The 72,089-nt window shown below is 33.6% G+C and overlaps 1 protein-coding gene and 1 long non-coding RNA gene across 2 annotated transcripts in view; one reads left to right on the forward strand and one right to left on the reverse strand.

Moving 5' to 3' along the window:
* Positions 1–22,331: 22,331 nt before the first annotated feature.
* On the reverse strand, positions 22,332–27,711 carry LOC123685373 (terminal uridylyltransferase Tailor-like). Its single transcript, XM_045625027.1, has 2 exons — positions 27,651–27,711; positions 22,332–23,950 (listed from the first exon to the last, which is right to left on the reverse strand). The coding sequence occupies exons 1-2, from the start codon at positions 27,709–27,711 to the stop codon at positions 22,332–22,334; spliced, it is 1,680 nt and encodes a 559-aa protein (XP_045480983.1).
* A 35,911-nt stretch (positions 27,712–63,622) lies between these two features.
* Positions 63,623–72,089, forward strand: part of LOC123684523 — an 8,637-nt gene continuing 170 nt past the window's right edge. The window contains exons 1-3 of the long non-coding RNA XR_006748153.1: positions 63,623–63,775; positions 63,930–64,156; positions 66,942–67,387. This is a non-coding gene — a long non-coding RNA (uncharacterized LOC123684523). The remainder of the gene's footprint in view (positions 63,776–63,929; positions 64,157–66,941; positions 67,388–72,089) is intronic.

A 72,089-nucleotide genomic window follows, 5' to 3' on the forward strand; every position in this document is an offset into this window, starting at 1 on the left:
ATATCAAAATGGAACATACTATTGGAAAACGCTTAATTTCATATTGAATGATGCATTACATCAATATTCATTCCGTTTCATCGAATATCCTACTTCATTTATCCTTCTATCAATATCGACGTCAACATATTGCCCGAAACTTTCCCCAAGAATGAAAATTCCCCGGTCGACATGAAGCTCCTGCACTTGGACGTCCTTTCAACTTTTTTCTGTTCGAATACAGTTCCAGATCCAGAGATAGCCGAAGTAAATGAAACTTCCACTCCGTGATTTACGGTTTATCGTGTATTTGAATGGATTTCCTAAAAATGCGTCTCAATTGTTGAAATACTCGCTTCCACCGGTTTGTATTAAACTTTTTCGTTCGGACGAGATAATGCTCTTCATTTTTCCAAACGTAGGTCGCATTATTCGACGGAACTTCTTATATTACTCCAATTCGGAAGTGTCACATCTTTAACAGTGTCATCGATAACTCTGGGCGGGTGTATTTTCCTTTCCTATTCGATCTGGAAGATGCGAAGTTGGCTGATTGTACATTTTTTCATATGCTCGACTATCAGTTGCAGAGTGGATGATTGGAAAATATATTTCACTGTCTGCGAGTCGTAGATTTATCTGCCTGATAGAAATCATACGAATTCGTTGTGCTGTAAACATTTGTGTGCTCTGGTGGAGAATGAAATGGGGTTGGAGCCAGGAATCTTGGATATATTTCCAGTATTGATATTTGCATTTTATATTTATTTTATTTCTGAACGATATTCGAGGATATTACAAGTGATTTCAAGTAAGAATCTGTTGAAGGCTCGTTTTTCTTATACTGATTCGTTCAGCGATGGAACGTAGTAGTTATAATTATACAGGATGTTCCACCATTGACGTGATGCTCTATTACAGTTAAGCGCTGAAATTTTCGATTTTTTTTCGATACAGTATCTTAAGGCTACATTACAGCTACATTCTCAAATTACTAGTTTGACGAGCGACGAACTAGTAATTCGGAGGTTACGGGTTCGAGTCCCGCTCGAGGAGGTACTTTTTTCTGAATTGAAAAATTGTCTGAATGCCATTAAATTAATTTCATTTATTAACACACAGACGTTAAACGATTATTCACATATAAGAGAGTGCGCGCTTTTTTTCACTAAGAATTAACATGAGTATAAACACCACATAAATCTTAGTTCGCAGTTCACTGATGCAATACTTCGAGAAGTGGAGATTCAGAGTAAATACATCGAAACAGTTGCAATCTACTTCGGAGGAACAACAATAAAGAGAAAGTAGGTAACGTCAAAATAGAAAATCAGACGATTGAATGAAAAAAGGAAGCAAAATATATGGTAGTAATTCTAGATGAAAGAATGAACTTTAACCAACAGATAAAAAAAAAACAGAAAAAAGGTAAGGCAACTGCACGAATTACTATGCCCGCTGTTCAATCCAAATAAGAAACTTTCCTTAGAAAACAGAATGAAGATAATAATTACGTATGCAGTAGGAACCTGGTATAACACGAAAGACAATAATAAAGATCAGTTGCAAAGTACACTACATACAGTAATCAGAACATCGGTTGGCGCCCCATGGTATATAACCAACCAACAAATCAGAAAAGAACTGAAAATTGAAACTAATGAGGATATAGTCAACAAAAAAAGAAAGAAGACAATAGAGACGCTGAAAGAGCACGAGAATAAGGCATTTAGAAAGATACTGCAAATAAAAATAAGAATGACAGATAAGAGGAAATACCTGTTTCAAAGAACCAAATAGAAGAAAAAAGTCACATGCAGTAGCGAGAAAAGTCTCCCAATTAGAAATCGGGGAATTATAGTAGAGGTGTAGGGAACAAAATTCTAGTTCTCATACAAAAAAAAGACCTGAGAGTTCTCAGTTCTTATTCTTAGTTTTTTTCTTAGGAACGTTGCATAAATCTATCATTATATTTCCATTTATATACTCTTCAGTTATTATAACTCTTTCATTCCATATATTTAGTAGTGCCAAAAGTAATAATCTTCCAGAAGTCAAGTCAAAAATATTTTTGAAGTATTAAGTTATAAGGAAAGTTACTTTTTGGAAGAAAATCTTTAGTTATCTGGTTACTAGTTACTATAAAAAAAGGCTGAAAAATCCTAAACTTCTTTCAATCACCTAGGTACTAAAGTGAGTGTGCCTTATGTACCATGGTAGGTAACAGATAAATGGTAGATATTTCAGATAATTCTCACTATCTTAGATAATTTTTAGCATCTACTATACTTTTTCGAGTTATTAAATATATTTTCTCCTGAGATACTACTCACTTTTTCAAATAAAACTGAGATAAAGTAATTGAGTCATTACAGAGAACTAAGATAACTACTTTTTTCTGACATATTTAATCAGATACTCAACATCAAAATATTTGAAATTAAGCCGAAAGATTTTGATATGGAAAATGCTACTGTCTTGTGACAATGTGATTACCTAATGATAGACTGCGTTTTTAAGAACAACACGGTCAACTCCTCAGGCTGAAAAAAAAATTCTGGGCATAATCCTCTAGTAGCTGAAATTCGTTCTGAGATGTGTACATTTCGACAGATAAAATTAATAAATTTCCAATAAACCATTAAAACCGTTATACCGCACTCGTAAGAATTGAAAGATAATTCCATAACAGGAGTGGAAGTGTACGATAAAAAACAATAAGAATAAAGTCGACTCTGGTAGTCCTTAGCTCTATTAGTACACTGCAGATAAAGTTGGGCTATTGCCGTTGCCACTAGTGAATGTATCCCCCATAACAGGGGTGTTTTCATCCCCCCAACGACAGAATTACACTGATGTCGACTTTATATTTTTGTCGTTCTTCCAGGAAACCAGTCCTGTCTTCTTCAATACCCACTGAAAGTTATTAAAGTCATGTAAAATTTCAACATGAGGGATATTGAAGCTGCTGGAGTAGCACTCACACGGGCGTAGCCAGGTTTCAGTTTCGGGGGGGGTTTTACATATTATAAAAAAAATCTTCTGTTTTTCTTTTTAAATATATCAACTTTAAAAGAACCAACCCATTCAGTCTATTTTCACTAGTTTTATTTTTCAAGTATGTTTTGAGAGAAAAAGCATTTTCAAAATCACTTTTTGAAATTTAGTGAAAAAGTTAGTAATCATGGCTCTATACCGATCACCATTGACTGTAACGTTCTGGCCATCATCGTTTTTGAAGAAGTACGGACCAATGATTCCACCAGCCCATAAAGCGCACCAAACAGTCAGTTTTTCTGGATGTAACGGTGTTTCGACATACACTTGAGGATTAGCTTCACTCCAAATGCGGCAGTTTTGTTTGTTGACGTAGCCATTCAACCAGAAGTGCGCTTCATCGCTAATGGACGTAGTGCGTGATACGTATTCCGCACAGAACCATTATTTTCGAAATGAAATTGCACTATTTTCAAGCGTTGTTCAGGCGTGAGTCTATTCATGATGAATTGCCAAACCGTACTGAGGATAAATCACTTGACAGCTGTTAAATCGGTTGCCATCTTGAACAGTAATGCCAACTTAAAGTTATATACCTCGAAAAAAAACACCCGTTATATACGATCGAAAAAATCAAACTAACCCCTCCTTTGAGGGGCACATGTGAGCACAAATTGACTGGATTACGTAAAGGTAATTTAATTCAAATTTCACATTACAAATTAATTGAACTGAGAGTGATAATTTCATTCACTTTTTACAAATTCCATTAAAAAATATTTTCGAGATTTTGAAAAAAAAATAAGTTTCTTGACATCTTTAACATTTCGGGGGGGGGGGGTTTGAACCCCCAAAACCCCCCCCCTGGCTACGCCCGTGAGCACTCATACCAAATTGGAGAATAAATGGAAGTACTAACAGATGAAAACCAATTGAAATACTCTGCCAATAAGTGTGGCAGTACGCTAACTAGACCTAGCCGCCTAAAATCTCTCAGGTCTTCTTTTTGTATAAGGACTGGAATTTTATTCCCTACTCCTCCACTTTAATTTCTCCGATTTTCTACTGATGTTGTCTAATTGAGAGACTTTTCTCCTTACTGTATGCCACTTTTTTCTTCCATTTGGTTCTTCTTATCTGTCATTCTTATTTTGATTTGTAGTATCTTTCTTAATTCCTCATTCTCATTTTTTTTTTAAATTAAAATGTCAATATGCACTAATATATATAATATTGATATATAATATTGATCACATAGGTAACATCCAAATCTGAATGAATCTATAGATCATTCCTTTCTCTTCAGTCTTTTGGCTGTTATAATAATTTTTTTGTAATTGTTGAAATCATTGTATTTCTGGATAAACGAATGTATATATTTATTAAGAGATTCATCAAATGTGAAGGCATTACTTACATATTTCGATAATTCAATATTTGTATTCGAAGAAATTGAATGCGTTTTTTCCCACAGCTTTCGGTACTGGCCAACCCAACACGTAGCATTTTTTTTCTTTCGGTATAATATACCCGACTCGAAGCCATCCAACATTCTGAGGAATGATTTATCAATATCAGTACCAATGAGAAACCTACAAGCAATTAAGAAATTACCCGCTCAGTCGATTTATACTAAGTAAAAGAGAAGTTACATTCGGAATTGTGAATGTGAGGAGAAAACTTTTTTGCGGCTTAAGATATTTTTCCGAAAAAAATTGTCTTGAATGCAGTGATTGGGTTTTTATGGAGGCAGTATCGTATTAAGCTCGTATGAGATACATATGGAAGAATTGTTAATACTTATGATAAGTGAAACTCTAATGGATCAAAACATTCTGATTTTTTCTTCTCTTATTCCTTTTACAGTTTAGCGAACTGAAACTAGGTATGTCCTTAATTAGGACTTAATCCAACCTTTTAACTGCTTATGGCAAAATGTTAAGAAAACAGAGAGACGTTAAAAATTCTAGTCTCACTGGAAATTGCATTTCTCATCAAATTTTTTTTCCATTACGCACAAACACCCTTTTGTTTTTATATATGTTTCTTTATCTCTGTCGTATGGTTTTAGTGTTGTCCTATGGCTTTCATAGGTTCAGAGATTCACTTATGGTTATTGAAATTGAGTTTATTAATTTCCTCTCTGGTAGTTTCATTATAGGTTGGCATCCTAATCATATTTCAGACTTGGTCGTAATCGACTAGCTCCTTCAATTTGTCATTTATCATTATTATGTTGACGTGCTTTTCATAAATCATCTCTTTTTTAGCTTACCAACAAACTTTGCCATATGGAAGGTAATTAAAAAAAAAACATTATGGGTCCGATTTGAATTATTTAGAGAAAAAAGTGGTTTCAAAAGTTTCATTCATAATTTATTATTTAATTATAAAAAAATATGCTTAGAAACAAGCGTGAATACGCTTGTTGACAAGTGTATTAACGCTTGTTTCTGTGCGTATTTTTGTTACAATTTTATTGTTTTTCTGAAATTGAAGCAAAAAGTTAAGAGTCCGTTTACGCAGCGCAAATTAAGGCGTTTTCTTAACTAACTCGTTATTGATTTCCTCAGGAACGGTGAACGCTATCGAAATAATTCAAAATAATATTGGAATTTCTTTATACCTAGTATGTTCGTCTGGTAATAATTTTACTTTAAGTTGCAAATTAATTGTTTTATTGAGTTGGAAATTACGTTTTTCAATACCAATTTTGAATAATTTATTATCCCTTCAGTTGACATCAATTCGAAAATCTAATACAACATGGACATAGCTTATTTCTTATTCTTTCCGTTGGTACCAATAAGTTATATATTACATTATAGTTACTCAAATTTCTATGTGACATTGTAAACCTGTTTCAATTGTCAGAATTGTGAACTGAAAGTCGCTGCTCCTCCCTAAGAGGAGTGGCTTCCAGCTATCAGGACCTTCGTTTAGGAAAAATATTCTTGGAAACCTTTGACCGAAATATTCGTCACGAACAGAGAAAATATTGCTCTTGTCCCTTCACGTTGCAACCCCTCTGCTTCCCAAGCAGTGTGGTGTAAACAGACTCTTAAGACTTGTTACTTAATGCCAGTTCCATAATCGAAAGTGAAGTGTCCTTTTCCATGAGAAGTCTCCTTAACAAAAGGAACGTGTTCCTAAACCAATTTTAGGGTTAAAGAAAGCTTGGAAGTGTCCTTCATCATAAAGTCTGTATAGTGGCCATTTACGGCAAGAGAAAAGATCCTTTTCGTTAGCGCATGCTCTAATGGAATTTATCATATTTGCAAATTTGAAATTAGGTACCTTCGTTTTCTTTCACTTTTTACACAGAATAATTTCCCCTCTTTTTATGTCAAAAAATTTCTAAGAAATATTACCAAATACATTACTAGTTCTAAGAAAATCCAACCCTTAGAAACTGGACAGTTATGAATAACATGAAGCTTTCTGTAAAAGACGGTCGCATGATGTTTATGGAACCGGAGCCACATTCAAGCTTCTTAGGATACTTTCTGATAAGGCATATCTTTTCAAAAGGAGCCTTTTCGAGTGGATTGTGGAATAGGCCCTAAGTTAATAAGTTACTCCTTAATAAGTAAGCTAACAGGATGAAAGAGTATGCCGATATCATATTCTTTTATGGTTGTTGCAATTAGGATACCTACTGACAATAAACTGATATCTAAGTGTATTTAAGCTTGTGTCTAAGCATATATTTTATGTTATTAATAAATTATATCAATAGGCATGAATGACCTAGACTTTTGATGCCATTTATTTCCTTTAATTATTGAAAACGGACAAATGTTCCGATAATGTTTTTTTGTTATAATTACATAACATTTCCTTTGGAAATGTATAGCATACAAAACCATATCGAATTCAACCTGAGAAATAAGTTTTATTTTGATTCTTTTCTACAATGAAAATTATTGGTGATGGGAACACAATGATAATGACAATGAATTTTCGAAAAATTCATTCTGTAACATCACTAGCATACGATCCGGACCTGCTTCGCGAATTGCATTCGCAGGAAACCTCTTCTTCTGTCCAGCCCTACCCTCTCTGTCCCTCTAAAGGCAGCGGCTCTTGTCAGTTGTCAAGCATCCGTCAACTCGTAGACGGAATTAATTTTTCCCCCTTCGCCCCCCCCCAGATCGGCGACCGTTTTATATCGGCTAAATCCCATTATTCCGAGGCATTCCGAAATTCCTGCCATCATAATTTGAATAATTTCCGGCCACTGTATTCCTTTTCTGCCAGTTTTTGCTCTCGTAGCGAGAACCGCTCAAATGTGCCGCCCTGATTTTCGGCGATTTGAATATATCAACATAAGATAGGAATACAATGAGCCGGCAGGATTCACCTCTCTCGGTCGACTCATTGTCATTCTTGCGGGAGGCATCAGTACGTCGGCAAGAAAAAAAACTTCATCATCATTATACAGATTTGATTGAATTGAACGGTTCTGTTAATAATAACAAAGGTTCTTTATTTTCTACAGGTATATACCCAGTTACAGAAAATCTTAGAATTATCATCACATTTTACCATATTTGTAATTAATATGAGGAACAAAAAAAAATTAATAAATATAAGAAATTGAATTTGACACAAATTGAGAAGAAAAACTGAACGGAAAATACATACGAAGGTGGAATTAATGAAGGTCACAAAGTCCAAACACCATTTTTTCAATATCAAACACCAAAATATCATTACACTTCGTTTTAACCAAGTAAATAATCCAAAAACCTCCCTTATCAAAAGCAAAACTATTACAATCTATATCACAACAACCAGAAATACCATTAAACAACGAACATATATATAGGCCTTATAGGTGACTGAATGAGATAATTCGTTCTAGGAGTGCTCATGGGCGCCCGCAGGGGGGGGCCAGGGGGGCCATGGCCCCTCCTGAGATTTTGATTTCCTCATTTTTCAGCACATTACCCTCAATATAACTTTATCAATCCAAAGAGCAAGAAAAAAAGGAAAGTAATGGATTCACAACAATTTTCCGGTTTTCAATGATAATCAAGGACGCCTTATCGTTTTTCAATAATTTTCATTTTGCCCCCCCTGAGAAAAATTTCTGCGGGCGCCCATGGGAGTGCTCAAGTAAATTACATGATTGGATCTAAAATGCAACTTCGTAACCAGAAAATTCACAGATGCAAGAAGATCAGGACAATCTATGTAGGCAATTGAGCAGTGATAGGTCCTATGAAGTGTGATTCTAGTCAGAAATTCCCAATAAGTTTTCACTATGTAGATACTACTTGAAGGAAAACTTCCAACTGGCGTACTCATCATGGCAGGAATGAAAAAATGAAATATGAGAAAAACTCTGATAGTTGTTTTTGAGCGCTCGTTCATTCATGCTCTAATGGTAACCTTGGATATACATAAACAGTGTGATCTCTAAGGGTAGGTATAATTGGCGCATGAAAGAACGAGCACTAAAAAATGTATACTAGATAAGAGGCTTCATTTTCTTATGAAACAACCTAGTATATTTCAAGAAAAATCCATGGATGTTTATTTCGTTATGAAGAGGAAGATATGCCATTAACGAAAGAAAATGGCACGCCACGGCTATACGGTATTCTTTTCATGAATATTTCCATGACCAATTCGTACATTTCAAGATTTTGAATCGATTTTGGAGCAATGACATAGTATAGAGTATAGACCTCATCCAAAGAAAAGAGTCTAAAGGTGTTAAATCGCAAAAGCTTGATGGTCATTCTCTTCGAGAAATAACACTGCCAGAAAACTTTTCTTGCAAAATTACCATTGTTCGTTGAACCTTTTTGTTGAAGATAAGCGTCGTCCCCTTCAATAGCTTTCAAATTCGGTCATAAAAAAATCATTGATCATAGTTCGTTAGTTCGTGCCGCGATCAATTCGCCTCAACAGTTAAACCAGTCATTATTTCGAATAATTAATGAGTAAACTATTAAGCATCTTGTTAACCATTTCAATGCAGTTTTAAGCTTTATGTTTTGCCTAGAAAAATTTCTACCACTGCAACAACTAATGTCCAAAGCTTCTCGTTCAACTTGATTAATTGAATTTATGAAGACATGATCCTTGATTAATTGTCTTATTTGTGGGCCGTCAAATATCCCTGCTTTTAGGTTTTCTGTGCTCAACTGATGAATTTTTATCCCTATATATGCAAAACGGATTGCATTTACAGATTGTGAAACAGAAACTGTTCTGACAAAGCACATTTTTCAATGCAAAAATCACTAAACAATATTTCATTAATTTCAATAAAAATTCAGTGAATTCGAGAAAATAATGTATAATACTCGTACGGTAGGTACCTTTTTTTGGCTCGTTTTTTAATTTTGAACTCGTGGAAGAATAACCAATTCCTTCTGCAGTTGTATTTTAAATAACTCTTTATATTCATCCCGAATTTTCTACAATATTTAATGATAATAATTCGTTATCGTTATAAGTTGAACCTTATCGTTCGAAACCATAAAGACTTTGTGATGACTTGATTCTTAAAATGAGCTCAAAAATGAGAGAAGAATTGACGTGTTAGAACGAGCGTTAGAAGCACTAACGAGTGGGTAATTTCTGGTCTTCAGAACACAAATCTGCAAGTAAAACATTATGAATCAACAAGTCAATTGACCTGCAAAGTGAGATGACATGAAACATAAAATGATGCTTTCGACACAACCTCATTTATTATTATCTTGAGAAAAAATTTCATTTTGAAATTTTTCTTCAGAAGAAATGGAGAAGCATTTAAAATATCAAAGAATGCTTGGTAGGTATGAGGCAGTTTACCTATTTCGGCCCCAAATCAGCACTTGACGAGAAATAATAAACCATTACTTTGTGTAAAAAATAATAACAACGTATTGGCCCCTATGCAGTATTCTTTAATAATGCTTTTCACATTAAGATGCCTAATATTGCCAGTATTAATAATGCGTTCCACATAATTATGCTTATTATTGCCAATATTAACTGGCATCTATTCTTTATGATCAAATTTTGGAATTAGCGAACATAAATTTATGAATTTTAATATCAAGAACTTTCTGTTTTCAACCCCGCGATAAGTAAGTAATTTAAGAATATTTCAAAGTCCACTACAATGATAACATTGTAGTGGATGAATTTGAATTTACCGAAAATAAACGAAATGCGTATTTTCCGATACATCCCATGAATCATAGATCGGACATGAAAACGAAATTATGCAATGTTTTGATAGAAAATATATCATTTGCTGCATTAAAGGAATACCTAAAAACGTCCCTCCCAAATAAAACAAGTGTGAGAAAGCGATAGAAGCGGCGAATGAAGTTGAACACATAGAACATATCTCTCATGTGCAGCTGTTAAAGGCTCCAAGGCTCCATACACAATGCACTTTGGGAATTGAATTTCGGGTTCATTATAATTTAGGTATCATGTACGATGGCACCATCGAAATAACGCTCGCTAATGGCGCACCATAAGGGACTCTCTGTAGCCGAGAACTCATAATATTTCCACTTTTTAATGCAATTATTATCAAGACAGCACTTCGGGTTGGCTTGGCTTGCGTACCCACACACATGACACTTATGCCAAATGGCGACAAGAAAGAGGTTAATGTCTTTATTATTTTTTCAGCTTATTGTTCTCCGATTGCACCGTATCTGATATTCTGTCTATAGAGACGATTTTTGCGAAACGAATGGAAAAAGGAACGTTCAGGTCCTCATCAGTAACAACGCTGGTTCGCAGATGATTTGGTCTAAAGTGCTCAGTTCTACCTCATCATCCGAAGGTAATATGTTATATTTATTGGACCTAGTTTGCTATTCAATTGGCAAGTTAATTATAAAAACGCTGATTCTGATGAAATACTGGGTGTTCCAGATTTTAGTTAGGTAGAACACCTTTACTCATGAAAAAAATATCATACAAACATATATTCGAACAAGCTTCTTCTTCGAGATACATGAAAAAAAAATCAGTTTTTTATTTATAACTCATAATATTTATAATATATATTATAATAATGAAATGTGTTATTTCAAATAGATCACCCAGCATATGTTTTACCTTTAATTCCTTCATGGTCTTCTGGTTGGTAGAATTGACTGCGTTGAGTTGCTGATCAAGCTAGATTTTTTCGTACCTCGCCCGAATGCTAGAAACAGATACTTTTTTTTTAAATAAGTACACCAAGAACTAATTTGCTTTTGCAGTCACCACTGAGATTTGCTTGTTCCGTTGTTAGTTCTATAGCAGATAGATGTGATCTGCATTCTGAATCTCTGGATTATATATGTGATTTGTATTTGAATGAAAACATCTGAAGTTAAGATGAACACGCATGACATTATATTGATCTCTTGATTTTCAAGGTTTTATTGGATTATGTTAATGATATAGCATTGATTTTTTTTATTTATAAATTAGTGTTGATTTTATATTGATTGTTGTTTTCGATTTCCTGTAATTGGGTACCAATACCTGTTGAAAATAAAGGCTTATTATTATTATTATTCTCAAATTTGGACATACTTCTAACGTAAAACAAACAGATTTTTCAAATCAAACGAGTCCATTCAATCATAAGTAATCTGAAGGTACTGCTTTAACTTCGGAAAATATAATGTGAATCTAAGTATAACTCCAAAATTATGGCATTTCCTCACAATTTCGCAAGTATTTCAAAAGAAAAAAAATATTCAGGGTGAATGGTGATCAATTTTTTCGAACCTCCCCGGTAATAATCGAAAAAACCATCCGATAATTTCAAAAGGTGAAAACGAAATATTGCATATTTCATATTAATAGCTCTAGCAGGAGCAAACAAAATTCAGGATCGAAAAAATACATATTTCAATGATGACAGATTTGACAGGGTTGAAATTATGGATCCAGAATATCCCTTGAAGAATAACAGTTTCAAGCTTGTTTATCGAATCATTAGAACTAAAGAAGATCCAGGCAGAATACTGAAACAAAATTTATGTATTTAGTACACACTTAGCATGAGAATGTATAATAACTATTTCAAGCAGTAGGTACACAAAATTTCATATCAATCGGGTCATTAGAGCCATTGGAAATTTAAACCAAAATAGTACCAATATTTCTACAACAATAGATTTGACTAGGTAGAAATTTGCTTTGTATATGTAAAATAACCACTCGTCAATTCATGTCAGAATTCAAAAGTCACCTAAATAAACAAACCGACGAAAATACGGCATGGTAAATCACATCTCATATAATACAGGCTGTTCCTAAATTGGAGGTATAAAGGAAAATGAGAGATTTCTTGTATAATTTCAAGAACAAAATCCAATTAACTTGGGGCCGCAAATATATTGTTTTTGAGATACAGGGTGTTTCTTGAAGTCATACTTTTTTGTGATGATTTTATTTATTTATTTAAATACAATAAGAGTCGAGGTACCCTTAACGACTCATGACTCATCATACCAGTTTATCGAATCTTTATTATTCTTCGCTAAAGATTCGCTAAATAAGTACCAAAACTAATAATTAATTAATTCATCACAGCTTAATAACTGGATCTTCATAACAATTTGGATTTTCCTGAGTATTATTAGAGAATAGGGATGTCGATTATCTATTTCTCGAATTGAATTAAATAAAATTGATTTAAATTGTGTTAATTCTTATCAGGAAACTTTGACGTCATAGCACTGAAACGTTTAGATCATAGACAAACTAAACTTATCTAGAAATAGTTCATCTATGGTTTAATGGTTAGATGATATATATGACCGTTAGCACGTGGTGACCATAGATAAACTAGTTTTTTGTCTATGGTGATGACTCTATTATGCAGTGACGTCACCATAATACCGTGACAAAATGGAACGTTTCAGCGGGAATTTTGATATATTTTTATTTACTTATTTTTTATTGGTATTTTCTTTTTTTTTCGATGAAAATATTTTTTTCGTATTTATATAAGGCTTATCTACAAATTAAAGCAATTTCAAAATTTAGACAACATCCCTATTGTTTGCAATTTGTTATCGAAAACGGAAACTGATTCGACTTAACAATACAGCAAACCAAAAAGTGTAGATTTAGAACAAAGTTTTTTCACATTTTTCTAAACCTACCAGTGGTCCACCAGAAAAAAGTTCTGGAGGCAACAAGCGGGCACAGTTGCAGAAAAAATATCACCCTGTAGATTTGCATTCAAAATTAGTATATCATAGGATGAAAACTTCAAATTAGAATATCTATCCCGAATTTAAGTTGAATATCTTGTCACGTGAAGGTGCTATGAGAAAAAAACTTCGAAAAAGCAAACTTTGACACCCTGTATAACAAAAACAAAGCGTTTGCCGGTCCATGTTTATAGGAGGATTTAGTAATTTTCATTTGTAAGTCCAATTTAGTAAAAGTTACAGTACTTTGATCTTCACCGACGCATGGAGCTTCTGTACCAAGTTGGAACTAAAAGGGAATTTTTCCATTTATCTACATAAAAGAAAGTTCAACTAATATTTGATATCTTTTAATTTTTTTTTAATTTCTGTAAAATCAACTAGCTTCATCATGACGAACTCTCATTAATAAAATCGACATTTGCGGTAATTTGTTTTAAAACTTAATTATCCAGGGTTATGGACCTAAATACGATGTAGATTGAATTAACTTTTCTCCTCCATATCGAAATTTGATTCATCCACCCTGTATACAACCGAATACGGTGTAAACAATGTTCACCGCACTGAATAATTCAAATTCCCTTCATATTAAACAATTCGGGGGCTCAGAAGGATATCACGATTTCCTTTGGTCCATTTCCGGCCTGGAATTTCCAGGCTGGCCCTTCGGACCCTCATCAATTCCGCTCTAAACTGGGAACAATTTTTGACATGCTTCTGGGGTAAATCCCTTCGGTTTCGGAATAAAATTCACATTTTACGCGTTTCAGTTCGAGGGTTATGAATAAAAAATACATCGACAGGGGGATTGAGGGAGATCATGTTGCTGAGTTTATTACGACTTCTGGCTTTACACTTTTCCATTTTCAGTGGAGATGAAAATTTCAGAGAAACTAAGAAGTACGAAAAATGTTCCTCTTTTCCAATGGATGGTTATTCTGCTGTTCAATGTTCAATAAAATTCAGGCGTGCCACAGGGATCAAACTTGGGACCACTGTTGTTCATCATCTATAAAAAGATGATGAACGACTTACCACAAAATCTGAGTTACTCCAGATGTTAAATTTTTACAGACGACTTAAAGATCTATAGGAAAATTGACACTGCATAAGATTGCCTGAATCTTCAATCTGATATCGATCGCGTCTACCAATGGAGTGTCAAAAATGACCCTTCAATAAATCCAGATGTGTACTCTTATTCTGCACCAGAAGAAAGAAAATGTTACAGCACCGATAAAACATGAATGTAGAAGAACTAAAAAAAAACAAAGATTTGGGCATAGAGTATAATAAAACACTCTCTTTCAAGGGTTACATCGAGAGTATATCAGCAAAGGCTTACCGCAGTTCGGGATTTGTAATGATACATTGCTGGGATTTTGGAAATTTGGACACTATGATTCTGTTATATAATACGATGGTCAAACCCAAACTCGAATATTGCTCGACTATTTGCCATCCTACACCTCTATTGCACCTACAAGTCAACACTAGAAAAAGTCCAAAACAAGTTTCTGAGATATTATAAAAAATCTAATCCTTCTTGTCACAAAATTTCTAGTTATCAAAGAACTGAACTGAGCAATTCGTATCGAAAAATTGTCTGAGCTGTGTTTTACAATTTATGTTCATTCATTCAAATTGCAATTCATTTGTGAAGACATCAGTTTTAAATTATATCTACAGGATGTTCCTAAATTCGACGTACAAATGAAATTGACAGATTTCTCAGTTAATTTCAAGAAAAAAGTCCTTCAACATGAGTCCTTTAGCATGAGTTCTTTTTGAGATACATTTGTTAAAGTTCTGGTTTTTCTCTCATAGCACCTTCCCTCCACAAGATATTTAACTTGAATTGGCATAGATATTTCAATTTAAAGTTGTCATCATGTGATAATATAATTTTGGATGCAAATGTACAGGGTGAATTTTTCTGGAAGGGTGCCCGCTTCTTTCCTCCAGAATTATTTTTTTGTGAACCACTGGCAGTTTAGAAACAGGGCCGGCATAAGGGGTAAAACAGTGAAGCGACTGTTTCAGGCGCCTCTTTTCGAGGGGCAGCAATTTAGCCCAGTTTGTAGCCGCCCTTTCATATTTCTGAAAAAATATAGTCTTGATTCTTAAAAACAACATGAGGTTGGTCCACTTTGCTGCGTTTATCAACATTCAACATATTACCCTAATTGAAAGAAGGGTGGAATGTATTTCACCAAGACGAAAAAAAACACTTCGAATTACGTGGAAGTTGTTAACACATTCAACATATAGAAAATTTCTACGATTCTGAATTCGAAACTAGTTACTGATAAATGCTAAATGTTTTCAGCAGAAAATATGTTTATAATCGCATTTAGTTTACGAAGCTTTGCATAACCTCATTTTGAAGTGTTGACTTTTCCTTCAACTTCGAAGCTTTGCATGTCTTACCGCCCTTTGTATCTTGTGGTGTGATAGGTAATCTTTTATCGATCGTACTTAGTGAATGAGAGAATCATATATATTACTTACGCATTGATCATCGGCGTCGAAGAAATCCAGGAATTTATTGCTGGTAAAAAAAGAAACCCAGTGGAAACGACTTCAGAAAGAAACGATTAGCATGAAGGTTGTTTATTGATATTTTTTCAGCAGGGGCGCTAAAAAATTCTTTGCTTCAGGCGCCAAAATTGCTCGCGCCTGTCCTGTTTAGAAAAATTCAAAACGAAACTCTGGTTCAGTACTACACTTTTTGGTTTGTTGTAGTTTTGTCGTATCTGCAATCGATTTCGATAAAAAAGTTCGAACAGCTCTCTTTAGTTATTCTCAGGAAAATCCAAATTATTATTAAGATCCAGTTTTGGTACTTATTTACCAACATTGTAGCGAAGATAAATAAAGATTCGATAAACTGGTTGAGCATCACAAAAAAGTATCTGGCGTTTGCGGCCTCATTTTATTTTTGAAATTATCCAAGGAATCTCTCACTCAGTATAAGATAAGAACAATCGAATGGTAGTTAAAAAAATATTCGAGTAATTTGATTCAAACTACGTTATCAATTTTTTTTTCTCACATTATAGATATGAGAAAACAATGTCAAAATTTTTTTTCGACTAGATAGAGGGTTATTAAAGCCACTGGAAATTTTAATGGGCTTATCTTCATGGAATACTTCAGTCATTATATGGTTGGGTAATGATACTTGATAATGCAGTTGATGTAATTGTAATTGTTCCCCAATGGTGCGCTTGGCGCATAGAGGAACGAGTGCTAAAAAAATCCAGATTTCACGTCAATGATTTCCTCATTTTTTTTACTGTATTATTTGAGAAAAGCCATAACCCAATACAGCAGGCACCGTATGTCGAGAACCAATTAAAAATACCCAATATTTCCATCTTTCCCCCGAATTAAGTTAATTAATACACAACAGTGTCAATACGATACCACATGTCACATTGACTGCTTAGACTCCAATGAATTAGTGAAATAAATTCAGCGAAATGTATACTAAATGTCGAGAAGAACTATTAGATGGACGCTCTTTATTACCCTAACAACCAACTGCTGTTCTATTCGCTTCTTTATAGCCTTTAAACCTATTATTCAGCAATCCAACTAACTTCGTTAGCTATCATTCATACTGATTGTACCTTTTGTATGAAATGGGCATTAAATTTGTTAACTTCTTAGATGATTGGATAAGATCGGATCTATATGTAAGGAACTACCAGGAAAAATACCTAAAGAGGAATTAGACAACTGTCATCGGACAACTTATGTAATGAAGGGAAAAAAGTTTCCATAGAATTTTATACCTACTGTTCTTTAAAAAATGGAACTCCAAAAAATTCCATATTAATTGATTGAAAAAAATAGAAGATTTAAAAATATAATTGGTCATTCAAAGAATACTTTCGATCGCAAAAAAGAATTATTAATAAACTTCATATCATATCGTAATGGCACTTCTACACATCGTTGACATGGTCAAGTAAGGAAAATGGCAAAATCGAAAAATGTGAAGAACTCAAAGTGAACTAAAGAGCTTTTGCTTGCTTATTCAAATTTTTTTTACGGAATTTGATATGCCATGAAAATGAAATCATACTTCAAAACAATTCATTCATCAGTTTTTGGTATATTTATCTTGTGAAAAACATATTATAAAAATCTCTGCCCTAGATTGTGGCGCTATGCTTCCTCGCCTTCAGTTCCTAGAAAATGAGTGCTCCTCAGTAGGTTATTTTTTATTTTTGGTCTAATACTATTATCTCCCGAAGAGATCTAATTTACGTCTACGCATTTCGAACCCAAAAAAGCTTAATTTTTGTGAGAGCATCCATAGCCAAAACTGAATGTTCATATTAAATTCAATTGAAATGGCATCAGAACTGTAGAATGTAAGTCTTTTACAAGGACATGTGGACACACTGACCGACAGACAGATACAAAACCTAAGTTTTTCGGGAAGGTCTAAAATGTATTTTTTGCGAATAAAAATTAGGCTACCAAAAATTTTTTTATTCCTAAAAATGATAACAATGCTTCCACTACCTTTGGAAGCAATAATAAGCTTAAAAAGTTCTGCTTTTTCCTTTTCAAATCTTGCCATTATATCATATTATAGAACCAAAACATTGAAGAACATTCAAATTTGTCCCTTTCGGATGAAATTGTTGAATGATCTAAAAAGTCTGTCATGTACTCGAACTCGTCAACTCAAAAATTTCCTTCTTGCAGCTTTTCTCATGTTGGCAGTTTTTCGACCTTCCTCTAAAAAAATTGAAAAAATTCGGAACCGCTTTAGAGAGTAATAAAAACACTTGAATATTTCTTCCGCTGTAAAAGCTACGTAACTGAATTTTTGAATTTTCTCCGATTGACAGCAAATATTAATTTTAGAGACACAGATCAATCAGCAAAGTATTATTTTTCCTGCATTGGCAGCAAAGTAAGGTCTTTCCTGCCTAGGTAGCAATGGTTATTATCGTGGGGGGCATCAATATTCTAGTTTTTCTTGAGCCATGAACACTGTTTCGATTCTTCACATCACTAACTTGTCCCAATAGCTCAAATTTTTCCACCAATTTCACTATTGCCGACCGAGAAGGTATACTTCACGACAATCCAAAAGTGCTTTGGTTTTGCGAACTGAGACTGCCAAATTGGCAAATTTTCACCATTTTTATAGTGAATTTCAACAACTTCAATGCTTTGTTGAAGCGTGTATCTTTTCATTGATGGCATAGTTTTTACTTGTCAAATGTTAAAAGATTAGAGCTTCAAAAGGAACAGCTGCCCAGATAAGCCACTATTCAAAATGGAATCTCACATTTACACTGTGTCCGTAAGGCATAAATTATGGAACGAATTCATTTTTATCTAAACAGATCATTTTAAGAAATAATCCTGAAACACTTCAATTTTTGATTTTGATTTACCGTATTTTTGAATAATAATCTAATATACAGAGTGAATTACTTTCAAGTAATGACGCCATCGTCATTTTTTTTAAATGGAACACCCCTAATTTGTCTCATTTATCGAATTACTCTAGCTGAACTGATTCAAAAAATGTATCAAATTTTGATTCCAGTTGGTACAGGGTGGACAAAAATACAATATGATAATAATAATAATATTATTGATGGAATACATGACTTTATAAATGTAGTACTAAACTGTCATTGAACATAAATTACTGAACAAATAATGACAATTCACAAAAAACTAGACGACTATGTTTTTTTTTAAATTGATAAGAAATATTTTTTTTCATATTCTGTCTGCTAGACCACAAGTTCCACACATGTTTGGAAACAGCTCATTTTAATTAATCTAAAAATGTAACAAACTACAGGCTGTTACATTCAAACCAATTGCCGCTAGACAATAAGTATTTTTGATGATATTGTAAATTTAGCTAATAAAGAATGTTACGCGTTATTTTATATGCACACATAAAACTATTGTATTTTTCAACACCCTGCGCCAATTGGAATCAACATGTGATACATTTTTGGAATCAAATCAGCTAGAGTAATCCGAAAATTGAGACAAAATGGGGGTGTTCTATTCAGAAAAATCACGGTGACGTCATTACTCGAAAGTAATTCACCCTGTGTATTAGATTATTATTTTAAAATACGGTACCTGAATTAAAATAAAAAACATGTGTTTCAGGATTATTTCTTAAAATGGTTTGTTTAGCTAAAAATGAATTTGTTCCATACTTTACGGACACAGTGTATAGATTCTGAGATGATTGAAAGGACCCCGCACGTTTTATATGGGAAATGGCTTTCCGTGAATTTGCCAACGATCATATTATTAGATAGTATTCATTCGTATGTGTGAAGTTCAAAAAGTTCATTCAAAAAATTATTTTCAAGAATTCGTGGGTTAATATCGAAAGTTCCATTCATAACTAGCTTCCAACACTTGGACTTCTATATTCTACCCGGATAGTACTATATTGTATCAAAACTGCAGACATTTTCACGGATTCGTTTGTCTGTGAGATGCTATCATCAATTTCGAGACATTCTGAGGAAAATGTCTTGGCACCCCATTGTCCGATTATCGAGATTTGTGAGAAACAAATCACATATCATATGTAAATGACATCAATAGTGATCATAATTGTTATCCCTGAGGATATATGATTATGATTTTCCCATTTTCCCCCATAACAGCTCGCGAGTCGCGATTCCTGGTTATGAACATTTTGGCTAACATATTTGATATTATTGGACATCAGATATATGAGGATTTAGTTATTATGGTTTCTCTTGAAAAAATCTCACAATATGTCGATTCTCGGTCATGTGAATTATTCTGGCGTCATCTTGTGGCATGAAAAGATGTATGGAAGATCTTGGATTTTGTATCTCATTCCATAGCCAATGTGGAGTAGTGTAAGAAATTATCGATGGCGGTGCCTAATATAACCAAGTGAGATCATTTCTCAGTCGGGTTCTGGCCGCTGAACATCCAAATTCCATCCCAACCAGAAATGAGAGCTCCCTGATTGATGAGCAAAAACCCCGAAAATTGCAAAAAATCCATTTTCCAAGCTCCATATCTCGAAAACTGTCCATTTTTGTGCTTTGTGGCTATGGACACTTTTGATCAGTTTATCAAGAACTACAACATATCAAAAATTTAGCCAAATTCACGGAAAGCCATTTCCCATATAAAACGTGCGGGGTCCTTTAGCTATATCAAAATAAATGAACTAAATAAAACATCGTTTTAATCTCGCAATGGTGCGATTTTCACGAAATTTTGTGAATTCGGAATATGCAATGATGGACTTCCTTAAGGGAAATTTTTATTGATTTTTCGATATTTATTTTGATGTATTTTAGCTCAATATTCATTGAAATATTTGAACCTATTTCAGTTTGTAAATACACATACTGGTATCGTTATTTAAGAAAGGTAGGTAATGAAGTATGAAGGTATGAGTCAAATACTTGTTATCTAAAATTAACATGGATTGAGAAGACCCAAGGAGAAGCTAATGATACCTCATTCGTAGATAAGTATGACACCATCCCCTAATTTTCTCATCTTGATCAGCACTAACTGTTCCATTCTGTATTCATTGAACTCTTGCGACAATCGGACAGTCTGCAGATGTCTACCTTGAGGCTAATAAGCCAAACTCTCGTTAGTCAATTGTCTTGCTGCTGACAAGACCGCTTGTACCTGCTTCGCATAATAAATACAATTGCCGACTATTGCAATAATTGATTTAGGTGCCTACAAATCTAAAAGTTCCTAATTGCTGCAATCTAGACGAAGAATATTACGATAATTTTTTTGAACGTCTAGAATGATATACTAATTCAGAAGGCCAGCCAACGATGATGAATTTTGTTGTAAGCTTTTGAGCATTTTTTTTATGGAAAAAGCCCTATATAATTTCGTTGCAAATATTTGCAACATACTAAAACTACATTTTATGTGATTGAATATTTCTTTTCATTTGCTATTCGATCACTTCATTCTAGATCATATGAATAACCTACTTTCAAGGGGGCCATAATTCATTTAATGTGAAAACGAAAAATAAAATTTGTGTATTGAGAGAAGCATATTATTCAATTGTAGACATTCATGTATATTGAATACCTTTAGTTCATTTTAATGCAAAAATTAAGATGAATCTGTTACGCCCGATAGTTCAGTAAAATTTTAGAAACAAGTGGACTGTATATGGCTGCCTATGAAGTAGGATCCAAGGGCGTAGAAATGGAGTGGTAATGGGGGTTATTAATCAACAACCCCCCTGAATATTTGCAAAATATAACATTTCAGAATTCTCGCAAAGTCAAAACACGAAAAATTTCCCATAAAATGAACCAATAATCATATCACTTTCCTTTGAATTCGACACGGCAGTCAAAAATCTGACCCTTTTACGGTTTATGATTACATTACATTATCACTTTCAAGATGAGTATTTTTATTGTACTACGAGCACGTCCATGTCCGAGGTTTATTGTTTTCCTTTATCTATCCGCTCTGTCGGCAATGTCCCTTATTTGCCATCTGTGATTTTTGCATTCATCATCGGTATATCCGTTGTTTTCGGGTTTTTGTGTCATTCCCATCACAAAAATTTCAATATTGTAGTTATCAAAGAACTGAAATGAGTAATTCGCATCAAAAAACTTGTCTGGGTTGTGTTATACAATTTATTGTTCATGGGACTTTTTATTCTTAAAATAATGCAAGGAATCTATCTCTTCAATTCGTAACTCCATTCAAGGAAAACCCAGTATAAGGTAAAAACAATCGAATTGGTATTTAGAAAGTAATTTGAGTAATTTGGTTCAAAGTTCGTTATTAAAACCTTTCTTTTTTATGTAATCCTAAAGGAATATGGTTGAAGTGCTCAACAAAAAAATTGTAAGTTCTATTCTTTTTTTTTGCAAAAGTTCCCAGACTCACAGACGGTACGTTACCAGTTGTGTTCTGAAATTTCACGTTAGGTACCACTAAGAGTTAATGATATAATATTTAAATTATAAGAAAACCAGTGTCAATTTCATTAGAAAATTTTATTCACAAAAATATTTCACTATAAAATATAAAAACACTTAAAAACTATGGTGTATAAAAATGGCACTAGTCCCTATCACATATATTTTGCACATATATTTCGATATTTGCTTATTCTGAACATTCAGGCATATAATTCTCATACTTATAAAACCATTTCAACAAATTTCTACACGTGTAACTTGCGAAAGTAGAAAACATATCTTTATCACAGCCATTCCGAAAGAACTCCACTTCTACACAAGACAGTGTTGTATTGGAAGTGAGCATAACAGAACATCTAAACTCAGGTTCATCAGAACAAGAACTGCAAGACTCAACGCATGAATTGTTCCATAGATCTTCTTCCGAATCAATTGTGCACACTTTCAATTTCTCTTCGATTATCTCCATATCAACATCTTGACTCCGCCATGGTTGACGCTTCGAAGAAACTGTGTAGGAGTGATTATTTCTGAAATGTCCTTCCGACTCTATTTTCAATCCAAGAATTCTCTGGAAAACCAAGGTACAGAAGTTTATTGTTCGTGTGAACCAGATATCCCTCAAATCGAAGGTTGATACTAAGGCGTCTTTTGCCTTGAGAAGTTGATTGTGGTGTTGAACACTGCTAGTTGTCATGTATAAATATACATCGAAGTACTCCTTCAACTCTTGTATAGGTGACAATAAATCGATCATCATGTTTCCGCCCTTGCGCAAAATTTGTCTGGCAGTAAAGCATTGCATAACGAAGCGGGATAGATTGAGTTCATCCATCGATGTTACGTTACGACCAAGTTCTAGTGGATCTTGAACGCAAATTGGGCGTTTGGTAGTAAACTGTTTCACCTGTTTCAATTGTCTAGTATGGCGGTGGAAACGTTTCTGGCAAAGATTATGATCCACTAAAAAGACTGGGAAAATTGGTTTTCCAAAATAAGGACAAATGACATATGAATCGTACAGGAAGTCCTCATAATAACTAAAGAAACCGAAAAGAAGGCTGAACATTGATTTTGAGTGTATTTCTTTTATTTTATCAGATGTTTCCTCTATGTGCGCAAAGTTCATGTTCCATATAATAGTAGGGTTTGTGGGAACTGTATTTTCTTGCAATTCATAAACACTGGGGAAGGAATGTTCGTGCTGAAGGTAGAAAATGAACATCATTGTCAAAGCATACTTGGAAAAACCTCGCTCTTTACCAGTCAATTCGTGTAGTTGAGCCCAGTATTTTATCACTAGCATCACGGATCTCAACTTGTTGTCTACTGATAAATAATTTTTTATCAACTGGTCATTTTCAAATCCACTCAAAAAGCTGAAATTCATATCACACTTCAACCCTGTTTCTTTATGTACGCACTTGACAATGGGTATTCTGGGTTGGCTCAAGTTCACCACATTATCGAATAATACACTCTCCGACAAAGCTGCAGCAACCCTATACGTACATTTTCTTGCCTTACATGGTCTTTTTTCGAAATAGATATTCATGTCCAAATCGCTAGAGTGCAACTGTAAACCAGAAACTCGAGATCCCGTAGGGCGGATGGTAAAACTTTCAACGAATACTTCTGACAAAACACTGGCCAAATCTTCCTCAATCAAGTTGTAAATCGTTTGCATAGATTGCTCATCAGGAGATATAGTTTTAACCACCTGTTCTATCTGATCCTCAATGTCTGGAATAGAACTCAATTGTTCCATTAATTCCACATTTCTCAGTTGGTCTTCTACGAGTCGATCTGAAAAATAAGCATGTATAATATTTTGATAAGAAATGTTTAATATGCACACAATGGACTAGTTTTAATTTTTTTGTTAAGGATTAATTCTAAAAATTTAAGTAAATGCAACAAAAATGTGGAAGAATCATTGAAATATTTTTAGAAATGAAAAAGTTATGGGACTTTGAAGTTGCGCTTGAAAGAATAATTTCATAGTCTAGTGTGTGACGTCAAGCCACTTACATTCATTGGTGTACAATCACTTGTGCCGTTCGTGTCGTGTTTTGTTCGTAACACGATGGCTGAAAAAAAAAAATCCAACAAATATTGTATTGTGCCTACGTGTGGAAGCACGACAATTAAAAACCCCGATAAATTGTTTTTTCATGTACCAAATGACATGAATCAAAGGAGGAAGTGGTGCAAATTAATGAGGCGTGCCTTAATTAGACCTAAAACTACTTCATATGTGTGTGAAGATCATTTTGATGTAAGTACCTATCAGTACTATCTGTCTATTTCTGATAATAAAAACAAAACTCGAGTAAAAACTACACTGTACAACTACAAACGGCGCGAGAGCCTTGGCGCGGCTAAGTATTTAAACGTAATTTATGGTGTAGCGATCACAGGCAAGTGGCGTGACGTCACAGACGAGTCGGAGACCAAAGACGTTCCGCGCTAAAATACGTAAATTTAAATAATCTATTTCTCAGTCATTTATTGACGGATTTTCAAATTTTTTTCACTGATTTATCAGTTTTGCTCTATATTTCAATTCTATCTTGTCAAATATTGTATTATCAACATCACTAAACTACTCCATTCAGCTTACTATTTACTATTTTATGTAGGATATAATTGATTCTTTAAACTCAAAAGATTCAATGTATATGGTGTAATAGACGATTTATTAACAAATCTAATTGAAATAAGTTACGGATTTTTTCTAGGTTTTTAATTCTACACGTTCAAAAAATACGAGACCTTCTGGGTATTCTACCGCAAATAGTGAAAACAATAAATACTAATGGCAAATATAATGATACACTAAGAATAGAAACCTGTTTTCTCTCATTATTATCAATTTAAAGAAACAAATTGATCAAGATATTCTGACCTCAATACAACAGTATTGTCAAGACGTTCAGGGAAGGCTATAAAACGCTGGTGAGGCAAAAAGCTTATGTTCAACAGTTCGCAAATTTTTTTACTTACAAAAAGGAATCAGAGGCGTTGAAGTTCTCGTATTAGCCCAAAGTTTATGAGAAGGCTTCATCTGCCAGTTTGCCACTCCTTTTTGGCTTTAGTTTATTTTATATTTTTTTTACCAACATTTTTTTGGAGTATTCCACAGTATCAAACATGTAGGTACACTATATTGAGCTCCTGCAATCGCTATGATTTAGGTATAAAACAAGATAATGGGAATATTAAAAAATATAATTCGCAATATTGGATGGAAACTCTAGACCTCATAAATTCATTTCATTGAAATCAATGAATACTCCAAATTGAATAATAAATAATAATAGAGAAAAGTAAGAAATATATTATCTTATGATATATTATAAGAATGAGTATATTTAATAATAATAAGTATTTGAAGTATATTAAGCATCGAGAACGGTAAGGACATTTAACCGATATCCAATAATTGTCTGAGATTGGTAGTCCTTGACGTTCGAGAAACTTATAGCATTTTTTGCACGATTGAAACACTTTTCACTTCAAATAAAAAAAATTTCCAAAAAATTAAAATAGTCATTCGTGGCTCTAATGTTAATGCTGTGAAGAAATATGAAATAGAAGCCGTTGTCTTGAAAGTTAATAGATTGTAGATTGTCAAAGTGACAATTATAATTAACTGAATTCACTCATTATACAAAAATAAGCGATAACAAATCTTCTGTAGAAAAGAAATTCAAAAAGCCTGGGAATTTGGCTGTTCTGTAGTTATTCCCGAGAAATCAAAACTTCGTAAAGAGGGTAGATACAAGAATTTCACTTCCGACTAGCAACGCGGTAACTAACAAAAGTCGTTCTATCGTGCAAAAAATAAATTCAACGACAATTACATTCAAACGATTAAAAATGTTAAGTGAACACTACACCAACGCCTGGTTTCTGAAGAGATGATCAGCGCGAACTTATTAGTTGTCAAATTTAATGTTAAATGTCGAATGATATTCGCTACGCAATATCATAGGGTAAATGCACTGGTTTTCGACCAGTTAACAGAAACATCGATTTCGAGCACGATTTTTTCACACATAAATTTATCAAATTTTAATGGTGTTGGTGTTCATCGATTTTTTGGAGAGTTTTAAATGATTTGTCATATAATTTCAAGCGTTCTTTCCGCATTTAACCTTTGAAATGTGAAAACTTATAGAAAATCTCAATAACCTTCGGTTTTCGACGACACCGCAGAATTCTCGACCATTTTTGTGTTAGTTTTCGACCACTAATAATAGTGGTCGCTCCACTTAAAAATTTTATAAAAAACTTTAGAGCGAGATGAGTGATTAGTTCTTACTTTCGTACCGTACCATCGACATCACTTCCTATCACTCAGATGGGTTTCAGATGATGTAATCATGTATAAGAAACACTCGGAACGTAAAAAAAATTATTTTGCAAAAGTTTCCACTTTCTATAAATATTTCAAAATAGCAACTCATACAACATTATTTGGTTATTGTGCTCTTCATATCTATTTAAAAACTAATGAGTAAATAAAATATAAAACACCGACCACCAATGGTCGGAGACTGAAGTACAATCAAATTGGTTCTCGACCGCGAATAAATAAGTTGTTCAACGTTAATTCGGTGGTCGCAAACTAATTTTCAGAAAGTAGATATATAAATGAATCAAGGTATCGAAAAAAAACGAAAATGATACAACATAAATATATCAGTTGAAATAAACAATTATTGAAGTAACATATTGGTTCTCGACCACTTTGGTCGAGAAATAAAAGATACAAATTTTCCAATACCAGTTCGCGACCGCCGAATATTGAACAAAAAAATATACATTCATTTGCTTTTTGATTGAAATACACTAGAAAATATATCTTATAGTTGATATGGAACAAAATATATACACATAATTCATTTAAAATAAGAAATAATTACTATTTTCTGGTCATATATCACAAAGCACTTTTCTAAGAGAGGACGAGAAAGAACCCTTTTCTATGATAGACGATTATAAACTAAATTTTAGCGCGAAAACTTTGACCTATACCACTACCTACTATGCAAACTATCTTGGAAGGGTAGAATGGTCGAGAACACGTACCGCGAAAAAATTTTGCACTACATGATATATTTTCATTATTATTTTATCTCAAATCACGGAATGGTCGAGAACCAGTGACGGTCGGCTAACAAGTGCATTTACCCTAGTTGTCAAATTTAATGTCAACTGTCAAATGATATTCGCTAAGCAATATCATACGTTGCGCATAACATGACATGACATTTTGAAGTTGACACTAGGTTTGACGTATTTGTTCGATCAACCTTTCAGCAACCGCGTGAGTGTCGATTTGTTGGTGAGTGAAATAAAAGAAAGTAAAATAAAATAATATGTTAATTTAAAATATACAATACAATGTTGAACTAATAGAAAAATGTACTACAAATTCTACAATCTAAATATCTCAATATACAAAATTATTTACAATATAAAGTACTGAATGTTTTACCTGAAGTATTCTTGATCTGCTCTAGGATTTCCAGGTCTTTTTCATCAAACGGCTCGGTCATTTTGAATTGCGTCGCTAAAACTGCTAAGTTCCCTTGTGTGCGGAGAAACGATCTAAATATGCAGCAAGGGTAGTAGCACTTGGTCCAGCCAGACTGGGGTGAATCTTTCGATATCGATTGGCAGCAGTCCAATCAAACTTTGTGCGTGACAACTCTCACTTTCCTAGTTCTTGTGTGCGCCTACTATATGTCTCCCCTAGTCACCCTTTCACGTTCATTCATCCCACTAACAAAACATGCACTATTCTAGACGGACAGAATCAAGCATAATATAATGCTTTTTGCATTCTCCCCTACTCTTGCTAAAGACCTAACCATGTGATGAAGCCTGGTAAGAGAGGTGGGTCTTTTCTAGGAATGCATTGATTATTACCAGGAAATTTTCGTTAATGTCTTTCAGTTTTACTTGAGTTAAAGAGGGTCGTTGATAAGATTATTTTTAAATTTGAACCTAATGTTGTGGAATAATCGTTTTATGAAGAAAGAGTAGATTTTTGATTTTCATGACTATTTCTTTTGTCACTTGGCGTTTCTAGTGTAAGTTGTGTGATTCACCCAAAATTCAAGAAGAAATTGAGAAACACCATTTATCTTTTGTGATCGCAAATAACACCTCATATTTCAGTTTTATTTTCAACAGGGCCGCCGCCAGACATTTTGGCGCCCCGGCAAAACAAAATTTGGCCGTCCTGCTTTGCCTTATTTATCTGAATTTTCTTTGAAGGAGCCTCTGTTATTCCTCTTAGGAAGTTTTTTCAATTTCATATGGAATCGTCTTTTTTTTACTCAAAATCACCTTGCCAAAATTATAGAAGGTTGTTTTGTCGATTTCATCAAAAAGCGTCCTGAAATGTTTGAAAGTACGACACTCAATTATGAATCTATAGTAAAAGGACGACGTAGTTCTTGAAGCTGCATTTTAGTACCTTTGTATTTTCATAACTGTAATTATCATTTCAAAGAAATTGGTTTTTGGAAATTTTATTATTTTTTCATGAAAAAAACATGCGATATGTCTTGTTTCATTAACTGATTTTGCGCCCCTACAATTTGGCGCTCCGGCAAAATGTCTGGTTTGCCATGGCAGCCCTGTTTTTTAATACTATTCAAATGTTACTCAGATTGAATTCTGATATTACCAGCAATAAATACTAGGGATTTTCGCCTTTTGTCGAATTTCAAAGGAAAAAACACTTCTGCTGCACACTGCTTGGACCTGTTGTGCAAAACTATATTGAAACTTTCGTCTTGACTTTTTATTTTGCATTTTTTATTTTTGAATGATTTTTATGCAACGAAATTCAGTTGAAAAGTGCAAAGTAAAAATTTGCAATGCAAAACTATAGTGCAACTTTTGTCTTGGCTTTTTATTTTGCATTTTTTAGTTTTGATTGTTTTTATGCAACGGAATTCAGTTGAAAAGTGCAAAGTAAAAATTTGCAATGCAAAACTATAGTGCAACTTTTGTCTTGACTTTTTATTTTGCATTTTTCATTTTTGAATGATTTTTATGCAACGAAATTCAGTTGAAAAGTGTAAAGGAAAAGTTTGCAATGCAAAACTATAGTGCAACTTTTGTCTTGGCTTTTTATTTTGCATTTTTTAGTTTTGATTGTTTTTATGCAACGAAATTCAGTTGAAAAGTGCAAAGTAAAAATTTGCAATGCAAAACTATAGTGAAACTATTGTCTTGACTTTTTATTTTGCATTTTTTATTTTTGAATGTTTTTTATGCAACGAAATTCAGTTGAAAAGTGCAAAGTAAAAATTTGCAATGCAAAACTATAGTGCGGTTATTTTTTATGCAACAGAATTCAATTGAAAAGTGCAAAGTGAAAATTTGCAATGAAGTTTGGTACAACCACAATATAAATGAACCTATAAAATTATAAGTCTAGGAACTAGGACTTTCGACAAAAAAGTTCGATTCTATTCAGTATCGATCAAATCAACTACTCATCGAGCAAATTTTATTAAGAAAAATTTTTTTTTTCAGTATTATAGATTATATAGAAAAAAAATGTTTTTTAATGATATATTTACTTTCACGTTTCACTAGCGCCACTAGAGGAGGGGGTTGCTTTCGAGCTAAAGCACCCCTCTCGTAAGGATACGAAAAATTCAAAATATTGAATTCAATAGTACAAATAAGTCGTTCGTCATATTTCCTCAGAATCTTTCCCCTGACATAAATATCGATTACCTGATAACTGGTTTTACATTAACAAATTTGCAACTTGCCTATTGAAGCGTGCTATATTTGTTTGTCAATGGAAAGATCATTATGTCTCAAATGGATTTTGGTTTATTATTCATAACCCAGCATGCTATTATTGCTTCGGTCGACAACTTCAATTCATAAATCATTTCTTGGGTTTTGTTTGCTCAAATTTTAAGCCACCACCTATTAATTAGGTACTTAGTTGTTGAACACTACTATACTAAGAAATATTAGTATTTCTTTGAATAAGGTAACATGGATGAGCACGTTCCTAAATCAGATGAAGTTGCTAATGGATGCTGGTATTGCTGTCATAAAAAATATGCTTTTATCTCGGAAAAGGTTTCGAATCCATAAAAAAATCTTTCTTCAAAATTTCAGATCAAGAAGTGAATTTTTGAGAATAAGTTTTTGGGTAGACATATTTAAACAGAAGTAATTAATTTGTCATATTCAATATTTTAATATTTTCATACTACTGACAATCCAAGAAATATCTGAAAGAAAACTGAATATTTATTATTATTATTTACTCAAGTTGAATTAAGTTAACGTATCTCGACAGCTATGGATGGCCATTGACACAAAATCACATTGTGAGTAGACAAATTACATCAATATAGATTTAAATAATTGAGTACAATTCATTGAAATTAGTAATTTTATAATTTTTCAACTGATATCATGGTAGATTATGACCTGTTTCATTTCCATAAAATTAATGTTTTGTTCCTGAAATATATGTTTTTGAGTTTCAAATACGGCATAGTTAAAAGCCAGTTCTACTTTCTGATAATAGCATAAGAAATAATAGAAACTATTCGATCTATAATTACCTTTGAAAACTCAAAAAAGGAGAATTTCTACCTAAATCTAATAATGAAACCGGATTCTAACCAAATTAATTAAAATAATCGAAATATAATGAAGAACAACAATTATGGCATAATAAAAATAAAGTTTTTTCCGAGAATATGTATAATCGAAAAAATTCTTAAACGTTTTTTCTGTAATTTTTATATTTTATATGATACTCAAAATAGATCATAGAAATCAATAACCATTTTAGAGATAAAAATGAGAGTTGGTTTTTTTTTGGATGGATTTTTAAATGCAGTTGTTATAGTCTGTCGAAAAGCATGCTGTTATCGGTTTTTTAAAAATGTCATCCGTTTCAAAGATATTGAATTTTTCGATGGGACACCTTACATATCAATATTTTTCATTTATTTCGAGATTTAATTCATTTTGTGTCTATTATATAATTGTGATCCAAATCATGTCATTTAGGGGATGACCCCTTTAATCGAGCCTTCAATGAGAAATTAATTATCGTCTTGAAAATATAGAGGAGAATTGGTGTTGTTTAAATGGGACACTCTATATATGACTTGATTATACATGTACAATGTACACGAAATGATTTGAATATCGAAATAAATGAAAAATATTCGTATATAAGGTGTCCCATCAAGGAAATGTCGAAAAACTCAATATCTTCGAAACGGAAGATATTATTGAAAAACCGATTACTCTATTGTTTTTCGACAAATATGCAGCTAAACAACTGCGTTGAAGTATATAGGGTGTCCAATTCGAAAAACAACAACTCTCCTCTGTATCTCTACAACGGTAATTGTTTTCTATGATCTGTTATGAGTATCATATGAACCATATAAATTAATGAAAAAAATTTCTCAGACATTTTCGAATATTTTGAACAGAAACCAAGATATAACGAACTATTTGAAAAAGTAATTTGTCAGAAATACCCTTCAACTCGAGAAGGAATCAAGATCTTCATTCTGATATCTTATATTCTTGAAGATTATTTCTTTAAACCTTATAGTTCTTGAGGTGCCATCAGTGAGCATCGAATTTTGGACACCCTGTTCGTTTTTGAAATATTTATATAGAAGTGCACAAAGTTAATTTTTCTTCTCTATTTCAGTATCGTAATGAGTTAATTACAGTACAAAAAACAATGCTGTAATGAGTTCATTACAGCATTGTTTTCAGTTATATATTTCGTTTTGTGGTTGTCTCACTGACTTCCGACCCTATCAAATTTCAACACACGCCATTTGTCAATATAATTTAATTTGGATAAAGTGAAATGATTTATAAAATTATTCACAATTTCTCTTGATTTTGGTGGTGTTAAATCGATTTCTTCAGACATAATTCACGAATTTAATGCGTAATTAAAAGTTATTTCAAAATTCGAAACATAAGATTCAATTTCAAATTCCGTAATCTGTCAATTTTCGTAACACTCCAATTGCCAAGATAGATTACAAAAGTTATTAGGATGTATAATCTGAATTTTTCATTGAATTTCGACAGTATTTCACAAAACTTGGCTGAAATAGGCAAAATATCCTGGAATACTCGTCGTAGAAGGTAATTCCAACACTTACGCATTCAAAAACTCGCTCCTTCGTCGCTCGTTTACGAATTTCGGATTTTTGTTGGAATAGGAGCCCATTCTGCAACTTGTTTTGAATATACTATTCTCTACAATTGTCTATGAAAACTGCACAAGAATTGTGTACTTTTTCAAAAGGCGATAACTGTTGAAAATAAAACAATTTAATAGAATTATCATACAAACATACAAAAAAAATGTGTATATTTTTTACGCACCTATTTGTTGATAGGTTGTCAATTGTTGTTGAATTGTACAAAAATTTTTAAGGGTATGAAAAATTGCAGTGTTCTTAGATGGACTGAATTGGTTTATGGATTATCCATTTTCCATGACTGATGGTCCTAAGCGAAATTCCCTCAGCACCCAAAAAACTCGAAGCAAGGAGACAACATCAGCAAATCGAGTGTGAAACCATCATCTACTGAGCCTCTTTTCGCCTTATCAGTTTCCAATTTTCGCCCATTCATAATGCGTTTTGTGCGGAGTCACTCCCCATAGCATAAACCGAGTTAAAAAGCGCCAGATACAATTTGGCCCACGGCTTTTTGACTGCATTAACCGAGATGATTTATGGATCTTCCCTGTATGCAGCGTTTTTTACTCGTCACTCCTCAACTTAAGCAAGCATCAGTCTTTTGCTGTCCTGACAACGTCTCGTGGATATTATAAATCATCATTCGATCCATTCGCAGCTTCAAGGATCAGGCTACGGACGTTTTATATTGACGTTTCTTCGCTTCTCGGCTTACATGTACGAAAATAAATCTTTTTAGATATTGATGTCTCCTCACCTCCATTAAGGATGCCCTACTTTTATCGCCATGGCATAAAAAGGCTTTGTACTTTTTGAAATGGTGTTGTTTGCTTCGTAAGCGAATAGGTTTGATCGCGTTTGAAAATTAATTTGGAAGAAAGGAAACGACAGAAAAGACCCAACGAACTATCGACCCGTAAGCCTATTATCGGCAATTAGTAAAGTGACGACAGGACTAACTGAAAGAAAAACGAAAGCGAAGATACCAGAACTGAAGAAGGAAAATCAAGTAGCTGTTACAGATGAAAAAAAAGCAGAAATATTTGCAGAATCAATTCAAGCCGAATCCAAAAATCAATGACAACGAATTCAATCAATCAGTTGAAATACATGGTAGTATAAAAAAAATGATCACAATGAAACGGAAGGAAATTCAAGGTTTGGTATACAAAATCGAGTTGATGAAATTCCCAACCAAACTCACGAGAATAATATAATCATAACTGGCCAATAGAAAATTTAGAGTGAATATAGATAATACAGATAGACTTAGATAAACTGATGAGATACTTCAAGAAATGGAAATTCAAAATGAATACGACGAAAAGAGTTGCAATATGTATACTTGGTAGGAACATCAGTAAAAAAAAGAGAAAGCAGGAAACGCCAAAATAGAAAAATCCATGAATACTTAAGGAAAAAATAAAGAAATAAAATTTTGAAAATCCATATTCACAGAAATTGTCTACGCAGAAAAAAACCTGTGAGGCTAATTTTGTATGAATCAAATATTTTTTACCGGAAGGGTCCAGCTCAATTAGTTTCGGAGTTATGAATAATGCTGATATTACAATTAACACAACCAAATCACCCATCACACTTACTTATGATGACTCATAATTCATCTGAGTCATAAGTAAGTGTGATGGCTCAGATGAATTATGAGTCATCTTACCATACTGGTTGCCACATATTCAATTTCTTTCAGTTTCATAACTTCCATTTTATTCAATAATTTTTGGAATTTGGATCATCTTTAGAGCAGAAAGAAAATAATGAACCAATGTATAAAATTTGCATTGTTTCGAATATATCGTTAAAGTAGGTAATACTTTCATATTATAAACGAGTCTATTACTTACTTATTCCATTCATGTTAATCTAAGGGACACAATACAGTCGACGATTATTGAAAAGGATTAAAATTTAATGTATAAATAAAATTGTCAAATAAAACAGCTCACAGGATGACTTTGCTCTGTTTTTTCTTTTTGAAGAACCATGTAGTTTTCACAAATAGTAGCAAGATCAATCGAAAATTATTCTTTGGAGATTATTATAAACGCTTTGTTCACATAACTTTTGGTGGAACCTTAAACATTTTTTGTCGGAATAATATACTAGTAGTGAACTCTTCCTATAAATTTCATCTATTTGTTTTATTAGACGCCAAAAACTTTCAGTAACTTTTTCGGGCAATAAATTAACAACTAGTTTTGCAGTAGCTTCTTTAATTGCTTCATCATACACATTCACAAAATTTATTTAAAAAAATCAGGAAAAGAGCTTACGAACTTTACGATTTCTGCAAAAGTAATAGGACTACTATTATTTATCAGTCGTAGCCAAATTTAGTTTTGTATACTATTCAGATATTTGTGTTTGTATATTTGAAATCTCATATTGACCACTATTTTAGTTCTTCAAATTATTTAGATTTTTCAATTAAAATCGTAGTAAGTGTATAAGGCTCGAGCGAAAAATAGTAGATACACTTCAGAAATACGTTTTTCCTCAGTGATTTGTTGCATCTCGAAAAGTATCATGCACTTTATTCTACTATTGTAGATAAACTAGAATAATTCAAAAGTACATCATGTAATATTTCCAAGTATATCGATGCTGGATTGAAATGGATACCATCTGAAGTAACCCATTTTCACAAGTTCTAGCTCTTCTATTTTCAAGTAGGAAACTAGATCCAGATAGTGTCGATATCTGGACATTCTTCATGGAATATATCCTAATTACATCAGTTCGCCTCTTGCACGATTCCAATATTATTCAGCATTATCGTCAAATTGAAATCTAGCAAAAGTAACTTAGTCGAGACGTTTAGGTCTGCTGTTGGCAACAATGGCTCGTAATTGGTTTCAACTTTGACCTTCGTTGGATTTGATTATGATTTCAGAAGTGGTAGTAGTCGACTTGACGTTATATGCAGTTGTATTGCCAACTATTCCGATAGATGCTTTCATCTTTGATATTTCAGGATTTTCTGAAGGGATATTTCTTCAACTATATGAAAATTAGTGGAATTATAATTCAGTATTTATTAATATTCGGTTACAGAGCATGCTAACAAATCAATTCGGCAACGATGTTATCATTTTCAAAATAAAAAGTTACTTTCACAAATTATAGAAATTATTGAATTCGAAAAAAAGTTCTTATATTGTCACACAATCTTCATAAACATCATGGGACAATAAGGACCTTTTTTCTCCGAATTCAAAGATGAATCATCCACATTCATCTGTTCTTCAATTGAATTTAGAAATATCTATTTAGGGCTCTCAAAGTACTACCCCTAATTAACCCATCACACCTTAATCTTACCACCAATTTTATTACTCAATAAGTCTTTTACACTCTGAGAACCGTAAACAATAAGCAGTTGATGGGTTAAGCGAACTATGTTTCTTTTGAACATTTAAATAGGTACCTTCCATTCCTTCCATTGTACCTAAATATTTTTCAATTGAATACTTCAACATTTTCAATAAACATTCCACTTTTAAATTCCATTCCACTTTCTAAATTTCAGTACGATTGAATGGATATCTTTTCAATTGTTGAGAACACAAAATGTCATACAGGTTATAACTTTAGAGCAATAATAAAGATTTTGCCCAAAAACGAACTCAAAAGAGATATTCGGATTCTGAAAGTACTCTCAATAATTCAATAGTCAATCCTTGATCAAAACATTGTGTTTTATCGTAATATCCATAATGACTCTTTGGAATACTGTCTTGAAATTGTAATTATGGTAATTGTAAACTTTTATCGTTATGCGAATTTCACAATCCATTATTGTAAAACGAGGAATATTCCACCTCTTTTATTGATTGTAAATTTTCAGATTCGAGTCTTCTCTTTACATTTCATCACCACCAGAACATTCAATTAATTCTGATGATTCAGGAATAAAAGTCCTCTGGTCCCGCCGCATTCACCATTTTGTATAACTACAATTCCGCATCTTTACAAGGTCATCAATGCGATAAATTTCAAAGACTTATTATGAATAGTATTTACTGCGGGAACCTTGAAATAACTCTCAATACTGAAAGGTTTTTAGTACCCACCTATTTTAATTCTCGGGCATTACCTATTTTTCATAAGGATTTGATTGCTGGTCAAGAAAAAATTCAGTTTTTAAGTTAAGGTAATAAAGATTATTCGAATAGTTTTCGAAAAGAAGAATCAAAATAAATTCTGAATTTTATTGAACATTTTGAAACACATATTGTACCTTTACTTTCTTCTCAATTCTTTTCAGACCATAAAATCATAAAAATAATACAATTTATGGACAAAAGTAAGTAATCTAGTAGTGGAAATAATTTCGTTTTATTTTTATAAAATGGATTTCAATCAAGTGAGAACCTAATCCATTAAATATAATAGAGTGTGTTACCTGGAAAGATCTCATTTCATCAAAAACGTGGAGCATCAAAAACGTGCACATTTATATAAACTTAGCATGAGTCTGATTTTCTCATCATTTTCAAGGAATGAGGCGAAGCATTCCAATCCGAGAGATTGACGACTCTTAATCATGATAACAAATCATTTTTGCATTATATCTTGAAGATTTTCGATTGATGTACTCTTTGAAATGTGCAAAAATTGTTAATTTTTCATTTTTTAGCAACTGCAGAGGATATGGATTAAATATGCAATCCACTGCTTTTTCAAGAAATCAATAATATTCTTAAACTCCTCATAAAGATTTCAGGTTTCCGAAAAAAAAAGAAATGAAAAGCATTGAATCGATTTCAATTATATAAAAAAGTATGATATCGAGATATAATATTTCGCCTTGAATTAATAATTATTTCAACTATAATTGACATTTTTTTGACATAAAGTCATAGAATGAAAAATCAAAAATTTTTCAGGAAAATGAAAGTTGATGCTCAATGTACCAGATTCGATGCTCAATGTACCAGATTCGATGCTCAATGGAAGTATCTCTCTAGAACGATAATCTTCAAGAACCGAGTTTTTTTTTTAAATAATCAGATCAGAAAGCATATCATAGATATCTCGATTCGTTCCCAAGTTACATGGCGTTTCTGATAAATGACTGTTTTCAAATATTTCGCTATTGCTTGAATGATTTCTGTTCAAGATATTCCAAAAATTCCAACACTTTTTTCAGTTTTTTTTTCGGTTTATATGATACTCGAAAATAATTACCTTTTTAGAGATATAAAAATTTGGTGTTTCCTAAATGGGACATCCTTTATTTTTCAACAAAGTTGTTTTGTCGAAAAGTATTGCGTTATCGGTTTTTCAAAAATGTTATCCGTTTCAAAGATCTTGCGAGTCTTTGACTTCATTGTTTTGATGAATGAGTCTCGAATATGGAACACTCTGTACATGATAAACTTTTTTTCAAACATAGCTTAAGGGTTGAGAGGTGTAGGACAGGTTTATTGAAGCTTTTCTTCTCAAAATCTCTCAAAAATTTACACTCTAAAGGATCAGCCAGTGATGGGAGACTCAATTTTTGAGAGCAGAAATGTATTTATTTTCAATGAAAATCTAGTCACATAGCGACAAAAAACACTTCCTTCCCTACAGAATTCTCCCATGAAATACAAAATAATGCAAACACGAATGATATAAGTAAAAACAACTACTCGAAACCTCCCCTCGCCAACACATTTTTAAAATGGAAGTCATAATTCAAAATCATGGGAATACTCGTAAATATGATATCGAGTTAGGATCGAAAGCGAATAACTTTGACCAACAGCCTCGCTCTCAGAAACGGCATCGATATTATTTTCTCCCTCTCACCCCCCCTGTATCGGGATGCTGTGACATTTGCCCTCACGCAGTTAGGGTACATCATAACTGTCGAAATGGGGGAAATGGAAATGTGCCTATAAATTATTCGCATTTAGAAGACTTCAGCCTCGTGCGCTTTCCTCGAATTTATGATTCTGTGTATGACTCAATCGAAATACTCGATATTTTTGGAGAGAATGAGTGGTTTTCTTCAGGAAAAAACAATTTGACTGACGAATGGTTGAAAAGAAGATGTAATGCAAACTGTGATTAGATAGGTTTTCATCTGAGAAAAATTGGTTGAGTAAAGCTTTAATTTTTGGATGAGTATTAAGCCACAGCGTTCATATAATCCATACGAAGATTTAATATTGTTTCTCTAATTCTGTGGTTATTCCGTTCATTCTTCCACATCTTGTAGAACAAAATCGTGCGAGAATATATCAGAAACACACAGTTTTCATGGTTATATTTTATTATTCTATGTTGGCACTCCAAACTTTCCGCTACGGCTTTATCTGTCAATTCATCAAATTGCCTTAAAGAAATCAGTTCTGCCAACCAACATTTTTCAATGCAAAAATCACCAAATTATATTTATGGAAATATTTCATTAATTTCAATGAAAATGCAATGAATTAGAGAAAATAATGTATAATACTCGTACAGAAGGTTCATTCTACCACTCGTTCATTCCAAAACTCGCCACTTCGTGGCTCGTTTTTGAATTTTGAACTCGTGGAAGAATATCAATGCCTTCTGCACTTGTATTATAAATAACTATTCTTACTTAGGTGTGAGGAATTAATGAAAAGAATATTTCACGAATACGAAAATATTTCTTGTAATATCTATAAGAACCTTTAGTGATACTATAATAATAATAAAACCAAAAAAGTTCACGCTGAATAAGTTACTAGAAACTAGATATACATTATAAGTAGGGATTCATCAAGCCAAGTAGCTTGACATTTTAATAAACTACTTGACTTGAAAATCAAGCCCGTGAAAAATTACATACTTGAGCTAGACTTGACTTGATTTTACATATTTTGTGCTTGACTTGATATCAAGCTACTTGATTTTACTTCAGCTTGATATGCACGCGTCGCACGCCATATATTTCTGCAATCTCGAGCGCGCTTAGACTAAATAAGTGGATTCCTCGAGCGCCGAGAGACTTCGCCAGTGTGACTTTATAAGTGTCATAGTTTTCTCACATTTCTATTAAATCTTTTAGTAGAGTTTGGTAGTTTCAGAAATATCTTTCCAAACTTGGCAAAGGTTTTTTTTTATCAATGCCAGCATCTTCAGCTCCTGTTGAAAGACAATTTTCCAGAGCTGCTCTTACAGTTACAAAAACCCGCCATAAGTTAGGCGACAAATCTATAAGATGCCTCATGTGTCTCGGATCCTGGACGGAAAATTATGAAATTGAACAAAGCCTGGAGGTCTCTCAATATTGAGAGACTTTATTTTTTTATTTTGTTATGATTTATAATGATTTAATTTTTGTTTCTATTTTCAGAAAGTTGATATCTTCGGTTCTTTTACAATAAGTTTAATAAATAAAAGTGTTTTTTCAAGGTTCCTTTTCATTTCATCATTTTCTTATTGATGTGACACTACTTAATAAAACTACTAAAAATCATAGGTTGATATGATTCAAGTACTTGATAAATAAATACTTGACTTGACTTGAAATTGAAAAACTACTAATTTACTTGAGCTTTACTGGAAATCAAGTCAAGCTGGAGCCAAATAGCTTTTAAATCAAGCCAAGCCATGAATCCTCAATTATATGTATAATAACAATTACAAAGTAAACGTTATCAATGATTTAAGGCAAAATTCACACTGATTTTACTATTATGAAACTGTAGAAATCAATATAATCTCATGTACTTCTGCTATGTAGACTGGGGAAAATTTCTATAAAGGAGATGAAATTGTTTTGTGATTATCCCTGGAAAAGAAAACAGTGTGTTAAGTTTGAGGGAATCTTGAGTCAGCTACAGGTCCCAAACACGGGAATCCCACAAGGAACTGTTCATGTACCTGTATTGTTCCTTATTTTCATAAATGATATTATGAATCTCCCAAATATAAATGTCATCTCATATGCAGATAATTCGGTAGTAACGTTTGAGGGAGAAACTTGGGATGAAACTTATAGATCAACTGAAAATGGGTTGAGATTGATAAATGCATGGTTGACACAGAGTTTATTGAGTTTGAATTTGACAAAAACAAAATTCATCGCATTCTCATTGACTGTCAATGGTCAACCAAGTTTGTCCAAAGTGACTATTCACTCCTTTCAATGCGTTGACATCTGTAGTAGTCCACCATCTCTGGGGAAAACTCAATTAAATATTTCGTACTCGTTGTTGATCGATTTTCACGATGGAACATGCAGGTGGTATTTTTGACCAAACGATTGAAGCAATTTTATGTCGTATTTTCAAATTGAGAAACATTATGCATGATATATTGCTTTATTGTGCCAATGATGCTGTGGTCGGATCAGTGCTAAGATATGGTATTACTGAATGGTTACTGATACTTTCTCTTGAAGAATTGATCCTCTTTCAGATAATTACTGGTTCCTCAGAAATTTCAGTTCAGAATAATTCTGTTTTGTTATCTGAAAAAACAGTTTGTGCATCGCTCCGTAAGGTAAAGGGGTTAGTATCCATTTCGTGGTTCTAAAAGTAAACGTAGATGAAACAAACTTCCATTTATAATTTGAATAAAATTTTTATTACAATACCTTGCCATTATGTGTGGGATAAAACATCATTTAAATTCCTCCGCGTGATTTCTTTAATGACTCGATCCTTGTAAGGTAATGTTCGATGACTCACGGGCACGTTTCGGTAATATCTCAACAATAACTCAAAACGGGTCCTGTTGTAAGCTTGTTGCACCACTCTGCTGGACCACATCTCCTCCAAAAAAAAAAAATACATTTATCTATGGCGCTGAAAATTGAAGGTTCATTAATGATTCATTAATTTTCAAAGGAGTTCGGGCCAATCACTCGGCTAGACCAAATTGCAAACCATACAGAAACTTTTTGTGGATGTTATGGTCTCCCAGCAGTTACATAAGAATTTTCATTGTCCTATATGCGACAATTTTGCTTGTTTACATATCCACTGAGTGTAAAATGACCTTCGTTGCTCAAGAAAGTTAGATGCGAAAAATCGTCATCCAAACGTTGTTGTTCAAATGACCATTCCATGGTCATCTGTCCTCAGTTCTTTTTAATGTCATTTTGAGCTATTTCACAATTCTTATCCTATAATAACGCATCATCCATTCATTCGCGACAAACTGAAACTGATTTACTTACTGGCCATACTCCATCCAATAACATTGGCGCTGTTGACGAATAGCAAATCTTCTCTCCCTGCATTACCTATGATCTGATTTGCATTCAAACTCCCAATGAAACTCTTTCAGTCTGAGTATGCGCGGCAGGATGCATAAAAAAAGGGTGTCCGAAATTACCCCATCGAAAAAACAACCCCTTGCATCAACCCTTAACCAATCCGTATGAGGGAAGTATATGTAAACTACCCTTCATCTCAAGATTGGTGGTATGTTGGGAGAGGGTAAAAAACATTTTCATTTTAAACACCATTGTACGGTTGACTGAGAGGGCGTGATGTGCATAAGGTAGACAGTGATCAGAGGAGTTCACGCCGGTGAGTCAAATTTTAAGATTGAGATGCTGTGATAAATGAAAAATTCGTAAATTAATTCTTTCACTAAGCACAAATGAATATATATTTTTTATTTATATTTTCTGAAATCTGAATTTTCTTCTTTTGTTTCAAGACTGGAATTTATTTCCCTAGCCTCTATTATAATTTCTTCTATTTTATATTTATTTATTTAGGATACTTCCCTCCATTCTGCGTGTCACTTTTTTATTCAATTTGTTTCTTTGAAAGAGGTATTTCCCCTTGTCTGTCTTTCTTATCGAGGTTTGTATTATCTTTCTTAATTCGCTATTTTCGTGCTCTTTTAGCGTATGTATTATCTTCTTTATTTGTTTCTTAACTATTTACTCAATAGTTTCAAATTTCGATTCTTCTCTGTTCGTCATATTCACTTCGAATTTCCATTTCTTGAAGTATTTCATCAGTTTATAAATCTATCAGTAACTGACTAGTTATTTCATTCTGTGTTCTACTGTGATAGTAGATATTGATGTCATCTGCATACTGGGATATCTTGCATCTATTAATTTTTGGTATGTCTGCCATGTATAAATTGAACAACATCGGTCCTTTAACCGATCCTTGGGGAATTTCGGCTTTAATTTCTCTAATCGTCGACCTGATACTATCGATATTCATATTTGCTTCTTTGGACTCGCCTGTAGCTATAAATGAGATTTGATTTCATGACGTCATTGTTGTCAGTTAGTTTATCTTAATGAGATGTTCTGATGTAATTTTCTGACCATTCGAGGTACAATTTTACATATTCAATCAGGCACGGCCTACAAAAAGATAACGCACTTCAATGTTATTGAATAAATAATTTTCGTATTGAGTAAATAAATTTTGTTTTAACATGAATATACATTCAATAAAATGAAGTTTCAATCAATATAGTATACCAATATGGGATACCTATTATTCAGCAATCCAACTACGTTAGCCATCATTCATACTGATGGTACCTTTTGTATGAAATGAGCATTAAATTTGTTAACTTCTTAGATGATTCGATAAGATCATAGTGTGCAAAGATCTACCAGAAGAAATACCTAAAGAGGAATTAGACAACTGTCATCGGACAACATGTGTAATGAAGGGAAGAAAGTTGCCCTAGAATTTTATACCTACTGTTCTTCAAGAAATAAAACTCCAAAATACTATAAATAGATTGGAGTTGATAGAAGATTTAAAATTATAAATGACCATTCAACGAAAACTTCTGATCGTAAAAAAGAATAATTAATAATCTTCATATCATTTCGTAATGACACTCCTACACATCTTTGACATGAGAAGTCAAGTAGGGAAAATGGTAAAATCGAAAAATTTGAAGAACACTAACGTGAACTGAAGAGCTTTTGCGTGCTTATTCAAATTTGTATTACAATTTTTTTTGCGGCTTTGATATACTATGAAAATGAAATCATACTTAACACAACACATTTATCACTTTTTGGAATATTTATCTTGTCAAAAACAGATTATAAAAAGCATGGCTCGTCTTCAGCTTCTGAAAAATTAGTGCTCAGTAGGGATTCACGGCTTGACTAGATATTGAAGCTAATTAGCTTGAGCATGACTTGATTTCAAGTCGAGCTCAAGTCAAGTAGTAGTTTTCCAATCTCAAATCAAGTCAAGTATTTATTTATCAAGTACTTGAATCAAATCAAGCTACTTGATTTTTCATCAGTTTTATCGTGTAGTGTCACAACAATAAAAAATGATGAAATGAGAAGGAACCTTGCAAAAACACTTTTATTCATTAAAGTTATTGTATTATATATTATATTATATTAAAAGAACCGAAAATATCAACTTTTTTGAAATAGAAACATAAATCATATCACTACAAATCATAACAAAATAAAAATTAATAAAAAAATAAAATTTCTTAATATTGAGAAACCTCCAGGCTTTTTGCTTGATTTCATAATTTTCTAACCAGGATCTAAGACACATGAGGCATATTATAGATTTGTCGCCTAACCTATTGCGGGTTTTCATAACTGTAAGAGCAGCTCAGGAAAATTGTCTTTCAACAAGAGCTGCAAATGCTAGCGTTGATAAAAAATTCTTGGCTATTTTGGCCAAGTTTGGAAATATATTTCTGAAACAACCAAAATCTACCAATAGATTTCAAAGAAATGTGAGAAAACTATTAATACAGACACACTGGCCTATGCTTCAGTCTCTCGGCGCTCGAGGAATCCCCTTTTTCAGTCTAAGCGCTCTCGAGATTGCAGAAATATATGCATTGCGACGCGTGCATATCAAGCTCAAGTAATATCAAGTAGCTTGATATCAAGTCAAGCAATAAGTATCTCAAATCAAGTCAAGTCAAGTTCAAGTAAGTAATTTTTCACGAGCTTGATTTTCAAGTCAAGTAGTTGGTTAAAATGTCAAGCTACTTGGCTTTTGATGAATCCCTACCAATGCCACTGATTACCGGTACGTTGTTCAGTAGTTAACTACAAAATATCAAAACCCTCTAATCCAAAGATTTCTACTCAGTTAAGAAACCAAATCCCACAGCTTCAATTCTAATATCGAAAACGTAAACCTCACCCCATCCACCCCCTAAAAATCAATCCCTACAACCACAATTGACCATTCAACGGCACCACGAAGATTTCTATTGCGCCCCGCAACTAAAAGTAAAATAAATTCCGCATTCTCGGAAATGATTTCCACAACGAGCTCAACGCCGGACAGAGAATCCCGGCTCGGCCATTTCCATCCCTTCCCAGTCCACCCTCCCCCACCCTTACCAACCCCCGTATCCGACCGCCGCTCCACCGTGTCGTGAATTGGAAATTCGTCCGAGAGGGACACATGTGTATGGATGCGTGCAGATCCGCGCATTTTCAGTTTCAAAAAGAAATGTTTCCACCCCGCTTTTCCTTGTAAGCCGGTCTCGGTTATTCGCTGGGGAGGAATTTTCCTCGGCCGGTCGATGGATTTCCACGATGAATATTCGTGTGGGGCACGTTTGAGAGACGACGGCGCCCTCTGGTTGTATTTTGGTTCCCTTGCGAAAATGGGGTTTTCAACCTACGCTTGAGATTTATGGGGATCGTGTTTTAGCATTTGAACCCGAGCTTGCAGGCGACAATGGGGTTGGTGTTGGGGTGATTTTATGCCAGGGGGTTAGTGTTGAATTTCTGATGGGTTGATGTGGACGCTGATAATGGAGTGTTTTGCGAATTGTCGTTTATTTCTTATTATAAATGGTTTTCAACAAATTTATTATATCTTAGATGATGATGAGGGTTCATTGGAACGAATGAACCTTATTTCTAGTTTTCCGTGTGTTTTTAGTTTTTTTTTGGTAATTTTCTCTCTTCTTCTTTTTTCTGCACGGTTCCTTTTTTTTGTGCATTTCAGCCTGTTTGTCTTCTAATTTTTTTTGTGATATATATGCCTTCTTGCATCTACATTATATGCAACTGTATTTATTTTTGTTTTGTTTTTGGTTATTTCTGGTAGTTCTGGTAGATTTCAGAAGAAGTTGAATACAAAGCATTCTTCAAAGGAACGGAGATATTTTCTGCCCCGGATATTCTCTTTATTGATGTTTTTTCTATTGAAACTTGATGATGATTTATTTCTTCCGACGGACACGGCATTCTTCTTGTCTTCTTCTGTATACTGTAACCTTCTGGTTATTTTGGAAGTGTTCTTGTGACTAGAAATTAAATATAGCTTATAACCGTCACATGAATGATCCGATTCTCGACATTCTTGAAGGAATGGTCAATAAAATCATAAAACATATTTACAATCAAATGTCGATTGATGTTGGGGGAAATTTCCAATATTTTTTGAACTGGATATAATAACAGAACTTGAATAATAATTAACAGTTTTCGGTGAAATTGATGATTATTCAGTCTTAGTCATCGACATAAGGTCACATCATTCATCGACAAGAATTTGTACGTTGATATCATTATTAACAATCAAAGAAAAAATTATTTATTCAACTAGGCAGATGACTGCCTTGGCTGAATTCCTAGCCGAACTACAATCGGCTATGAACTATCAGCCGCGTCAGTCAATGTATTACTTTACAGCCTAGTAAAACAAATAACTATTACAATAAAGGTTTCATTTTTAAAAAGTCTGCTTTTTGGGCATCTTTTGAAATTTGATAAGTAAAAATTACGCCATTTCTAAAAATAGGACACTAGGCTCGACTAGGAATTCAGCCAGGGAAGTCAATCTACTTTTTGCTGCCTAGTTAAACATAAAATTTTTTCTTCGATAGATTATAATGTGGGATATTGTATTTGCAAATTATTACAATTCCCACATTCTTTTTATTTCTCCTGTAGTGATCAATTCAAATGAAATTTGATAGAAATCGCAATTGTTGGTTGCTATGGAAATGTATATTTCCATGAATATTTCCCTCCTGTCAAAAATTCTATGTATGTGGAAAACAATTATCGAAAATTACAGCGAATATTTCCCTCCTTTCAAAAAGTCTATGTATATGGAGAACAATTATCGAAAATTACAGCGATAATTGCATTGTAGGAAGCGAAACTGCACTGCGATAATTGTTCTGTTCATAGATGCATAGTTTCTATAACAGTTTAACAGTTTATTCGGGAAATGTTCCCCCGAATTACACTCGTGCATCAAAATGACCGGATAATTTCGCATTCCAGCGTGTTTTCTTTGAAAAACTGCATTCGGTCAGTCGGGCTCTTTCTCCAAAAATGAAAATGAACTCATGCAGTTTTTATGACAACACGCTGTCATGCAAAATTATCGGTAATTTTGATGCACTTGTGCAATTACTTATGATAATTGCATTGTAGGAAGCGAAACAGCCCTGCGATAATTGCACTTTTCATAGATACATAGTTTCTATGCATCTTACACAGTTCGAATCTATAGCAATTCCATTCTACATCAGTTTGACAAGTGATGTAACAGTTTATTCGGGAAATATTCCCCCGAATTACACTCGTGCATCAAAATGACCGGATAATTTCGCATTCCAGCGTGTTTTCTTTGAAAAACTGCATTCGGTCATTTTCATTTTTGGAGAAAGAGCCCGACACCGAAGGAGGAGTGCTCTTTCTCCAAAAAGGAAAATGAACTCATGCAGTTTTCATGACAACACGCTGTCATGCAAAATTATCGGTAATTTTGATGCACTTGTGCAATTACTTACGAATAATTATAGTTTGACAACTGAAATATCTAATATTTTTTTGAAAAAATATCAGATTTATTTATATTATGGACGGTGATAGCGACTTAGAAGTACTTACTCCTCCAGAACTAAGGAAGGTGGTAAAAAATATTGATTTTCAGAAAATGTTGAAAGATTAATTCGCATTGAGAATAATCAGTTTGCTGCCTAGGCAGGAAAGTATCTACTTTGCTGATTGATATCTGTCTGTAAAATCAATATTTGCTGTTAATCGTATAAAAACATTTTTATTAGAGCTTTTTGCATGCAATTTAATACAAAAAACAACTACTATACCTAATTGCTTTTCCCATATCGAGAATACTATCCATGACTTTTTGAAGCCAATAATGAAGGGAACAACATTTTAAAATCCAACAACCTCAAAATCCTGGCAATTATAGTTTAGAGGCCGAAGGGAATTGCTTTGAGATAAGCGTTCGAACATTTGGTATGGACGTCCTGGGATCGACTCTACCATTCTTAATTTTTTTTATTTTGCTGGCCTCACTTTTTAATGATCTGACATATTCTACGAGGAAATAATAAACCATATTTTATGATTTGATGTGTTTTTCCCCTCATGATCAATATGAAGATATATCAAGTCCGAGTGCTCTTCTACCACTTGCAACTTTTCATTTCACCCTCCATCTTCGCCATAACCATAAAAAATAGAGCGATGCGTGGGGATCAAAATAAAAACCTGTCCTCTAAAAAATGTTGCATAGCGTCTGACTACCCTGATCGGTGTGAGATTGCACCGTTGGGACGAGGCGTCGCGAGGGAAGGCGTCCACTCCCCCCCTTTATGCTAGGCCGTTATGACGTCAGAACGGGATTTGAATGTATTCAAGGCCCTCTGAGACCAGAATTCCTCGTTTGTTATCTCGGACGGCAAGGTCCTGGCAGATTATACGTGAAGAAATGGGTGGCGGTATCTGAAAATTGGCAGATCAGGTTTTTTGCGTTATCACTGCTGTCCAGGAATCTTCCGATGGGATGGGAATGTTATGAAGTTGGGAATTGTGAGGTTGGCAAGGGTGTTGTTTTCGATAACTTCACACAAACAAATGTGGTGTTCAGATAGGAAAGGAATCGGTTTTATGTTATGGAATTAAAGATTATTTCTATAATTCTGCGGCAAATCCGTCCATTCTGCCATATCTTATAGAAGGAAATAGTGCGGGAATATTTCAGTTTCATATAGATTTTATGGTTATATTTTATTATTATGTATTGGTACTCAGGACTCTTCTGTCACAGATTTATCTATTATCTGTCAAATTCGTGATATGAAAACAGATCTACCAACCAATAGTTTTCAATGGAAAAAACCACTTAGAATATTTCTGGAAATATTTCATTAATTTCAATAAAAATTCAGTGAATTAGAGAACAGTTATTTTTAATTCGAGTGCAGAAGACATTGATAGATACAAAATAAGTGACCATGGAAGAAATTATCAGAATAGATGGAATACAAAATCAAGCAATTAAAAACTAACCACCACGAGAAGCTCGAGATGAAATCGTTGAAATAGCCAGATTCATACTAAAAACAAGATATTATCCAAACAAATGGAAAACGGAGGATACAATCTTGATTTGGAAGAAAGGAAAAGACAAATAGACCCACTAAGTATCGACCTATAAGCTCATTATCGGCAATCAGAGGTAGAGAAATTAATTCACAGAAGAAAAAAAGATTTCGTAGAAAAAAAGGAAATAATTCCAGACGACCAGTTTGGGTTTCGCGAAGAACATTCAGCGATTCACCAACTGATACTATTAGCGGAAAATATTATGGAGCAAATGAACATCTCTACAGATACTGATGCAATATTCTTGGATTTGGAAAAGGCTGTTGATAAAATGTCTGTTATACAAAATGAAGTTGATGAAACTTCCAACTTACGAGATTAACATAATCGTACCTGGCAAATAGAAAATTCAGAGTAAATATCGATAGTACAGGTCGACGATCAGAGAAATTGAAGCCGGAATTCCCCAAGGATCGGTTATAGGACTGCTGCTGTTCAACTTATACATGGCAGACATATCAAAAATGAATAGATGCAAGATAGCCCAGTTGCAGATGACACAGTAGAACAGCAATAACTAGCCAGTTGCAGATAGACTTAGATAAACTGATGGAATACTTCAAGAAATGGAGACGAAGTGAATACAACGAAAACAGTTGCAATCTACACTGGGGGAACAGCAGTAAAGAAAGAGAAAGCAGGAAACGTCAAAATAAAAAAGTACATTGAATACAGTTATCAGAACAGCGGTAGCCAACAAACAAATTAGAGAAGAATTGACCATTAAAACTATTGAAGGAAGAAATAGTTAACAAACAAAAAAAGAAGACAATAGAGACGCTGAAAGAGTTTGAAAATAAAGAATTAAGAAAGATACTAGAAATCAAAATGAGAATGACAGATAAGAGGAAATACCTCTTTCAAAGAACCAAATAGTAGAAGAAAGTGATATGCAGTAGGGAGAAAAGTCTCCCAATTAGGCAACAGTAGGTAATCAAAAGTTATTAATTCAAAAACGAGTAACGAAGTGGCAAATTTTTGAATGAACGAGTGTCAAACTGAGCCTTCTTTCCAAGAATTATACATTATTTTCACTGAATATCGAAACAAAATTACCCAATAATTCCGTAAGAACGAATGCGATTGAGTTGAGGTTTTACAAGTGAATATAATAGTATATTATTCAACGAGCGGTAATGTAGGTCATAACTCACGCAGATGATGTTTGCAGCACGAGCCGCAGGCGAGTGCTGTAATTCATCAAGTGAGTTATGACCATTATCGCAAGTTGAATACTATACTTTATCTACGACTATATCAATAAATACTAAGAAAAAAATACAGACTTAGAATAAAGACAGAAGGAACGGGAAATAAACATAATGTGCTCGATCCCGTACAAGAGAGATGGAAACTTAGTGCTACCAATCACAATCGAACTAGCTTCGGCTAGCTCGAATCCAGTACAGAGTATGGACATAGAAATTTATTGAAAAACCTTAATAATTGCCTATAAAAATGCATTAAAATATACCAAAAAATATTCCCTGTAAACGATTACCTTACTGCTTCACCAATCTTGAAAATTTTTTCAAACTTCTTTATATTTTTTCGGGCAATTAATTCTGTATGGTAACATTAGATGTTTGTCTTTTGGAAATGTATACCTTTATAATATTTCATCTTCACTATCTGAATTAATCGTTTTCAGCAAAGCATTCACAATAATTATATATCAACTTAATTTGAAAACGTCAAAAGTGACATTCCCTCGGACATTCCTCCCCTCAATAACAATAATGGAATGTTCCCTTTCGGCCAATCGAATAGAAGCAGAGAAGTATAGAAGCACAGATCCAAATTTTCCGATTTATAATAGTGAGTTATAGTAGTGAGTTATTATAAATCACGCTGTTTGTTAATAGATAATATTAATTGCTCAAAAGCAGTTGAATAATGAGTTTATTATTCAATAGGAGTAGATAAAATAACAATTTTAACTTTTCTGCAAAATTTCGTGTTGAACCAGTCATGGGAATCATAGAAAATTCAAGAAGAATATCTGAAAATTGATATAGAATATTTTCTTCATTACAAATCCGATCGGATTGGGATTTATTTCAGTTTCGAGTGGAATTTAGTTTGAAGGGTTCGTCAAAACCATAGAAACAAGGCTGTGAAATCTGGACCATAACATGAATAACGCAGTGAGTTATCATGCTGTCGATAACTGACTTTTTAATTATATTTTGAATCAAATTTCATTAAAATAGCTTTCATAACTTGGCAAAGGCACGAAGGCTCGTTATTTATCACAGAGAGAAACTAACTGGTTTTACCAAATGAAATGAATGATCGTATTCCCATCAATAAATGCATACAAGACACCAGTAGTCATAACTGAATAATATGATGGAAATATTCATACACGTTCTGTCCATCCATCAGCTTTTTCACCATATATGATACCTCGAATGCAGTCGTGCATAATTTGTGATGATTTATATCGCCGATTTAAATTGTAAATTTACCTATAATTGTGTTTCGAAAGTTGGAATAACACAGACGAGGACATCGCCAATCGGTCAAAGCATGAACGATCTCTGGATGAGATGAAGTGATATGGGGATCAAATATTCATTTGATAATGGAGGAATAATGAGATTGTCCTTGAGTTATTGTACCTAATTTTGAACTGGTTGCACAGGGAATAACAATTTTGTTGGACCTGAAATAGATTTGGTTGTGCACATGAAAGTTTTCTGGTCGTGTTATTTCTTGAAGAGTTGATCAAAATTGTCCACCGAGGTTTTGTGATTTAACAACTTCAGACTTTTTATTTGGGGCCACGTAAAGGAGAAGAACTTCCAATAGTCCACAATCGATTCAAGACGTTAAAGATGTAATCCGTGAAGTTCTCGAGAACTTATAGCTGCAAATGTGCGAATTGGTCATGGAAAGTATATAGTGCTGCAACCGTAGCAGTGCCTGCCATTTGGCTAACATCGTTTTCCATCATTACTGGACAACTTTCCTCTTCACAATGAAATAAAAATCCATTGATTTTTCTCAAACCACAGGGTGTTCTCAAATCAGGGTTACAAATGAAAATGAGAGATTTCTGGGTGAATTTTGAGAAAGAAGTCCAATGAACATGGGATGTTAAACGTTCAATTTTCGAGATACAGGATGTTTTCAGTAGACCAATTTTTGTGATGATTATGCTAGTACGAGTTTATGAAATCTTTATGGGAAATAACTTCCAAACTAAAAATTAATTTATTCATCACATCCTACTAACTGAATTTTTGTGAATATTTCCCTCCTGTCAAAAATTCTATGTATCTGGAGAACAATTATCGAAAATTACAGCGATAATTGCATTGTAGGAAGCGAAACTGCACTGCGATAATTGTTCTGTTCATAGATGCATAGTTTCTATGCATCTTACACAGTTCGAATCTATGGCAATTCCATTCTACATCAGTTTGACAAGTGATGTAACAGTTTATTCGGGAAATATTCCCTCGAATTACACTCGTGCATCAAAATGACCGGATAATTTCGCATTCCAGCGTGTTTTCCTTGAAAAACTGCATTCGGTCATTTTCATTTTTGGAGAAAGAGCCCTCCACCTTCGGTGTCGGGCTCTTTCTCCAAAAATGAAAATGAACTCATGCAGTTTTTATGACAACACGCTGTCATGCAAAATTATCGGTAATTTTGATGCACTTGTGCAATTACCTACGATAATTTAATATTTTTCTGAGAATATATAATTTTGATGCATATTTGCATATGTTGGAGCTTCTTCCATAATCAAATTTTCCCCTATACAATTCTTTTCTTACATTATTTTGTTGTATTTCTCCCACTAATATTTCATGAATTTAATCTCAAATGTTTCCAAATTCTGTATTTCTTCCTCTCTACAAGTAAACCAAAATAAAGCATTACCCGTTAGATAACTCTTCCTTCTCATCTTGCCATACACTAATCAATCTTAATTTATTTTTGATATCTTCCATAAAAACTTTTGGATGAAACTTTCTGATATTCCCGCCAAATTTTTGTAAATTTTCTGTATTCAATAAAACACTTGGTATTTGGATATTCATATTCCTGTTTATTTCTTGTTGTATTTCTACTCTAGTGTTCTTTGTGAATTTTCTCGCCTGTTTCTTCCTCAAATTTTTCTACCGTTTTATTGATGTTTTAATTTTCCTTGTGTTTGTTCTATTTTCATTTCAATTTTACCTATTCTTCTTTGTTGATCCCCTTTTTCGCTATCATATTCATCTTGAAATTCAATAAACTTATTTTCTATTTCTATTTCATGTACTTCTACTTCTCTTTTTCCATTTGTTTAAAATGTTCTCGCATTTCAAATTTTATTTAATCGGCAAACTGCTTCATCAAATTGTTGGGTATTCCAAAAAGCATATCATTTGTGCTTGTTGCTTCTTTCGAAGTATCCATCTCCATCTCCTACTGATTCTCTGTGTTTGGCTCTAAATTCCATTTGATGAGCCAGTTTTTAAATAGTATTTTATATTAGGTAAAAAGAATGATAAATGAAAAAGAAATTCTGAAAACTTATTGAAATATATTACGGAATTTGGTAAGGCTAGAATTTAATGTGTTTTAGCCCCACGTTGGGCGCCAATTGTTATCGACCTCATCAAATTGCAAACACTTATCTTAAAGAATGTTCTTATCACTTAGTCCTGTTCTATGATTTCCTATTTCAAACTCGAACTGCCATTCCATACTTCGAATTCCAATTCTAAACTCTTTCAAATTTCAATTCCAAACTCTTTCAAATTCAAACTCCAACTTCCTTATCCAAATTCCAATTCCAAACTCTTCAATAATAGGACCTTTAATTGTTTATATTTTCTTTTCCAATTCTTTAATTCTTTGTACATCTTCTCCAGCTTCTTACCCATTTCAATTCTATCGAAATCAAATTCTCTAAAAAAAAATATCCTCCAAACATTTCTCGCTTGACATCTCTTCGCAATATTTTTCTCGCTATCGTGGATTTTTAATTTTCATTTTTGCCATCAATGCTCCAATTTTTGTCTGTGAAATTTCTATGACACTGCCGCTTAATTGTGAATTTTCTTTTTTTTTATAACAAACATATCACCTACTTTTCTAAATCTGACTCTTATGTATAAAAACCAAATGTTATCTATGAAACCAACTGAGCTTTAAATCATTTCTAATTTTAACTTAAACTTTATCGACTACAAATTTTCTGATTGGGAAAATCCATAACAAAATCCTGTAGATTTCCAACCGAAATTGGCATATCACATGATGCAAACTGTTAATTGGAATATTTATACCTTTCCGTTCTTTTGAAGTGCAGATGCTCTGAGAGACCTGAAAAAAAAATCAAACTTTATTACCCTGTATTTCGAAAACAAAGCGTTTAGCCCAAGTTTACAGGACTTTTTTCTGAAACTTATCCGGGGAATCTCTCATTTCTGTTTGTACCAAAATTTATGAAGATTGTATACTCATTTTTTTTTCTTTTTTCGATATCAAAATTAAAACAACTGGAAAACCCTTTATATCTTCATATCCGCATCTTCCGAATTTCAACATATCCATTTCTCGCGAATATCGGAATAACGATGTCCGAAGATGGAAAACACATAAGAAAAGAGGCAATAAATCAGGGGGGGATCGATGTACCGGCAATATAAAAATAATTTACGTCCCTACGAGCGATTTCGCGTGGCCGTCTAGATGACGAGCCGGCGATAGGGAAAAAACAACAGCTTTACGAGCGGGGATGTACCCTGTGCGATTCCTGGCCGGCCGCCGTCTCCGCCGCCGCGACGTGATATATCGTTCCGGAGATACGAGGCGCATTAAACGTGAAAGAGTGTGTGTGAAGATTTCACGCTGATAATTACCGACGTGCACAGGCATAATGAACGTAATGAATGTATACCTGTGCGTTTTGGCGTTTCGCTTCGGCGATCAACGCGCCGCCGATGGCTTGTCTGCGAATGTTAAGCCGGACTACTTAAGGCTTGGTGCGAAAAATTTAAGATTATGGTTTATTTTGTCATTTTGTTATGGACAGTCGAAACATCGAAAAATGGGGAAAGCTCTGATCTGAAGTCAGGAAAGTGCTCGTTTTTTTATGCGTCAATTGCGCCCTTGGAGATCAGAGAGTTGTAATATCTAAGGGTGCCATTGCCATTGCCATTGGAGTATAAATGTTCCAGACTTCAATAAATTGGTTAAAATTCTAAGGAATTTTTCAAACGAAAAATGTAAAAGTATAAAGCAGAGAAAAGTCCGCTATCTTTAGACGTTAGAAAAAAAGAAAAGAAAAAGGCAGGAAGAAACAGTATAGATGCACATCGAACCATGTTGACAAAACTATACTGAATAAATTGACCAACGAACTGAAAAACAGAGTCAGACCAGGAGAGCGGAGTTACCAAAGTTGAAGAAGGGAAATCAAGTAGCTATTATAAACTAAGAAAAGGCAGATTTCTGCCTTTTCTTAATTTTTTTTTGCTGAATCAATGTGAGCCAAATCCAAAATGAAGCAATGATTTCTATGGGTACCAGGGCATTGTGGTGTTGGAGGAAACGAAGAAGCTGATGCAAAAAGTGCATCAAGGTTAACACCTGATGGACCTGAGCCTTTTTGTGGGCTAGGAAAGGACCAATATAAATTGAGTAACAGGATAACACACTGGACAAACACTCCTGGACTTTCCCAGGCCAAGAAATTCGTGATGATTTCACCTGCTCATGCCAGAAAGCTTTTAAAGCAGTCACGAGTTGTGCTTCGGGTGATGGTGAGACTGCTGACGGGGCACTCTCGGTGCAAACATCATTTGTACCGTTTGGGAAAGTCTGCAGATGAGATTTGCCGGCTCTAGATAGATCAGATAGATCTAGTAGATCAGAAGCAAAAACAGCTGAACACATGGTATGCAAGTGTCCAGAGCTGGCTGGCCTAAGAACCATTCATATGGGATACCCATGGATAACGGACAAGGCCCCTAAGGAGGTTGTCAGTTTTAACAACGCCATTGACGACTTCCTTGGGTTTCCATGAATGAGTAGAGTAGAGAACAAAAGATCTACAAGGTCGCAGTTCCCGGAAGGCTTACCGAGTCACAACGACCCTAGTTCAAATAATAATAAGAAAAACAGAATAGTTCGAGATCACCAGTTGGGATTTCGCGAAAAGTATTCAACGATTTACAAACTGATACGATTCACAGAAAACATTAATGAGAAAATAAACCTATCTACAGGCACTGGTGCCATATTTATGAAAATAGAAAAGGCATTTGATTAAATGTGGCATCAAAGTCTGTTATACAAAATGAAGTTGATGAAATATCCAATCAATCTTACGTGGTTAATAAAAGCGTACCTGAAAAATAGAAATATCGATAGTACCAGGTCGACGGTTAGAAAAATTGAAGTCGGAGTTCCCCGAGGATCGGTGATAGGACCCCTATTGTCCAACTTATACATGACGGACATACCTAAAATAAATAGATGCAAGATAGCCCAGTTTGCAGATGACACCGCTACCTACTATCACATTAGAACTTGGAAAGTAATAACTATGTAGTCCGTTACAGATAGACTTAGATAAACTGATGGAATACTTCAAGTAATGGAGATTCAATGTGAATACGACGAAAACAGTTGCATACTACTTTCGAGGAACAAGTAAAGGAAGAGAAAACAGGAAACGTCGAAATAGAAAATCAGATGATAGAATGGAAAAAGGAACAAAAGACCTAGGAGTAACTCTAAACGGAAGAATGAATTGCAGCAAACAGATAGAAGAAAACAGAAAAAATGTCGGGGCAATTCCACAGGATCTCTACCCGCTGCTCAACCCAAAAAGGAAACTTTTTCCAAAAAACAAGCTGAAGATAATAAAAGTCGTGCTATTATCAAGCATTCCGTATGCAGTATCCTGGTATAATACGAAAGGCAATAAGAAACAAAGGTGTTACAAAGTACACTTAATACAGTAATCAAAATAGCGGTTGGCGTCCCATGGTAATATCAGTAACCAACAAATCAGAGAAGAAATGTAAATCGAAACTATTGAGGAAATAATAAACAAAACAATGAAGAAGACAATAGAGACGCTAAATGCGTACGAGATTAAAGAATTAAGACAAATAATATAAAGTCCAACAAAAAAGACAGACAAGAGGAAATACCTTTTTCAAAGAATCAAATATAAGAAAATAATGCCATGCTGATGGGAGTAAATTCTCCCAAATGAACAACAGTAGAAAATTGTAGAAATTATATTAGAGCCAAATTGTGCAGAAAATTCTTTTCTATTTCATGAGCTGTAAAATATCGAGAAAGACTAAGTTAGTTCTCCATGGATCTAAGATGAAAGTGAAACACGACGTTGTAAGACTTATTTTCATTTTCTTGAGTTAATTAGCCAAAAAGCAAGTAATTCCGTGAAAATTCAAACGAAGTGAACTTTATGCTTTCAATTTTTCTATCCGAAGTTTGACAACGCTGTTATAGCCATTCTGGTTGCTAAATATTATGCATACTCATAAATCGACGCCAGTAGCAAGCAGCTTTATAATGCAATGTTTTCATAACTCTTGAAAACGTGCATGTCGAGCACGGTCTGTTTGCTTCGAACATCAGTTAGATTTCTTCAAATTATGCCCAAATGAAAAATGACGCCGGATAATCTTCACCCTAATTAAAACTGAGTTATGATACGGCTTGAAGATTAGCGAACAAAAGAAAAAATATTCTTCAGATTATTATCTATTTGATATTTCATCGAAAAAAATCGTCCTAAGTAGGTATGAAATTGAAAATATAATGTTTTTAATAACTCACAGTAAATGAAAACTAAGAATTCACTGATTGAAATTTTAAGATGATAATTATATGAACATTTGGACAGAGATGAATACACAGGTAAATAATAGTATTGAAATAATATACAGGGTGGCCATTTGAAAACGAAACAGACGAGATTACAGACGAAATAAAGTTTCTCGATAGAAATGCTCGGACAGGTCGATTTCTGTTTCGAGGGGGACAACTTAAGATGTAGGTAACGGACGCATAGCGCTTCAACCCTTACTGCTACAACCCCCACCCCCAATTTTTGAATAGGGAAGATGGGGTGAGTGATACCTCAATTTAAAGGTATTTTTATACTGATTTCAGCACAGTAATTGTTTTTTCATTTTATGCATTAGTTCTCGAAATATTCATGCGTTAGTTAGTTAGGAAGGAAGCCACAGTCATGGTTGTTTTGAAGCTCAAAATGTCGATTTTTCACAAAACACTACAAGTGCCATGAAAACACTACTTCATTTTCAAATACTTAGTTAAGAATATTTCGAGAACTAATGCATAAAATGAAAAAACAATTACTGTGCTGAAATCAGTATGAAAATACCTTTCAAATGAGGTATCACTCACCCCATCTTCCCTATTCAAAATTTGGGGGTGAGGGTTGTAGTAGCAAGGGTTGAAGCGCTATGCGTCCGTAACCTACATCTTAAGTTGTCCCCCTCGAAACAGAAATCGACCTGTCCGAGCATTTCTATCGAAAAACTTTATTTCGACTGTAATCTCGTCTGTTTCGTTTTCAAATGGCCATCCTCTAATAATTACATTGAAAATTCAATTGACTCGGAAGCAATAAAATGGGTAGACAAAATCATGATAACATTCTGCCAAAATCTTCATTATCTAATTTTTTTATATCCTTTCCGTCTTAAACTACAAATTCAACTGATAAAATATGAAAACCAACCAAAAGAAAATGTGCCTGAAGATTTTTTTGTTTTATATTGATAGTATTGAAAATAAATAAGTTAAAAATAACTTTTCATCATAGCTTGAAAAGAGTTGAATTTATGAATTAGTGGTTTTCAACAAATTAATTCTCTCAAAAATTGAGCCTGAAAATGTACCATTCATTTTTTCTAACTCGAAGAGATTTTGGGATTAATAACCTTCAACTTCCAATTTTCTCTAAGAAAATCTTTCAACAGAATCGAATCTCTGAAGTAACTTTCTTCAAAATGAAAATTACGAAAATATGTGCAAGTCTGAAAGACATTATTTACAAAATAATCTTCCCGAGTGATACTTATGCTATTATAAGGTAATCGGATTACATTCTGAAAATTGAAGTCGAATAGCTTTTTTCATTTACGGAAAAGTCGTCTACTCCATTCCTTCGCCCTTCAGATGGCAATATAGGAAATAAGAATTATTTGGAATTTTCCGAAGCGCATTGTTTTAATGTTGTGCCGGCGATGGCGGACTGAGTTTTCTCTCTAATGCTATTGACTTGGAAAACAGCGAACAGGGTCGGCTTAGGTCTTCCAGTATGTGTTTAGACGTTTAAGTAAAAAATAAAACCCAAATATCTGGCAGTTAATCATCAAAACCATGAAGCGATATTATGATTTCTAAAGAGGCTTTTGACTTGGATGCCACTAACATCCTAAATTTTATTAACGGTTATCATTATTATTAGTTGAAGAGCATTAATGATTAAACAGGGCAACAAAAAAAAATTTTTTGTGCCTTTGAGCTAATTTTAACTATATTAGGGACGCTTAATGTGTACATGCAATCCGTTTTTCTTTATCAGCTCTACTTTTTTATATTCATCAACTTATCTACCAATGTGGGTTTCATTCGGAAATTCATTTATGAGACTTCTAAAATTATTATATGTATAATCATTAATGTACGTACAATGGGAATAAATATGGTTCAATACTACTTGCTCAATCAATGAAACTGAAAGAAGAATATAATACCATAGCTTTGGTCTTGCAGAATACAATGCATCACGAAAATTAAAAAAACATTCAAGAATGTCGCGGAAAAGAAGCTCTCGAAGTGTTAAGTGACTATTTGATTTCTTCAATGTTTTCTTTGTTTGTGAGTACGACATAATATTGTGTTTTGTGTAACTCAAATGAAAATTTCGTATTGTTTACTACACTTACGGATTTGAGTCAAAATAATGTATTTTATATTTCTCTAAAATTGTATATCTTAAGAATGTGACTCCTGGATATCTAAAATTAAATCGTTATTTCAATTCAGGACGTCAAATTGATATTCAGCTCAAAAATTCTCGAAACCAAACTAGCTGTTCCTATGTGTTATAAAGTAGGTACTAATTTCTACGCTGAAAAAGTTCCAGGAATTGGCCAAATAAATGTAATAATATATTTGGTATCCAGAGCAGTAAATGTATTGTAATATTGACAATATTGTTTGAGATCGTTCGTACGTTCGTGATGGTTAAAGAGCTTTTGCACGATGCGATTTCTTCCTTGATTTGAATGCATTGGTTTCTACTTTAGTTAATCAAAATTGACGTTTATATAATAATATTTTCGTAACATCGATTTCAATGAATACTCGAGTTATATTACATTATAATAAATAATTGTTACAGCTAATCACTTATATTCAACATTTGTATATATTTTCATTAATGAATATATAGAAATTTTCGTTTCTTGATTTTTGTGGAATTGAATGTTTTACTATTGAGACGTCGGTGAAAAATGTAGGTGTCGGTAGAATAACTCATTTATTTTCAGCGATTTGCGAAAAGGTTCTCCAAATTTGTTCAATATTTTCATCCATTTCCAAAAACAATTGACGGAATTGACAAAATGGAGCACTGTGATCTAGATGTGTGGTTTAACTCGAATATAATTCTTATTAATTGGATAGGCCTATTAATTTTGAAAGATTTGCTCATAAATTTCTGACGTTCATTTTAGTCTTTTATTTAATAAGGTATTATTAATAACACTAAGTTAATTTTTTATTAATTATGAAGCGGCTTCTTGAGATTCATCTTGGTCTAATCATTACATTTTGTCCAATTCTTTTGATCATCTAGAAAGCGGTGTTATAGCATGAATCATACCCACTTGGCAGAAGTTTTAGCATGTGAAGCTACCATGTTTCATGTTCATGCTTAACACCAGTGGTGAATTTATCAGCAAGCTGAATAGGCTGAAGCCTATTACGGCAAATTCTACGGGGTGTTTGAGCTTATTGAATTTTATTTTGATTAACAGAATTAAAAAAAATTATAATACACACACAAAGTACGAATTATGAAAATTGGGGAAAAACTGAAATGTTCAAAAAAATGATGGATCACAAATCATAAAGTTATAATTTTATTCATAAAAAATGTAATTGTGAACTAAGGTATCAAAATTCAGAGGCGGCAAAAGTTGAAAAGTGTACAGGCGGCAAATCTGTGAATCAGCCACTGTTTAAAACTCTTTAATCTAATCTCTATGTTAGGTAGACTTCTTCTGAATTTTTAAACAAGATATTATGAGTTATTCTTGCCATAAATAGTGTATATCAGACCTTTCTGATCAGCTGGTCTCGAGGCTGGTCCTATTTGAATTCTGAACACTGAGATTATGATATCATTCGATCTTCCCTACTAAGCTAAAATATTGTTGTTCGAAATTATCTGAAATACATTATGGGATTATGAATTTTGAATTCGGAAAAAAAAATCTCTCTTACCTATTTTCCTTATCAGATTCTTCACATCAAACAGAGATAAAGTTTTCGGAAAAAATCATCGTATATTTCAACGTTGACGAAATGTGAAAAAAGGTTCCCTATTTATTTTTTTTATATCACTGATTTTTCATCAAGTAATATCAGAAACCTACATAATTATTTGTGTAAATTATTTAAAATCCATAAAATGAATACGTAATAGTATATTATTCAACGAGCGGTAATGTAGGTCATAACTCACGTAGATGAAGTTTGCAGCACGAGCCGCAGGCGAGTGCTGTAATTCATCAAGTGAGTTATGACCATTACCGCAAGTTGAATACTATACTTTATCTACGACTATATCAATAAATACTAAGAAAAAAATACAGACTTAGAATATAGACAGAAGGAACGGGAAATAAACATATGTGCCCGATTCCGACTACAAGAGAGATGGAAACTAGCTTCGGATAGCTCGAATCCAGTACAGAGTACAGAAATAGAATTATATTGAAAACCCTTAATAGTTGCCTATAAAAATGCATTAAAATATACCAAAAAACATTCCCTGTAAACGACGACGTAATGACCTTACTGCTACAAACTCTTTTATATTTTTTTAGGGCAAGTAATTCTGTATGGTTACATTAGCTGTTTGTGTTTTGGAAATGTATACCTATATAATATTTCATCTTCACTATCTGAATTAATCGTTTTCGGCGAAACATTCACAATAATTAGATATCAACTTAATTTGAAGACGTCAAAATTATTAAAGTGACATTTCCTCGGACATTCCTCCCCTCAATAACAATAATGGAATGTTCCCTTTCGGCCAATCGAATAGAAGCAGAGAAGTATAGAAGCACAGATCCAAATTTTCCGATTTATTATAATGAGTTATAGTAGTGAGTTATTATAACTCACGATGTTTGTTAATAGATACTATTAATTGCTCAAAAGCAGTTGAATAATGAATATATAATTCAATAGGAGTAGATAAATAATATAAATTTGATCTATCAAATAGATAAATGAAATAACAAAACTTCAAGGATCCCGATTTATTTTTCCGAAATATGTAAGTAATAAGATATCAGGTTTCTGAATTTTTTTCTTCAGTAATTTTTGAAGTTTAAATAATTCTCATAACAGAATATGCAAATCAATAACCGTTTTAGAGCTAAAGAGATATAGGTTTTTTCAAAAGGGGACGAATCGAGATATCTATGATCTGCTTTCTGATTTCTTATTATTTCGAAAAAAGAGCTCGGAGGTCCATGAGAATTTTTTCTGCAAGTATTATAGCTCTCGAGATGCTTTCAGTGTTCATCAAACTTGTAACACTCTGTACTAGTTTTTGGTCCAAACTCCTGAACTGAAGTTTGTGGAACACGCAAACAGTGAATTCAATTTTTATTTAAATCAAATAATTTGACAACTTTGTGTCTAATCCTTCACAATAATATATCTGTATGATATATTCAGTTTATTTTTGTCTTGGAATATATTCCAATTCTAAAAATGACAAATTTAATAATCAACCAAAAGAAAAATTCAAAATGACTAAAACTGTACAAATTGAGTAAACGGTTAATAAATTGAACAACTAAATTAACATAAAGACAGACGTACGTTTCGGAATTTTTGTATTTAATAATACAATTTTTCCTCATCAGTGCCTTATAGTTCAACGGAATTATTAAATTTACAAACTTACCACGTGTATATCTACCTCAACAAAATTGCAAGTAAGAAACTACAAACTAACTAAACGTATCGTTTGTTTTGGTGAGGATTCACAGAACAAGCAATTACCTAAGGTAGTCATAGATTTCTTCATTGTTTTTCTTTTGAAATACATATACAAATCGACATTTACAATTGAATAAACAATTTCAGAAACTTTAAATTTATCAATTGGTTGATACTGACTCTCTAATCAATAAATGATTACATCAAATTATAAAAAGTTTAATGAGTCTTCTTGATGAAGGATATTTAATATAAATCAAATAATTTGACAACTTTGTGTCTAATCCTTCACAATAATATATCTGTATGATATATTCAGTTTATTTTTGTCTTGGAATATATTCCAATTCTAAAAATGACAAATTTAATAATCAACCAAAAGAAAAATTCTTTTGGTTGATTATTAAATTTGTCATTTTTAGAATTGGAATATATTCCAAGACAAAAATAAACTGAATATATCATACAGATATATTATTGTGAAGGATTAGACACAAAGTTGTCAAATTATTTGATTTATATTAAATATCCTTCATCAAGAAGACTCATTAAACTTTTTATAATTTTTTCAATTTTTATTGTTTCATTCCAGTGATCAACGAGAAAGCCAGCCCTGACTATATCCTTCAATGTCAGCCGTACATCCTGTTCCTGCGTTCCTTATATTTTGGTAAGGTGGAATCCGAAAATCCAGGAGATTCGAAGACCTGAATTCCATCCGACCGCATACGAAAGAGAACTGAATAATGTAGAAAGGTGCTTTTCTTCAATCAATATTTATGTATGTTTTATATTCCCAGGAAAATATTCCCCAGCTCAGGGTGCATTCGGATACCTATGGAATGTTGGTTTTTCATTCCATTTGGCTTTGATTATAAGGTATATAAATAAATATTATATGAATTTTCAGGAGGGGTTGATATTTCTAATTGAATTTTTTCATGCCGACATGGGTTTTTGCGGTTCAGTTGTTGTGGAGTAGATTTAGCCCTATCATGGTTATATTTTCAACATGTGCTAATAGATATGACAGATGGAGTGGAATCAAAACATCTTTTGGGGGCCAACGCTACAAAATTACGAACCAACCGATGACAGATTGTGGATAAGAATGCAGAATGAAAAACTCCGGTTTATGTAGGTATATAGTAAATAGCAAATATTCTTCTTACCATGAATTGGAGAATGACGGAAAATATCGTATAATAAGTAGTTATTTATAATACAAGTGCAGAAGGCATCGATGTTCTTCCACGAGTTCCAAATTCAAAAACGAGCCACCAATTGGCGAGTTTTTGAATGAACGAGTGTTAAAATAACCCCTGTATAATTTTTTCTAATTCACTGAATTTTATTGAGAATAACGGAATATTTCATGAATATCTTCTTCCAGAGTAAATGCAAATATTCGAAGTTCTTGTGATTTTGTAAATTTTTCAATAAATCAGAAACATTTTTCTAGTAATTTCTATTGGAATGAATTATACATACATAACTAAAGAAGTTATGGGTTGTGGTAGTTCACGATCAAGGACAAATTAGGGAAATAAACGAACGGGATAAAAACACTCATTCAATTTATTTCCAACCCACTAAAAATGTGCGAAGAAGATGATATTTAGATCGAATCTTTTTTTAAGGGTCGCTGGACACTTAGGTCGTTGCGGCTCGGTTGCAGGTACTTTTTCGCTGGTCTCGGGAACAGATGTGAAAGTTTTTACTCCTCTCGTTGTTGGTGCAAGTGTTACACATATGTTGTAGTTGTAGACTAGACTGAACTCAATTGAATTATTCGCCTTGAAATGTCGGTGTTTATGGGCATTCAGGCCGTTTTCCATTCGACCTTTAGCAAAGTCTTTCAACAGATCCCTCAGGGGTATGGCTTCGATCATTCCAAGTTTTTACACCGTTTTTATCATTTTGGTTCGAAATTTAACTCAACTCGAATATTCGAGGGAATCGATAGATTCCTTACAAAGTAAAGCGACGTGTTCCAGGTCTAAGTAAATGTCTTTTGTTGTTATAACATTGTGGCTGCCATTTACAATTTTCCCTAATCTGATAAATGATGAGTGATTAATGTGATTTTATGCAAGGCCCTAGATCTTTTTTTTTTCTTTTTTGGGCGGTAATCGAAAAATTTTTTTTGACGACAACGTATACTTCTATCTGTTATGTGAGAAAAAGAGGTTTGATATCAAAGTTTGAACCAAATTACTCGAAAATTTTTTTTTTATTATCGATTCGATTGTTCTTACCTTATACTGGGTATTCCTAAATTAGGGTTAAAAGAAAAATTAGAGATTCCTTGGATAACTTTAAGAATGAAAACTCCCATAAACATGAGCCCGCAAACGCTTTGTTTGCAAGGTATAGGGTGTTTCTTGTGGTCGTAGTTTTTAGTAATAGTTATATCAGTTTATCGAATCTTTATTAATCTTCGCTACAGAGTGGATAAAGTACCAAAACTTTCAATTAATCTATTCATCACACTGGATCTTCATAATGATTAGAATTTTCCTGAGGATTACTAGAGAGCTGTTTGATTTTTTTTTCTCGAAATCGATAGCAGATATGAAAGAACTACAACATACCAAAAAGTGTAGTGCTGGATCAAAGTTTCTTTTTACATTTACCAAACCACCAGTAGTTCACCAAAAAATAGTTCAAAAGTGAAAGCTCCCTTTTTGGCAAGCTATTCAAAATTAAACTTCTCATTAGAAAACATATATATGTACATATAACGGGTGTTTTTTTTTTTGAAGTTTATAACTTTAAGTTGGCATTACTGTTCAAGATTGCGACTGATTTAACAGCTGTCAAGTGATTTATTCTCAGTTTGGTTTGGCAATTTATCATAAATAGACTCACGCCTGAACAATGCTTGCAAATAATGCAATTTTATTTCGAAAATAATGGTTCTGTGCGGATTACGTGTCGCGCACTACGTCCATTTAATTTTGTTTAGCGATGAAGCGCACTTCTGGTTGAATGGCTACGTCAACAAACAAAACTGCCACATTTGGAGTGAAGCTAATCCTCAAGTGTATGTCGAAACACCGTTACATCCAGAAAAACTGACTGTTTGGTGCGCTTTATGGGTTGATGGAATCATTGGTCCGTACTTTTTTTGAAACGATGATGGCCAGAACGTTACAGTCAATGGTGATCGGTATAGATAGAGCCATGATTACTAACTTTTTCGTTCCTGAATGGAACAACCATGATGTCCAGGAGCTGTGGTTCCAACAAGACGGTGCAACATGTCACACAGCTCATGCCACAATCGATTTATGGAAAGATACGTTTGGTGACCGCCTAATTTCACGTTTTGGACCTGTGAATTTGCCTCCAAGATCTTGTGATTTAACATCGCTAGACTACTTTCTGTGGGGCTATGTAAAATCATTGGTCCATGCGGAAAAGCCACAAACCCTTGACCATTTGGAAGACAACATTCGCCGTGTTATTGCCGATATACGGCCACAAATGTTGGAAGAAGTCATCGAAAATTGGACGTCCAGATTGGACTACATCCGAGCCAGCCGTGGCGGTCATATGACAGAAATCATAATTAAAATGTAATACCACAAGATTATCTTGCGGATAAATAAAATTCATGTCAATCGAATAATCCATCGTTGTTTTATTGCAATTTTAAGTTCTGTAGCTCTAAAAAAAACACCCTTTACAATCCGACAATGTTCAGTTAACAATATTGAGAACTCTTCATAGTACTATATCTATGTTTATTTCTCTGAGGTGGAAAAAAATAGTTTTCTTTTCATCTTTTTTTTGTTCAATGCAAATGAAAATGCACCTTCGTATTCGCACATCATCACTCATCTAATCGAAATAGTTTTTTTTGTAGAAAAGTTCCCTTTTCCCTCGTTTATCTATCTGATGACATCCAATTTTTCAGGAGTCCCGGACTAAAAAGGACGAACATATGGAAGTTTCCGGACAAGGACGCACGTACCTGCGACCCTCCACTAATGAATTGAAAGTCTATTTCAACAATGGCAACAATGTCAATAGACACACATGTACGAGGGGGAGGAGTGGGAGGACACAGGATACAATCCCCGTCTTGATTGGGTTAGCCCCTTTGATTCTCCCTGCGAAAACACACATGCACACGTCTTTCAAGTTGACTCAAAACTCGCCCTAGCAAAGACAAGAATTTACAATTTGCAGGGAAGGTCGCCTTTGGGAGAGCAAACATCAGGAAATTGTCTCGGATTTCCTATTGAAAGTCCACTAGATGAGATTGATTGGTTCCGTATGAAAATTCCTGATTGGCAACATCGATTATTGATCTCGGAATTAATTATCTAATGGACGATAAGTTCTGTTGGTTTGGACTAGGTGAGGTTCATAATTGATATGATATAAAGGATGTTATGATTAGAGACCGAATAATATGTAACATAAAAGCTTGAAATATGCATGGTAATGTGCAAGAGAATTGGTTAAAATATGCATGAAAACTTCCAAAATATAAATTTCAAAAAACGTTAAAAAAAATTTTTAAATTAATATTACACTTATCGCAAAAATTCTTGAACCCTTCTCGTTAAATGAATTGGTCTTATGTACAGGGTGGGAAATAAGCGAGGTAAGCGGCTATATCTCAGGATCCACTAATCGTAGAGACTTGCGGTAAAAATTTTTACCACTGAAGTGTACAAGAAAATACACTGGAAATTGTCTTGAAGTTCATACCTGTACCGCTAGGAGGCGTAATAGCTATCGTCGAGAAGAAGAATGAATTTTACTCGAAAATGTTCCATATGAAGTTGAAGAAAAAATATCATCACTGTGATCCTTGGAGAATTATCTATCTTTTTGAATTGTCACTTTCGATTTTACGACATCAAATAAGGGTAGGGGGAAGGGAGAAATCTGTCTGATTGAAATGCCTGTAACTTCAGGTTTTGCATATATGGGGGTAAAAATGCATCAGTTGAGCACAGAAAAACTCAAAGCAGGGATATTCGACGGCCACAAATCAGACAATTAATTAAGGATCCTGCCTTCATAAATTCAATGAATCAAGCTGAACGAGAAGCTTGGACATCATTTGTTGCTGTTGTAGAAAATTTTTAGGCAAACATAAAGCTAAAAACTATGTTGAAATGGTTAACAAGATGCTTAATAGCTTCAAATCCTCAGGGTGCAATATGAGTATTGAAATACACTATTTACACAGCCACTTGGACCGTTTTCCAGAAAATTTAGGAGACATAAGTAGTGAGGAACAAGGTGAAAGATTTCACCAAAATATTAAAGATGGGACAATGGGACATGCACATGATGGCAGAATACTTCTTGAGTTTAAAAAGGGACTGTTTAAAAAAAACATTCAAGAATGTCGCGGAAAAGAAGCTTTCGAAGTGTTAAGTGGCTATTTGTTTTCTTCAATGTTTTTTTTGTTCCCAAGTACGACATAACATTGTGTTTTGTATAACTAAAATAGAAATTTCGTATCTACTTTTGTTTACTACACGGATTTGAGTTGAAATAATGTAACTTATATTTCTCTAAAATTGTATATCTTGAAAATTTGAGCTCTTAGGAAAAAATGAAAATGTTATTTGAATTCAGGACATCAAATAAAATCAGCTCATATTTCATAGTGGTTCATATCGATTCTGCGTGTTTGAGTTTTTCTTTGCTATGCCTGGGAATAGATTGCCAATGTGCAATAGAGCAAGAAAAGTGGCTCTGCATGATGAGGGTCTATCGAATCATCAAATCGCGGATAGACTAAGGATTCTCCGCACTTCAATTATCTGAAACTAACAGCGTTCACTGGAGACGTGGAACTGGGCTTCATATGGTAACTAATGCAAGAGAAGATCGGTTTCTAGCAAGATATGAACTGCTATGATATGAACTATATGAAGCTGGAATCGAACTATAACAGTCTCAGCTCTCCAAACTCATTTTAGAAGAACGTTTGGTCGCTCGATTCCAAGTACCACAATACGGTGGAGAGTTGCTAGAGCCAATTTGCGGTCCAAGAGGCCATTAAGACTACCCAGATTACTTCCCTGCCACATAGTCGCTCGTCTACAGTGGGCACAGGAACACAGAGACTGGCGAAATGTTTAGTTAGTGATAGTCGTCGACACAGAGGTTGGAGAGGGTCAGAGCAACACGAAAGACTACCTTTTGACAGAGAAATCATTTAATACCAAGGAGGATCAGTAAGACCGTTTAGAATTTCCTATAACAGATCACTATTCCATTGGAGGTAGAACCATTAAGAGACCATTTGTTATCAAGGACTTGGGTATTTTATAAGACAATGAGTTGTCTTTCAGACCACATATCCAGGGCATTTCTCTGTTATCTCTGAGGACTCTAGGATTTATCCTGAGAAACACTAGAGATTCAAGCGAGAAGACACTTTAGTACCTTTATGTTGCTCTTGTGAGATATATGCTGGAGTTCTCATTCGTCGTTTGTTCACCCTACAAATCCGTGGACAGCCTTCTTCTTGAGAGAGTACAAAATAAGTTCATCAGATATGTTTCAATTAGAAGTGGCTCATTTTCTTTTGAGAGTTTCTTTGGGAGTCGGTTGCGGGTTCAGCTTGGACTGCCTTCCTTGAGAGCAAGAAAATTTCATGCGGATGTCATGTTTGTCTCTAAACATTTTCGAGGACTTTTGTATCCTCCTAAACTGTTATCCCAGTTCAATTTATCTGCTCCCCTAAGATTTCTCAGGAGATTCGATCTATTCAGGCCTGGCTTATTGAGAACGAATTACTGTTTTCATTCTTCGGTTTCGAGAATTATTCGAGTACCAATGTTGTTGATTCCTTGGGTGTCGACATATTTCATCGCTCTGTCCCGAAGTTGAGAGTTTTATATACAGGGTGTTTCCTAAACATGCGGCAAAAATTCAGGGGGTTGTTCCTTGGACTATTTTAAGCATGTTTTGTCCTTGGATGATTTTTGAAAAACCTCTTTGTTTCGAAGATACAGGGCGAACAACATTTTTCATATTTTCAAAATTAATAATAGTTTAAATAAAAATGCGTACCGCACTGTGTTTACTAAGTAGGTACAATTTATTTTTGAATTTGTTTAACAACATTCCAATTACTAAAAACGGCATAGATTATTTCCTATGGGGCCATCTAAAATCATTAGTTTATACCACTCCAGTAGAAAATGTGGAAGACTTGCGAAATCGGATCATTGCTGGGTGTAACTTAATAAGAAATGATCCTGGTGTTTTTGAAAGGGTACGGCAGTCAATGAGGAGAAGATTGGATGCTTGTATGCTGGCTAGAGTTGGTCATTTTCAACAGTTTTTGTAGGTTGAGTTGAATTTTCATGTAATTTTTCATAATAAAATGTTATTATCTGAAATTTTGTTTCCCCTATATCTTCGAAACAAATAGGTTTTTCAAAAATCATCAAAGGACAAAATATTCTTAGAATAGTCCAAGGAACAACCCCCTGAATTTTTGCCGCATGTTTAGGAAACACCCTGTATACTACTGTATTTTTTTTTATGTATAATTGTATGAATATTGTTTGGTAAAAGATAATATTGTATGATTGATAATTTAATAATAATTGTTCTTATAAAAAGGTTTTGTACCGTTTATTGAATAAATAAATAATGTTTTGTGGATGCCTAATGCATGGTCGTCGTACGTATAAGCTTATTGCCATGCTGAATACTATGACAGGGGATAGATATGTTTGAAACAATATTGAACCCATTATTCATCTATTTGACTTGAAATTGGAGTCAATTTCATTTTTATGAATGACAAGGTTAGTTCCCATCGCACGAGAAGAAAACAAAATACACTAGACATTGTGAATATTCGAAGATTAGCGTGGCCAGCAAACTCACTAGACATGAATCCCATTGAGTATATGTTGGATTTTGTTAAGAGCACAGAATAAATCCTCCTAGTACCCTCCAGGAATTCACACTGGTGGCCCATGTAGAATGGAATAACATCCCAAATCCTAATGGATACCATCAACTTACATTCACCTTAATGTTTCCATGCACAGTTGCGTGAACAATTTACTACAGAACAGCGGAGGACACACCGAATATTAATGCATTTTTGGTTTCGCTCTGAATTAGTTTTTTTTCATTTCTATTTCTGGTGATTATTGTATTATGTTTTTTCCGTTTATAATTTTTTTTTGTTCAGTTAAAATTGAATTCTTCAATTGCATTGTTTACTTAAAATAATTGATTGTACTGTGTAACACTTATATTGATAGTGTCTCATTTAGATGAACAAACATAAGGGGGTTCAAGAATTTCGGCAATGTGTGTATATAATATAATATTCTCAACACTTCAGCACATATAATTTCATTGTTAATGCGTTTTGTCCATCCTTGATTGACTCAGAACTCAGAACAAAGAGTTTTTCTATGTTGTCCTCAAATTTACATAATTTTCTATGTCCTTTGAATTGTTTATTGATTTTTTTTAAATTGAAGAAGCGGCATGCGTGTAATTTTTTAATTAAAGTCATTCTCTAAATCCCATTGATAATTTGATGAATTAACTATATAGACTCTTAAATAACTGCGAAAACTCATTTTATTAATCTTGCGTAATGCGTAATGTAATTGACTACTTCAGGTGAAAACATATCATTAAGAAGTGGTGATTCATTCATGTGAGATTTATAGAGTTCTTTTAGTAATGTCACATGGGATTATTATATGCTTTAAGAAATGCTTATCATGAATCACTTTTTACACAGCGGAAATATACACAAAACCTCGAATCTAGATATTGAACAGTTGTGAATCTGTCAGTTTGAATTGATTAGATTCGGTTTCCAATTTGATTCTTTTTTTACATTGAATCCCATTCAAAGTGAAATTTCCCATGTGAAATCATCGTTTAACCATCAAATAGTCCTGCGGTTTCAGTCATCATCACAGAAGCATAACAATTGGGTGACAAGACAGAAATTACAACTTGAAATAAACAAAGGCTCGAAGAAGCGAGATGAAACGATATACATTTTCTCATTAAATTCAATTCTTAGTTATATTTATGTGTGCAT

Source organism: Harmonia axyridis, chromosome 7 (genome assembly GCF_914767665.1).
Source record: "Harmonia axyridis chromosome 7, icHarAxyr1.1, whole genome shotgun sequence".
In the NCBI taxonomy this organism is placed as follows: Eukaryota; Metazoa; Arthropoda; class Insecta; order Coleoptera; family Coccinellidae; genus Harmonia; species Harmonia axyridis.

Coding starts and splice junctions, on each gene's coding strand:
- LOC123685373 (XM_045625027.1), bottom strand. CDS start 27,711: ATGACCGAGCCGTTTGATGAAAAAGACCTGGAAATCCTAGAGCAGATC. Junction 23,951..27,650: donor GCAGATCAAGAATACTTCAG/GTAAAACATTCA, acceptor CTTATTTTTCAG/ATCGACTCGTAGAAGACCAA.